Raw genomic sequence first — 71,369 nt, 5'->3', positions numbered from 1 at the left:
GGTTTCCTGCCAAACCACGGTTCATATGGTGTCGTCTCAACAGATTTAGATGGTGCCCTATTTATCGTGAATGCAGCCGTCTCTAAAGCATAACCCCAAAATGATAGCGGTAAATCAGTAAGAGACATCATAGATCGCACCATATCTAATAAAGTGCGGTTACGATGTTCGGACACACCATTACGCTGTGGTGTTCCAGGTGGCGCGAGTTGCGAAGCTATTCCACATTGTTTCAAATGAAGACCAAACTCGTAACTCAAATATTCACCTCCACGATCAGATCAAAGAAATTGTATTTTCTTGTTACGATGATTTTCCACTTCACTCTGAAATTCTTTGAAATTTTCAAATGTTTCAGACTTATGTTTCATCAAGTAGATATACCCATATCTGCTCAAATCATCTGTGAATGTCAGAAAATAACGATACCCGCCACGAGCCTCAACACTCATCGGACCGCATACATCAGTATGTATTATTTCCGACAAGTCTGTTGCTCGCTCCATTGTTCCAGAGAACGGAGTTTTAGTCATCTTGCCCATGAGGCATGGTTCGCAAGCATCAAGTGATTCCAAAAGTCCATCAGCATGGAGTTTTTTCATGCGCTTTACACCAATATGACCTAAACGGCAGTGCCACAAATAAGTTGCACTATCATTATTAACCTTGCATCTTTTGGCTTCAATATTATGAATATGTGTATCACTACAATCGAGATTCAATAAACCATTCACCTTGGGTGTATGACCACAGAAGGTTTTATTCATGTAAACAGAATAACAATTATTCTTTGATTTAAATGAATAACCGTATTGCAATAAACATGATCCAATCATATTATGCTCAACGCAAACACCAAATAACATTTATTTTAGGTTTAACACTAATCCCGAAGGTAAAGGGAGTGTGCGAGGGTGATCTTATCATCCTTGGAATCACTTCCAACACACATCGTCACCTTGCCCTCAACTAGTCTCTGTTCATTTTTATAACTCCTGTTTCAAGTTACTAATCATAGCAACTGAACCAGTATCAAATACCCAGGGGCTACTATGAATACTAGTAAAGTACACATCAATAACATGTATATCATATATACTTTTGTTCACTTTGCCATCCTTCTTATCCGCCAAGTATTTGGGGCAGTTCCGCTTCCAGTGACCATTTCCTTTGCAGTAGAAGCACTCGGTTTCAGGCTTGGGTCTAGCTTTGGGCTTCTTCATGGGAGTGGCAACTTGCTTGTCATTCTGCTTGAAGTTCCCTTTCTTTCCCTTGCCCTTTTATTTGAAACTAGTGGTCTTGTCAACCATCAACACTTGATGCTTTTCTTGATTTCTACCTTCGCCGATTTCAACATCGCGAAGAGCTCGGGGAATCGTTTTCGTCATCCCTTGCATATTATAGTGCATCACGAAGTTCCAGTCACTTGGTGATAGTGACAAGAGAACTCTGTCAATCACTATCTTATCTGGAAGATTAACTCCCACTTGATTCAAGCAATTGTAGTACTTAGACATTCTGAGCACATGCTCACTGGTTGAGCTATTCTCCTCCATCTTGTAGGCAAAAATACTTGTCAGAGGTCTCATACCTCTCGACTCGGGCATGAGTCTGAAATACCAATTTCAGCTCTTGGAACATCTTATATGCTCCGTGGCATTCAAAACATTTTTTGAAGTCACGGTTCTAAGCCGTAAAGCATGGTGCACTAAACTATCAAGTAGTCATCATACCGAGCTTGTCAAACGTTCATAACGTCTCTATCTGCTCCTGCAATAGGTTTGTCACCTAACGGTGCATCAAAGACATAATTCTTCTGTGCGGCAACGAGGATAATCCTCAGATCACGGATCCAGTCCGTATCATTGCTACTATCATCTTTCAACTTAGTTTTCCCTAGGAACATATCAAAAATAAAACAGGGGAGCTATACGCGAGATATTGATCTATAACATAGATATGCAAATACTATCAGGACTAAGTTCATGATAAATTAAAGTTCAATTAATCATATTACTTAAGAACTCCCACTTAGATAGACACCCCTCTAATCATCTAAGTGATCACGTGATCCATATCAACTAAACCATGTCCGGTCATCACGTGAGATGGAGTAGTTTTCAATGGTGAACATCACTATGTTGATCATATCAACTATATGATTCACGCTCGACCTTTCGGTCTCAGTGTTTCGAGGCCATATCTGCATATGCTAGGCTCGTCAAGTTTAACCCGAGTATTCTGCGTGTGCAAAACTGGCTTGCACCCATTGTATGTGAACGTAGAGCTTATCACACCCGATCATCACGTGGTGTCTCAGCATGACGAACTGTAGCAACGGTGCATGCTCAGGGAGAACACTTATACCTTGAAATTTAATGAGAGATCATCTTATAATGCTACCGCCGAACTAAGCAAAATAAGATGCATAAAGGATAAACATCACATGCAATCAAATAAGTGATATGATATGGCCATCATCATTTTGTGCCTTTGATCTCCATCTCCAAAGCACCGTCATGATCACCATCATCACCGGCCTGACACCTTGATCTCCATCAAAGCATCGTTGTCGTCTCGCCAACTATTGCTATCACGACTATCGCTGCCGCTTAGTGATAAAGTAAAGCAACTACATGGCGATTGCATTTCATACAATAAAGCTACAACCATATGGCTCCTGCCAGTTGCCAATAACTGTCACATAATATGATCATCTCATACAACAATTTATATATCATCACGTCTTGACCATATCACATCACAGCAAGCCCTGCAAAAACAAGTTAGACGTCCTCTACTTTGTTGTTGCAAGTTTTACGTGGCTGCTACGGGCTTAGCAAGAACCGTTCTTACCTACGCATCAAAACCACAACGATTTTTCGTCAAGTGTGCTATTTTAACCTTCAACAAGGACCGGGCGTAGTCACACTCGATTCAACTAAAGCTGGAGAAACAGACACCCACTAGCCACCTGTGTGCGAAGCACGTCGGTAGAACCAGTCTCATGAACGCGGTCATGTAATGTCGGTCTGGGCCGCTTCATCCAACAATACCGCTGAATCAAAGTATGACATGCTGGTAAGTAGTATGACTATTATCGCCCACAACTCTTTGTGTTCTACTCGTGCATATAACATTTACGCATAGACCCGGCTCAGATGCCACTGTTGGGGAACGTAGTATTTCAAAAAAAATCCTACGATCACGCAAGATCTATTTAGGAGAAGCATATCAACGAGTGGGGAGAGTGTGTCCACGTACCCTCGTAGACCGAAAGCGGAAGCGTTTAGTAACGCAGTTGATGTAGTCAAACGTCTTCGTGATCCAATCGATCCAAGTACTGAACGCACGGCACCTCCGCGATCAGCACACGTTCAGCTCGGTGACGTCCCTCGAACTCTTGATCCAGTTGAGGCCGAGGGAGAGTTCCATCAGCACGACGACGTGGTGATGGTGATGATGAAGTTACCGGCGCAGGGCTTCGCCTAAGAACTACGACGATATGACCGAGGTGTGTAACTGTGGAGGGGGGCACCGCACACGGCTAAAAGATCAACTTATGTGTCTATGGGTTGCCCCCTGGCCACGTATATAAAGGAGGGAGAGGGAGAGGCAGACGGCCCTAGGGGGCGCGCCAAGGTGTGGAGTCCTACTAGGACTCCCTAGTCCTAGTAGGATTCCACCTCCCACACGGAGTAGGAAAGGGGGAAGGGAGAAGGAGAAGGAAAGGGGGGCCGGCCCCCTTCTCCTAGTCCTAATCAGCCTCCTGCCCAAGGGGGGCGCACCAGCCCATTGTGGGCTGGTGTGTTTCCCTCTTATGGCCCATAAGGCCCATAACTTCTCCCGGGGGGTTCCGGTAACCTCCCGGTACTCTGGAAAAATGCCCGAACCACTCGGAACCATTCCGATGTCCAAATGCAACCTTCCAATATATGAATCTTTACCTCTCTACCATTTTGAGACTCCTCGTCATGTCCATGATCTCATCCGGGACTCCGAACAAACTTCGGTTCATCAAATCACATAACTCATAATACAAACCGTCATCGAACGTTAAGCGTGCGGACCCTACGGGTTCGAGAACTATGTAGACAGGACCGAGACACATCTCCGGTCAATAACCAATAGCGGAACCTGGATGCTCGTATTGGCTCCTACATATTCTACGAAGATCTTTATCGGCCAAACCGCATAACAACATACGTTGTTCCCTTTGTCATCGGTATGTTACTTGCCCAAGATTCGGTCGTCGGTATCATCATACCTAGTTCAATCTCGTTACCGGAAAGTCTCTTTACTCGTTCTGTAATGCATCATCCCGCAACTAACTCATTAATCACATTGCTTGCAAGGCTTATAGTGATGAGCATTACCGAGAGGGCCCAGAGATACCTCTCCGATACACGGAGTGACAAATCATAATCTCGGTCTATGCCAACTCAACAAACACCATCGGAGACACCTGTAGAGCATCTTTATAATCACCCAATTACGTTGTGACGTTTGATAGCACACAAGGTGTTCCTCCGGTATTCGAGAGTTGCATAATCTCATAGTCTGGGGAACATGTATAAGTCATGAAGAAAGCAATAGCAATAAACTAAACGATCATAGTGCTAAGCTAACGGATGGGTCTTGTCCATCACATCATTCTCTAATGATGTGATCCCGTTCATAAAATGACAACACATGTCTATGGCTAGGAATCTTAACCACCTTTGATTAACGAGCTAGTCAAGTAGAGGCATACTAGGGACACTCTGTTTGTCTATGTATTCACACATGTACTAAGTTCCCGGTTAATACAATTCTAGCGTGAATAATAAACATTTACCATGATATAAGGAAATATAAATAACAACTTTATTATTGCTTCTAGGGCATATTTCCTTCACCATATTATTTTGTAACCATGTTGAAAATTCATTAAATTTGTTTGTGTGTGTGTATATTCTCTATGAGTTAAGGGGTTTTAATTTCCGGTCAACACACACTTATGTTTCCATATCCGTTATGTATGTCCATTTCCAGTAGTACCTATTTCCATATTCTTTTTTGGGTTTTCTGTATTTGTTTCCACTTCTACAAGAAAATATGAAAACAAATGTTTGTACTAAGTGAGAATACTGCTTGTGCATCCAAACTCTTTGAACCAAGTTGTGCCAAATGAGTCCACCATACCTACCTATATGTGGTATTTTCATGCCTTTTGAAGTAAATTTTTATGTGTCAACTCTAATTTTTCAAAATGAATTTCCTTTTTGTGGGCCCGTATCGCTCATGAAGCGGCAGGGGGTGGCCAATATTTTCCATGCTAGTTATGTTATTCTCAAGATGAGTGTTTATTCACTTGCCATTGCACGAGAGTGTGGCAGGTAATAGGGATGCCCAGTCCCGAAATGAAACAAAATTATTTATGTTGTCAACAATAAATTCCTTGGAAAGTGTTGGTATGGAAGGCACCCGTGGATACGGCTAGCCATGGATTGTGAAAGAATGGTCGAAAAAGGACTAAACTTTATTTTATGTTTGGGAACCGCCTATGATTTATTTAGCATGGAAAGTATTGGGAATTCTCGGTCGTTTTCGTTGATAGGAAAAGCATGCCTCTCAAAACAATTTTATCTCTTAATTTGAACTTTGAGCTCTGGCACCTCTATAAATCTCTGCTTCCCTCTGCGAAGGGCCTATCTATCTACTTTTATGCAGTTTTTATTTTTATTGAGTCTCCATCTTCTCTTATAAAGCACCAACTAGGGAACACTATTATCATACTTGTGCATTGGGCATAGCTAATATTTGAATGTGTTTCATGAATGGATCAATGATTGAGCATAATGGGCTAGGGATAGCTTTCTTTAGTGTTGATATTTTGAAAGACATGGTTGCTTGTTGATATGCTTAAGTATTGATGTCCTCGTGTCAATTATAGACTATTGCTTTGAATCATCTAAAGTCCAAATGTTCATGCTACAAAAGAAAACAATATATGATGAACATGTTAAGCAACACTCCACATCAAAAAAATTATTTTTATCATTTACCTACTCGAGGACGAGCATGAATTAAGCTTGGGGATGCTGATACGTCTCCAATGTATCTATAATTTTTTATTGTTTCATGCTGTTATATTATCAATCTTGGATGTTTTATATTCATTTACTAGCAACTTTATTGTAACACCCCGAGAATCATGCTACAGTAATCTCTCCCTAATTGTGGCCATGTCATCATGGATTACTATGCAAATTGCCACTTAATCAATTTTCAATTCAAATTCAAATTTAAAATACAAGTCAAATTATTATCTCTTCAAACAGTAAAACAAAAATGTTGGTAATGTCCCATAAAGTCCCTAAGTAATTATCATGCTGAAACCAACCTCATTTGAATTCCCAAAATGCCCGTGGTAATTAATTAAGAGGATCAACAGCAAAATATTTGACCTTTTCAATTTCTAAAAATATTTAAACATTTCCAAATGCTCTGAAACTTTTTGTGCAACACCCAAATATTATGCTAGATTTATGTGCAAGTTTTCACATTTAACAAAAATCAAATGTTAGCAAAGAAAAATACAAAAACAGAGGAGAAATTACAAAACAAAAAAGTATTTATAAAAAGAAAAAGGAATAGTCGGGGCACTGTGCCCTTGGCCCATCACTTCTACTGCTCCAGGCCCAGCCCACCTGTCGGGTCGTCCCCTACCTCTATTCAACAGAGGTGTGGTGGACGCTCGTGCGACGTGCGTGGCTCGGATCGGACACGCGTCAGTCATCCGTCGTCGCTCCGGCATAGATATTATCCCCACAGACACCATTGTCGAACCCTAATCCCCCTTCTTCCCCCTCGCATCTCCCTCTCGATCCTGAGCCCGGCTGAGCACTACCACCGTCACGTCGTCGTAGTTCCCGCAGCCACCGAGCTCCTTCCGCCTCTCCGACCTATCCACGGGCTCCGCCTCCGTCGTCCACGCCTCACCGACAAGCCTCACGGCCGGACGAGCCCCGCAATGACGCCCACAACCTCTTCTTCGAGCTTCTGCCGCTGAGATCGCCGGCGATCGGGCACCCTCTCCGATGCCTCCCCGAGCCCACTCTGCTCCTCTGCGGGCTCACCTGAGCCCATCTTTCTCCCTCCTCACCTCTCTTGCTCGCGCGCTTCTACTAGCTGCCGTTTTGAAAGTGCAACTAATCCCTGGGTGGTTTTGGTAATTCATAACAACATATAGCTCATTGAACTAATATCCATTCAAGTGTAATATTTCAGAAAGTTAAATGAATGGCATGGCATGTACTAGAGATGTGGACCCCTCAAAATGCTTAGGACACATATTGGCAAAAGCTCAAGACTCTTCATTTCTATTTTAGTGATCCAAGATCACATTGAGTCCATAGGAAAGCTAATACTATTAAAAGGGGATGAGGTGTTGCTTGCTCAAATTCTTAGTGATATTGCTCCAAATACCCTCAACCACTTTCTCCATCCAAATATGTCAAAATCCCAAAGTCCAACTCGGCCCCACCGATTCTTTCTATCCAGCGCCACCGAGTTCGTATGACATAGCCACTGCCAGAAACCCTAATAGTTCGGTCAGACCGATACAGATCTCGGTCTCACCGAGATGGCCTTTCCAATTCTCTGTTGCCTGTTGCAATTATTTCGGTCTCACCAAAATAGCAATCGGTCTCACCGAGTTGGCTTGACATTCTCTCTGTTGCCTTATTGCTTCACTCTGGTCTCACCGAGTTGATGCAATCCGTGCCACCGAGTTGATGTTTGACCTAAGCCCTAGCACATCGGTCCCACCAAGTTGTCCCAGTCGGTCCCACCGAGATTCCTAACATTCACATTTTGAACTAAATCGGTCTCACTGAGTTCATCTATTCGGTCTGACCATGTAATGGTTGGATTTTGTGTGGGGCCTATATATACCCCTCCACCCCCTTCTCCATTTGTGAGAGAGCCATCAAAACGTCCCTACACTTCCAGCATACATTTTCTGAGAGAGAACCACCTACTCATGTGTTGAGATCAAGATATTCCAATCCTACCACAAGATTCTTGATTTCTAGCCTTCCCCAAGTTGCTTTCCACTCAAATCATCTTTCCACCATATGAAAATCTGTGAGAGAGAGTTGAGTGTTGGGGAGACTACCATTTGAAGCACAAGAGCAAGGAGTTCATCATCAACACACCATCTATTACCTTTTGGAGAGTGGTATCTCCTAGATTGGTTAGGTGTCGCTTGGGAGCCTCCGTCAAGATTGTGGAGTTGAACCAAGAAGTTTGTAAGGGCAAGGAGATCGCCTACTTCGTGAAGATCTACCCGAGTGAGGCAAGTCCTTCGTGGGCGATGGCCATGGTGGGATAGACAAGGTTGCCTCTTCGTGGACCCTTCGTGGGTGGAACCCTCCGTGGACTCGCGCAACCGTTACCCTTCATGGGTTGAACCATAAGGCTCCTGCCAGTTGCCGATAACTTTTACAAAACATGATCATCTGATACAACAATTTATATCTCATCACGTCTTGACCGTATCACATCACAACATGCCCTGCAAAAACAAGTTAGACGTCATCTACTTTGTTGTTGCAAGTTTTACGTGGCTGTTACAGGCTTCTAGCAAGAACCGTTCTTACCTACGCATCAAAAACCACAACGATTTTTTGTCAATGTGTTGTTTTAACCTTCAACAAGGACCAGCCGTAGTCAAACTCGACTCAACTAAAGTTGGAGAAACAGACACCCGCCAGCCACCTGTGTGTGAAGCACGTCGGTAGAACCAGTCTCATAAACACGGTCATGTAATGTCGGTCCGGACCGCTTCATCCAACAATACCGCTGAATCAAAGTAAGACGTTGGTGGTAAGCACTATGACTATTATCGCCCACAACTCTTTGTGTTCTACTCGTGCAAATCGTCTACGCACAGACCTGGCTCGGATGCCACTGTTAGGGAACGTAGTAATTCAAAAAAATCCTACGATCATGCAAGATCTATCTAGGAGATGCATAGCAACAAGACGGGAGAGTGTGTCCACGTACCCTCGTAGACCGAAAGCGGAAGCGTTATGTTTACGCGGTTGATGTAGTCGAACGTCTTCATGATCCAACCGATCCAAGTACCGAACGTACGGCACCTCCGTGTTCAGCACACGTTCAGCTCGATGACGTCCCTCGAGCTCTTGATCCAGTAGAGGGTCGAGGGAGAGTTCCATGAGCACGACGGCGTGGCGACGGTGATGATGATGTGATCCGCGCAGGGCTTCGACGCTATGACCGGAGGAGTAAAGTGTGGAGGGGGACACCACACACGGCTAAGAGAACTATTGGTGTGCCTTTGGGGTGCCCCCTGCCCACGTATATAAAGGAGGGGGGAGAAAGGCCGGTGGCCAGGAGAGGCGCGCCATGGGGGGGGTCCTACTTGGACTCCTAGTCCAAGTAGGATTCGCCCCCCCCCCCTCCTTTCCTTTCTTCCACCGGAGGGAATAGGAAGGAGAGGGAGAGGGAAAGGGAAGGGGGGCGCCGCCCCATCCTCCTTGACCTATTCGGACTCCCAAGGAGGGGGGCGCGGAGCCACCTCCGTGGGCTTCCCTCTCTCTCCCTTAGGCCCATGTTGGCCCAACACTTCCCCAGGGGGTTCCGGTAACCCCTCGGTACTCCGGTAAAATACCCGAATCACTCAGAACCATTCCGATGTCCGAATACAACCTTCCAATATATGAATCTTTACCTCTTGACCATGTCGAGACTCCTCGTCATGTCCGTGATCTTATCCGGGACTCCGAACAAACTTCGGTCACCAAAACACATAACTCATAATACAAATCGTCATCGAACGTTAAGCGTGCGAACCCTACGGGTTCGAGAACTATGTAGACATGACCGAGACACATCTCCGGTCAATAACCAATAGCGGAACCTGGATGCTCATATTGGCTCCTACATATTCTACGAAGATCTTTATCGGTCAAACCGCATAACAACATACGTTATTCCCTTTGTCATCGGTATGTTACTTGCCCGAGATTCGATCGTCGGTATCCTCATACCTAGTTCAATCTCATTATCGGCAAGTCTCTTTACTCGTTCCGTAGTGCATCATCCCGTAACTAACTCATTAGTCACATTGCTTGCAAGGCTTATCGTGATGTGCATTACCGAGAGGGCCCAGAGATACCTCTCCGATATACGGAGTGACAAATCCTAATCTCGATCTATGCCAACTCAACAAACACCATCGGAGACACCTGTAGAGCATCTTTATAATCACCCAGTTACGTTGTGTAGTTTGATAGCACACAAAGTGTTCCTCCGGTATTCGGGAGTTGCATAATCTCATAGTCAGAGGAATAAGTAAAATCATGAAGAAAGCAAAAACAATAAAACTAAACGATCATTATGCTAAGCTAATGGATGGGTCTTGTCCATCACATCATTCTCTAATGATGTGATCCCGTTGATCAAATGACAACACATGTCTATGGTTAGGAAACTTAACCATCTTTGATTAACGAGCTAGTCAAATAGAGGCATACCAGGGACACTCTGTTTGTCTATGTATTCACACATGTACTAAGTTTCCGGTTAATACAATTCTAGCATGAATAATAAACATTTATCATGATATAAGGAAATATAAATAACAACTTTATTATTGCCTCTAGGGCATATTTCCTTCAAGGCTATGGCTCACTGCTCACTGCCTCACGACGATGCTCCATCGTGCTTGAGCGAGCGGGAAGAAGGATGGGACACGAGGATTTACCCAGGTTCGGGCCACCTTGCTGTGTAAGACCCTACTCCTGATTTGTGGTCGATTGCCTCGCGAGGACGATGAGTATGAACTAGTACAAGGATGAGCTGCCTCGGGAGGCTCAGATGGTTCGAGGGATCCCAAGCGTTCGACCCCTCTCTATGGCGGAGACCAGCCTATACTTATACTGGCCCTGGTCCTCTTCCCCCAAAGCTCTAGGTGGGAAGGGATACCACAGCGGCCAATTTTGAAGGGGGGCAAGAGTACAGCTTATCATGACTAAAGGTGGTCTTTGTCTGCAAGGCTTATGGGCATGACGCGAAGGTGGGCTCGGTGATGACCTCCGTCCTGACGAGCCCGCGGTCTTGGTCTCATTGCACCGGAATGGAAACCTTTGGGGGATTCCTCGGGAACCCGCACCACATCCTTGCCTCCTTAGCACCAAAGAGGAAAGTGTCCTTGCCTGCGCCAGCTGGCGCCCTCCTGGCTCCGCCCGTCATGGCTCACGTCACCAATGCGCGTCGTGAGGCGGGGTAGCGAGCCTAGAGATGTCCGCCCCGCGAGGGGCCTCGTGAGGCAGCCTCAGGTGGCCGCCCTGCGGGAGGCCTTGACGCTGCTCACCTCGCAAGGCGGGGCCCTCGCGAGGGTCTTGCTCATGAAGTCTTGCCGCTGGGCCGCACCAGGCCCTTTGACGACGATGCCACGCGATGGGCCGCAGGCAGACGGGCCTGGGTACCCCCGGTCCCAGAGCCCCGACAGGGCCGTATCTGATGTGAGCCATAATTTGGTCCAGAAAATGGTAGGCTATTAATGGGCCGGCCCATTAGATCTGGCGAAATTTTGTGGGCCTTTTCCTGGGCCGGCTTTTAAACCTATATGAGCCTCTATTGGGTCGTCCCATGTGTCAACATTTCATTAGCGACTCCTGTCTAGTGGACGGTTGACATATGTCCCAACACGAAGCTGACACGTGGATCCTTCAGCCAATGAGAATTTTACACGTGGAAAATCGCCATTGGTCGTGGCCGTTAACGGGTTATCGGATCCAAAACCGGACCCGATAGCTTAACAACGACCCATTATGGTGGATGCCACGTGTCGGTTACCCTTGAAGAAAATAGTTCCATGACGCAACATTTATCGTCATGGAAGTGGACACTTCCGTGATGATAATTTCAGTATTGTCATGGAACACTTCTACTACAACATCGAAAGAAGAATGTCATACCGAAAGAAGAATGTCGTGGGTGAACACGATCACGTTGCACAAAGAGCGGAGGCCATGAGGCAGCACGACGACGATGACACTGGTGGTTTTTACCCAGGTTCGGGCCGCTGGGAAGCGTAAAACCCTACTCCTGCTTTTGGTGGATTGGATGTATGCAATGCCACTACGCGCAGCGCTCCAGCCCGGCAAGGTGGCCTCGGGGGAGCAACTACGCGCATACAAGTGTGGAGGGGACCGAATCCCCCTCTAGGTTGTTGGACCTCCTTTTATAACTTAAGGGGTAACCATAGTGGCAAAACAATCAATATCTTGTGATTAGATAGCTAACAATGCTATCATACCTAACTCTGGCACTTAGGACAAAATGCCATAAATGTTGTCTTAGGTGGCGCGCGGGGGTGCATCCCCGGCAAGCTTATGTCGCCGCTTAACCACCTTTTGCTCGTCATCTTGACATGCCTTTGGATGGGTGTCAAATGGGTGTAATCTGCCTTTCAGCAGGCTGCCACGTGCTTAGGGGATGCCACTTAATCACCTGGAGGCTCGACACCGAGTTGATAAGTGACTGGCGTCGCGGCGCGGTGGAGCGGTGATGCCTTGGCAGGGGTTCCGGTCTTGGGCAATTTTGGATTTGTCTTCGGGGTGGCTTCGACCTGGCCGGGTTCTCCTGCCCGGCAAGGGAGGTCTTCCCAAGATAGTGTCTTGTTGTCTTGTATGTTGGCTTGGTCTTCTTGATTCGCTGCTTGATCTCACAAAGAACGGTTATTTTTAGCTTGGCCTTGTGTTACGCGTTGGTGCTGAATACATAACTGTCAGCATGCCTGTGTATAGATCTGGTCAATAGATGCACTTGTTTGTTGCACCGACAAAGAATGACCAGGCGCAGCTCTTTCTTTTTCTCCGTCACACGAAGAGGGCGCGACAACCTGGTGGGGCCAAACCAGTTGGGCGCGTCCAAACCTCGTGGGCACTGACACGAGGCCCCGTTGGGTGCACCAGAGTTTAACCGGTTCATGATTTAAAAAACAGAAACAAAACCAATGGCAAAAAAACCAAGTACATGGCATGCCAAATCAGCATCAAATTTGGATAAAAGTAAAATTGAGGGTAATTTATATCATACCAGGGCAAAATGTGGAACAAATCTTTAAACTAAAGGTAAAAATATGACCAAATGTCGATATGGGGGTAATTTTTCTGGCAAGCGTCAATCTTGGGGTAAAAAATGTGAAAGAAATATTTAAATTAGGGGTAAAAAGGTGACCAAATGTCGATTTGGGGGTAATTTCTATCACAAGCGTTTCCTGATTTTCTACTATTCTCTCTTCAGCGTCTATCAGTGTTGTATTTGCTAGCTCTATCGGTTAAGAAAGAGACAAGAGGGAGAACAGACAGAACTTCAGAAGCACCACATTCTTCAGGTATACATTCCTTGGTGGTTCGAGGCCACTATCCCTAGCTAAACCTCATTTCCCCAAAATATGTCTACAGTTGAATCTTCTTACAATAAGCACCAAATCTGTTTACTAAAGCCACTTCAACAAATGGACGGGAAGCACCTAACTGAAGCTCAACAAGAAAAAGGTTTATTTCCTAACCAGGCTAGAGAACAAACATTAACTTACGATTACAGTATCTGTGGAGACAACAAAAGGACAGAGGGCTTGAGCTCAGCCTTCCGAATACTTGCCATATCCTGAGAAACATTCTATCTTCACGTGGATAGTAGGACTGGGAATTCTACTCCTGGAGCAGCAATACTGAATCACGAATTTGGAGGGAGCAACTGAGCCTTCGCTTCTTGGCTCCTGAGCTGCAGATGCTGAAGATGCCAAAGAAACTCGGACCAAAGGATTACGTCGAGTCCTGTGAACCTCCTTCTGGTAGCCACAATTTCTTCCGGATTATGAGTATCATTTCATTCTCCTCAGATTCCGGACTGGACTCACCATCCACAACGGTTACTGCCTCCCAGTGAAGTGCATTGAGATACTTCTTGATGAATACAATGATAGGGGCCTTGTCTCTCACGATGATAAAACCAGTTGGCCTGAGTATACGATCCATTTCAAGGAGCAGATCTTCAGCACTGCAACCTCTTTTCTCAAGGTCGGTGAAGACTGTCCACGCATGTAGAAGATCATATGTTCGAGGATAAGTAGAGAATGCCTCACACCTGCAAACAAATTATTGTATTTGAATACAACTGTCTAACAAACCGGCCAGCAACGGTACAAACTGCATATAATTCTGCAGGGAGAAAGCTGCAGTAATTGAAAATAAACATTTGCAAAGAAATCATGGACACTTGACTCTGATCCAGAAAAATGGTTTTTTTATTCAACAATATATTCTCCATTTCCATAGTATCTTGAAAAGTGATTCTATTTCTTGAAAACCTAGAGAAGGGCTTCCGGCTTCCAGCTCTACAGCTTTATTGTCATTTCACTGTAAGCGCACAAGAATACAACAAATGGAACTGCTGAACTGCGACATACAAAGTGTACTGGTGCAGCTTAAAAAAATTTAAGACGCTAAAGGAAAAAGGCAAAGGGTTAAACTACCATCGCAGCAAGCTAACCAATTTGTTTTGATAGCAACAACATATTCTGAGATGAAAGCTTGGCAATAGACCTACTGATCTCACAATGTTTACTTTCCTCGAACTTACTGAGGTGACACAATGCAATACCAGGGGCAAATTCTAGCAAGGAATATTTCCTGCCAAAGCAATGAGGGTTTTATCCTTAATGTTCTAATGGCACATGAGAAGCTCGACCAATGATTAAGAAGGTTGGTAGCAGTACTGTTTCCATCATAAAACCTTATTAATGCCTTGCAGATACAAGGATCAAAATCTCCTTCTATGTACTAAAATCTAACAAAACCATAGTCCTAATGTGAATTGAAGCATACCAGTCGTGTGTAGAGCCTATGAGCCCTCTGTCATAGATTATCTTAAGAGTGTTTGGTCCATCATGGGACACAGCATTCATCACCCATACATCCTTTTCCTTGAGAGCAGCAGCAAATGATCCAAAGTTTGCTTTCATGTCCATGATGTTTCTAATACTCTCTGGTTTTACCTTTGGGCGCAATAAATTCCAATAATTATCTACTCTTTGCTGCCACATTTCCTGCACGGAGACATTTCATCTAAGATCCTTGAAGGATTAGTTGGACATAATTGAAGTTATGAAGACATAATATGATCAACTTACCGTATCTTTTTCAAATGCGTCAGCTGTAACATACAAATCTGCAAGACGAGGAGGTGGGGTTGTTAATCGAGCAGGCCAAGGAGCCAATCCACTTCCCCCATCCCTGTGCATTTCTGCAAATATTAAATCAATTGTCACTTCACTTGAGATGCAAATTAGCTGCAAAATGTCGTGAGGAAAAATGAAGAAAAGAAATGGTATATATCTCCATGTTTCTACTGCTGACAGCGTACAGGGATGACAATTATTAGGGAGTGGAAATCAGAAGGATTCGATCGTTTCAACACTAATGACCATAATAAACCATCCTACCTGTTAGCATAACCAAACCTCCAGGAAACCACAAATTAACACAAATGCTACTTTGGTTATTACTTTAATTCCCAAATTCCAACATTCCTGGGAAGCATGGTGAGAGGGACAAAGAGGAAACAACCCACACTGAAGATCCTTTGTTTACCAGTACTAACAAGTGAGTGTGTGTGCTTATGTGTGCACGCACACTTTTTTTAGGTAAAACAAAACGGAAAGATGCATCCTTGCAGCACACAGTGACTATAAATCATAGCTAATGTTTCCTGTCACTCAAATTCTTTTCCAACAACAGTGATCTAACATGCAGCAAACAACACCCATGGAACAATTCACAAGCCGACCAGTTTGAAGTACCACAAGCACTAGAGAAGGAAGATGACAATATATCAAGTATTCAGCCAGTAGATAAGCAATGAAAGGTAAAAAATTACAACTTGAATAGGATAAATACTCACGTTCTGGATACGGAGTAATGCAAGCCTCCATTGTCACTCCCCATACTGAATCTGGATCATCACCACTTTTGCATAGAGGTGGATTTGTACCACGCGGCCGGCTCCTGTAGCAATCATTGTTCAGAGGCTTGACCCAAATAACTGTCTGGTTTTTTTTCTCTGCAATTTTCCAGCACATCCTTTCTGCAAGGGAACTCATTTCTTTCCAGATTCTACGATCCTCCTCATCCTGTGCGTATGCCTCAGGAGATGAATAAGCAAAATAACCTCCAGGCCTGAGTAATCTGTCCAGTTCAAGCATAAGAATTCCATCTCTCTGAAGCCAATCAATCCTGCAACGAGAACAGTGGGCTAATTCAAACGATCTACTGGGGTATGGAAGCCTTTTTGTTCCCAAAACACCAAGATAAGCAGGGATCCCCCTTTCAAGAGCAAATTGGATCTGGTTCTGATGTACATCGTTTGGTGCCAAAGACATCGCTATGACATTCGATGAAAGAAGATATCCTCCAAAACTAGCAACTCCGCAGCCCACATCAAGTACAGTACGAAGCATTCCCTCATTGTTTATAATGTTATCTTTGAAGTTTAGCATCTGTCAGATAGTAGAAGAAATGAATCACAAAGTGAAGCTTACAGTCAAAAAAAGTGAAGCTTCACAGGGCATGGTGCTCAAATATGTGTAGCGTATCTTTAGCAGAGCATTACTGTGAAGAAGCTAAAACATACTTACATTTGCAATGCTTGATATATATTTGTCAGCACCATGATGAAAATGTGTTCCGCCACCTGGAAACTTAATTTTTTCGCCTGCATCAATCATCCAGTTCTGGTCTGACTTCTCTTTTGCAAGGTGAGTGTGAGGAATATTTGCTTTCCACACTATATCGCGACTTTTTGGCCATTTTATGGGAACCTGCAAAACTAATGTGGCTTAGCACGAATCAAATTAAACAGAACTATCTCACACAAGTACAAATTTGATAGGTCAGGAGAAGGTAACAAGAATGTCCAGCTACAGAGCAGGCAAAATTCTAAGCATTTTCCTGTGGCCAGATCAAACCTAAATCTACATGCGGAAGACAGCTTGACCACATAATGTATAATCACCAAAATTAAGTGGTTCAGCTTGAAGATATATGTTGAGATGGTGAGTGTAGGAACCCAACTCCAGCAACTTTGTAGCTTAGAGACGTTATCAAAGTAAGGCAAGGAGAAGACAAGGAAAAACAAAGAAAGGATAATCTAGTGACCTTATAGCCATGTGGCGGTGGAATCAGGCAATTAAATCGCCTCTCAGGAGGAGGGCAATGCCGCTCATAATGCTCCATCAAGTTTAGATCCAGCTTCAACCTCATCTGATATATCAAATTCCTATCCAAGCAGGGGATCAGCTCAGAATGCCGATCATCGCATACCTTCGGAGCAAAGCAAAAGAAAAACCTTTAGAATTATCATCGTATATGTATAGACTGTTAACAAACAACTGGTTGCTGGTCCTGAACTCACCGGGAAGCTCTTGAGCTTAACGTCATTTGCATCGCCAGTCCCAAAAATCGACTCGTCTGAGCCATCGTCGCCATCTCCATCGCTGCCCCACCCAAGCGAGCGAGAAAACTTGGTGCCATACTCTAGTGCCGCGCTCCCAGCCTGCCCATTGGAGCCCGAGAAATAGAGGAAGAGGAGGCAGAGGCACACGACCATGACGCAGAAGAGCACGACGGGCCTCTTGCTATGCCCCCCGTCATTTCTCCCCCTCATTTCGGAGGATCCCAGATCCTAGTACTAGTACCCTACTACCCCCCTAGTATAGACTGTCCTCAAGATTCATGAAGGGCCACAAAAAATCCTAGTTCTGTTGGGCGCACGGATCTGCAGAAAGCAAAAACAAGCCATGAGACCAATAATAAGATGGTATAACAAAGCAGCAGCAAGCCGCAGTACAGTTCAAGCAACCGAACCAAAATTGAGATATGCACTGGAAGGGGGGGACGAGACGAAGCTGGAAGCCTGCCAAGAAGAGAAACAACAACAACAACAACAACAACAACAACGACAACAACAACAACAACAACAACAATAAAGCCTTCAGTCCCAAACAAGTTGGGGTAGGCTAGAGGTGAAACCCAAGAAGAGAAACCCTCGGGACAAATTAAATGGTCACACCGAAACCCGTATAAGTACGCAAACGGGCGGCAGTGGTAAAGAGTGGAGTGGGGGGGCGGATCACAAAGAGGGAAGATGAGCACTAGTGGTACTTTAAACAAAGCTCCCCTTTTCCGAGCTATTTACTGGCAGGTTGCTTCCGATCTGCGGCGTGGTCTCGATTCCAGTTCCACGAAGCGGGCTTGGAATTCGGCTCGCCAGCACGGAAGCTCTCTGCGCAGTTGGATTAGGCAGCCGAGCATACGGCGGAAGGAAGAGCTTCGGTTTGACCCAGCAGAGACAACTGAGACAGTGACGGGCACTGCGGCCTGGTTGCGGAGGAGGGGCTGCTGGCTGAGTGCGTCCGGCGCGAGGCCAGCAGCGGATTAAAAATCCCCAGGGTTTGGCAACGAGGACTACGAAGCGCAGCTAAAGACGAACCAACCAAATCCTAACAGACGGGACAACAGAAACGAACCAGCACAAAAACCCCAACACGCACGCACAGCGCGCGAATCCCACCAGACACGAGAAACCCACGCCGCGCGCGCGCGCGCGCGTTCGTGGCCGCCGCTCCCTCCCTTTCCGCGGGAGGACGCATGGGGCATCGCAACCAGATCGCACCGCCGGGTGGCAACGACATGGACGGCTGGACAGAGGGGGGTAGCGGGGTAGGGGGGAGAGGCAACGCACCGTCGCGGATCCCGTGCGCGGGCGGCGGGCGGGGGAGTGCCGCCGCGGGCCGGGCGCTCGTCGCCTCCGTTGGCTGGCTGGGGCGGGTCGGGGTGAGGAGGGCCAGCGGAAGGCCTCGATTTGCGGGGCGAAGCGTGGGAGGGGAGAGAGAGGGGGCAGCGAACGCGGAGAGAGAGGGGGCAGGTCTGCACTCTTGGTGGCGCGTGTTAATGAAACCAGCAACAGCAAGATCCGTGAGATGATTAGCGAGCAGGGTTGCAGATTAAACTAACACGCCGCGGTACACGGGACGCTGTTAAGCGGAGGGAATGTCCCTCCCGTGCCGAGATGCGCGAGAGCGAGACGGATAATAATACTCCTTCCGTTCCTAAATATTTGTCTTTCTAGAGATTTCGACAAGTAACCACATACGAAGCAAAATGAGTGAATCTACAGTTCTACACTTTAAAATATGTCTATATACATCCGTATGTGGTAGTCCATTTAAAATATCTAAAAAATATTTAGGAACGGAAGGAGTAATTGTTATTCAGTGTTAAAAAAATTGTTATTCTAGTACTAGTAGTATAGATTAGTAGTAGTAGTGGGTCTTTTTTAGATGATTAACGTTGGGGACTTGAGGGGAGATCTCTGTCGGCGCCGACCCAATGGGATGGAGGCGAAGGGATATACCATTATTATTTTCTCTCTTCCTTCGCTGTCCTGCTGCTGGTGCTGCAGTGCTGATGCGCGTATGGCCAATCAATCAGCTTTGTCACGTGAGTCTTTCCTTTTGTTTTCCTTTCGTTTCCGTTTGTTTTTTCCTATGGACTTTGCTCCTCGAGATGCTGCACTTTCATTCTTTGCCAAGAAGTTGTAGGGCAAGACCTTTAGTGCAACGAGCCGGAGGAAACCCAAACTGGCCACGGTCGAGCCATAGGGGATACTCACGTTCTAAAACTAAACGCGGCAGCCGACTACGACAATGTACCGCCTCCGGGCCAAATGCCTGATTGGTTTTCCATATCACGTGCATCCCACATTCCCACTCTACGCACAGAATTTTCGACCAGAGATCTACCCATCCATCCATCTACGCCACGCGCCGACACGGGCATGCAGCCACCGACACGCAACAGCTTGCTCGACGGAAGTCCATGGGATCCACACAGCAAATGGTCACCAAAATCCACAAATGCCAGCGCCACCACCCACCGGCGCAGCCACACACGGGACCTCATGTCCAAGGGAGTTATGGCGCGCCCATAAAGACCCACCCAAATTTGGTGCGTGAAGGTTGAAGATCTTTGAGGTAATAGCACCGCAGGTCCTTGAACTTGTCTTGCATGTGATACTTTGGTCCTAAAACTTGCAAAAGCAAACTATCTAGTCCTCGAACTTGTCCTAAAGGTGCAAATTTGGTCCTGGACGTATCAGATGCAGCCATGTGGAGCCAGCTCGGCCGAGCCGGTCAGCGCCGTGCATTTTGCATTTTGCCCCCTGCCTTCTGTTGATTTCAACCCGCAGTATACCTCGTGGCTGTCAAAGGATATCACCTGAAGCGTCAGGTCAGGCTCCTCGTCGGCTTGCCGCTGCTGCCCAAGCCCCAGGTTGTGGCCGGAGTGGAGGAGAGGGAGCACGCCGGTGGTGGCCTAAAGCTGTCGGGGCACCCGAAGCTGACCTCCTCGTCGCCACCCATGAGGAACGGCATCGGGCCCAGCAACTCCCGCGCGCGCGCCGGCGCAGCAAGGGAGGCGGCTTCCTTGCTGCCGCTCCGCCTGCGCCGCCGCAGGGTGCACCAGCGCGTGCGCCTTGATGCCGATGGGATACAGCACGAGCGAGCCATAGAGCTGGAGGGAGGCCACATCGGCGTAGCCGTAGGGGTAGGCCTCGAGCTGGTGCACCGCACGCCGGCCAGCGTGCGCTCCCGCCGGTGCGCGTTCTGGTGCCCGCCCAGCGCCTGCGAGCTGAAGAACTTCCCCTGGCAGTAGTTGCACGTGAACACCCGCCGCCGGTCCTGTCGGTGGTGCTCGATTTTGCGGTTGTGGTGTCGGCGGCGGTGACGGTGAGCGACAGGTCGAGGGCGAGCTTGGGGCGGGAGGAGGTGTTGGATGCCTCGTTGTTAGACGCCGCCTGGCCGCTGATGTCGGACAGTTGATCCTCACGCACCTCTTGGACGCTGCTGCTCTTCGTCTCTGAAGTCTGAACAATCTCTCTCTCTCTCTCTCTCTCTCTCTCTTCAAATCATATTGAACAAACTCAGCATGAACAATCACAGCAGGCATGCAATGCAATGGAATGGCTTTACCGAGCTGCACATCAATCAACAGCTCATGGCAACAAACAAATCATCAGTGTAAGTGGAAAAGAAAAACAGAGTACACATCAGCGATCTTCAGAGAAGCAGCACGGCCAAGGATTTCAGCCGGCAGGACATGGCGTCGGCCATGGCGGCCGCGTTCTCCCGGGCGATGCAGCTCCAGCTCTGCCCGCTGCCCGAGACCCGGCAAGCCGTCGCGAAGTCAAGGATCTTGCCGAAGATTCTGAACATCTCTACAAGTTGATCCTGTCCTGGCCGGTGGCGAACACTGTTGGAATCCATGGGTGCGTCCGGGTGCGCGGACGCCTCGGTCCACTGGAGCAGCGGTGTCAAGCCGAGGTTCATCTCGAACACCTTCCGCACCACCTTGTCCCTTCTGTTCGCCGGGTCACACCACGAGACGCAGAGCATGAGCATGGACGCGCAGCAGACCAGCGCCGGCGTGTAGTCTCGGAGCCGTGGCGGCAGCCGGGACGTCTGGACGACGGACCATGAGTCGGCGTCGAGATGGTAGGCGACGAGCGTGTCGGACTCGCAGTAGACGTAGGACCTGCCGTGCTATTACCTCAAGATCTTTTAGCCACAACACTGCTGGTCATTTCGCTCGTGAGTTCCTGGCCAGAAGAAAAAGAAAAAAAAACTCAGGAATCCTAGGGCTCAGACGCTCAAAGTGAGCCCCAGCTGGTTACAGCGACACGCCGACACCATCTGCTTGTTCAGTTGCTCTGGAAGAAGACATTTTACACGAAACATCTTGGTTCACACAGGAGTCCGGTAAAAATCGAACATTGCAAAAGCAGGCCCCAGTGTTCAGCGTTTCTCGACCAACACAAATCATGCACCACACGGTGCCGAATCGCTTCTTCTAAGCCGTATCTCCATACATGTGGGAGAAAAGAACTGTTCCATTTGAGCAGTCGCAACAAAATGACCACCTTCTCCGTTTAAAAAAATGCCCGCCTTTTCTGTATGATTACATCGAGTCCCAACTAAATCTACACGACGATCTCATGTCCGGGCGTCCAATTCTCCACCGCCAAATGCAGCCAGACACAGATCCTGGAACGCGTCGACATGTTCCTGTCATTTCTGTTTCAACTATCCCTTCAACACATAACGGCGAATGTGTTTTCAACCTCTAACGCCAGAATTCCTGCTCATGGCTCCGCCACACATGAACTCTCCCACAACGGCGAAAAATCTTCTGGGGATCGACCAGACATCAATGCTTTCATGTCACTTTGCATCTACTTTATCTGCATGAAGCCCGAGACCTCACCTAAGAAAACACGGAGATTTTTCCGGAATTTCTGCCTGTTTGGCCGGTCAAGGGTGCTTGAGAGATTATTTGAACTTGTCAGGTTATGGAAAGCAAGTGCCAGCCTTGATTTTACAGTCGGATTCTGCTCTTTCTCAAGCAACTCATGGACCAGTCTCTGCAGAGGGAGACGTGATGAGAACACATAGCAAAATAACAAAAATTAAGCCTTAGTATTGTACTTGATCTGATAACTGTTAACCTATTAGAGAAGTGGTGAGAAAGGACCTGATATAACTCCTGTTCACAAAAAAGTAAAGGAAGCAAAGCATCTGCAGCAGAACCTGCTAGTTCCATTCTGCAACAGTCACATAGATCAGATATGTACAACAACAAATAAGGTAAGTGGAACAATATGAAGAAAAAAAATGAAGTTACAGGATCCTAAATCTATACTGAATGTAGACGTGGGGAGCTCACCTAAAATCTTCAAACAGAAGTAGTTGCAGGAGAAGCCTCAAGAAGTGACTTGATATGCTTTCCTGAAGTTTCCCATTCGATCCTTCAGATTCCATAACCTGCGAGCCAAGCCCTCCTCTGCCTCCAAGTCTTTCTTTGAAATGGTACGAGGCAAGGGCATTTACTGCTGTGAGGCACCTCTCAACAACATCGCCATCCTGCAACATGGAAAACACAAACCTAGCTATATCAGCTGAAGAATATAGACTGTATTTCAACATACAGAATGCACGGCAATGGCAATTGTTTCACATATTATATAGATCAAACAATATTTGTAGACATCACAAGTGGCACGCAAAAATACATCTGATTATTCATTGTAATTTGCCAGTTATATCGCATTTCAGAAAACAGAAGTTCTGTCCAGTCATCTTATAGCATACACCACATTTTCCATGATTTCAATACACTGAAGGCTTGCTCTGATCACCTTATATCAGTGCAAGAATGATTGCACATTTAGGTGCTCACAGTAGCAAATCAGAAAGATATAGAAAGTTGAGCATAGGTTCATAGAGAATCCAGATGCAAGCGTCATTGGTAGCAGAGGGTATGTAGGCACGCCATATAACCAAGCAAGGTCCAGTTGCTACCAACTCAGTAGGCAGTAGCTCACTGCAGTGAGTACTGCTGCTATTTGAAAATTTAAGCAAAAGTAGGACAAGCAGTAAATGCAGTTCGTGAAGATCCTCTTGCCTGATTACGCAGGCCAAATTCAAGACTACCAGTAATTCTTCCAAAAGCATCCCTGTTTAAGTGAGCAACCTTCTCAGGGTACACTTCCAACAAGTGCGACATAAGTACAAAATACTGCAAAGAAACCAAATTACTTAGTATCATTTGATTGCCATTATATTATACTAGAAGAAAAATGGAAAGAAAAAAAACTTACATCACGACTTAGTTTAGGGTACTTGAGAAGATCCAAAGATATCAAGGGAGTCACAATATCAAGACCAACATAGATGACCTGAAAAAGTAACATTTGAGTTATTTTCAAACTAAGTAAGTGTTATGGTCGGCATATACTACAGCCCAGGCAGTTAGGGGCCTGGCCCAGTTATCTTATCGTTATTAGGGGCTTAACCCAGTTATCGTATTTGGAGATTATATAAACTCATGTAAGGACTCGTTTGAAGTCAAGCAGAAGCAATCATATTTGCTCGGCTTCCTGAAGGGAGCCGGGAGACCTAACCCTAGCCGCCGCCTCCTGCGCCCTCTCTCTCTCGCGCGACGGCGCCCCAGCACCGGCAACCTCGCCTTCCTCCACGCCAAGCCCCCTTCCACCCCTACAACCTACGAACTAGACCCGGTAGGAACCCAGCTCCTACCAATCTGGTATCAGGTGTCTCAGGCTCGATCATGTCCGCGCCACTGCCCACCCCCTCCCTTCCGCTGCCGATCGCCTCTTCGTCGCCGATGACCACCCGCGCCCGCCCCCGCCGTGCTCACCCCGGAGGAGATGACGTCAGCGCTCCGGGACCTGACTCAGGCGGTCCAGGGCATCTGCACCTTCCTCGCGGGCCACTATGGGCTGCAGCCGCCCGCCCCCGTCACCACCATCACGGGGCCGCAGCAGCTCCCGTGGCAGCCGCCACCACCGGCGACCTCCGTCGCATCCATCATGCCGCTGCCGCAGCAACAGCAGCCGCCGCCACCGGCGATCTCGGGGCCGGGCCTTCCGTCGACGGCGCCCGGGGTGCCCATACACCAGGTCCGTTTTCCCCCGTGGCCATCTCCGCTACCGGCCTGGCTCGCCGGGTCCATCGAGCATGTCTACACGATGGCCTCAGGACAGCCGCACGTACTGTCACCGCCGGCGGCCGCCCCCAACCATGCAGTTCGGCAGGTCCTCGGGTGCCGCGGGTCCCTACGATGGTGTGGACGGGCCCCTTTTCCATGGTGGTACTCTGCAGCCCGCACACTCGGCGCCGTCGCCCTCGCGGTTCCGCGCGGATGACACATACCCGCCCGTCGTCCACGCCCAACCACCACCGAGATTCTCCAAGCTGGAGTTCGCGACCTACGACGGCACCGTCGACCCCCTGAATTGGCTCAACCAATGCGACCAATTTTTCAGGGGTCAGCGCACGCTCGCGTCCGACCGCACCTGGATCGCCTCCTATCATCTACGAGGCGCCGCCCAGACGTGGTACTACGCCCTCGAGCAGGACAAGGGCGGCATGCCACCATGGGAGCGTTTCCGCGATATGTGCCTCTTGCGCTTCGGTCCGCCTATACGCGGGAGCCGTCTGGCGGAGCTTGGGCGCCTTCCGGTCCTCACCACAGTGCAAGACTTCGCCGACCGCTTCCAGGCACTGGCCACGCCCCCGACGTTTCGGCTTGTCAGCGGGCTGAGCTCTTCGTCGGCGGCCTACCGGACCACATCCGCCTGGATGTGGAGATGCACGGGCCACAGGACCTCCAGACGGCCATGTACTACGCCCGAGCGTTCGAGCGCCGCGCGGTGGCCATCCAACAGGTGTCACCGCCCTGGGCCGCTGGGCCGCCACCCTGGCCGGAAGTTCCCGCGCAGGGTCGGCCTGCTCAGGCTTCCGCGGCGCCCCTCGCCGCGGTCGCGGCGCGCCCGTTCCGCCGGCTCACCCCGGCCGAGCAACTCGAGCGTCGCCGCCAAGGGTTGTGCTTCAACTGCGACGAGCCCTACGTGCCCGACCACATCTGCCCGCGACTCTTTTACTTGGAGGCTGCGGACTACATTGAGGAGGGCACCGCTGCCGCCGGGCTCGGCGACCTGCCCGCCCCAGCTGACGCGGAGGTGTTTGGCGCCCGTTGATCAGCTCGAGGAATTCTGCAAGCGCTTAACCGCCTTCCAGCTCGAGGACGACCTGTTCGTGCAGGCGGGGAGAGATGTTATGGCCGGCGTATACTACAGCCCAGGCAGTTAGGGGCCTGGCCCAGTTATCTTATCGTTATTAGGGGCTTAGCCCAGTTATCGTATTTGGAGATTATATAAACTCATGTAAGGACTCGTTTGAAGTCAAGCAGAAGCAATCATATTTGCTCGGCTTCCTGAAGGGAGACGGGAGACCTAGCCCTAGCCGCCGCCTCCTGCGCCCTCTCTCACGCGCGCGACGGCGCCCCAGCGCCGGTGACCTCGCCTTCCTCCACGCCAAGCCCCCTTCCACCCCTACAACCTACGAACTAGACCCGGTAGGAACCCAGCTCCTACCAGTAAGTAGTAAATGCAGTTAACTCTTGATGTGGACAACAGACCACACCCCTGGTTAAATGGTTAAAGTAAGACATGACAATTGTCCTTTAACCAGAACGCTTTTAGTATTTTTCCTACAAAGACTTTCCTTCAATAACCTCAATGTTTCTGGTTCAAGACATGGCAGATGTATGGCAACCATGTGTCTAATTGGGAGCTAAGCCACAAATACATAGCCTTGAATTTAACAAGGATTTCTTGATGAGGAACACTAGATGAGAAGAAAGAAAACACATGCCAGATCTGTTTGGCTACTTCTAGATGCTTCCACTCTAGTGTAGTATTTCTTTCCTTTTCTTTTCTATCCTATCTACTGTTTTCTAGAGTCTTCTAGTTGCGAGTAGCTATGAGTAGAATGGTGAAACTTACATAATGTTTTCTAGAGTATTCCAGCTATAAGTAGAAGTATGTGAAGGCTTCCCAAAGCCCTATAAATAGAGGTCCTCGCCTCTACTTTGGAGGCAGACTATGTACCCCTACCTATAATAGAACTTGTTGTTCTTATCTAAGATCTTGGAGTAGATCTTGTGCCCTAGGAGTTCTGGATTGAACTCTTGCTGCCCTATCAACCTACATTCGCCTCTAGAGCGATATCTAGCGCAGCACGTTGAAGCTGTTCCTTCAACACTTGTGCTGTACACATTGTAGCAGCAAGGTGGAGTTGCTCCTCCACAAACTTTGTGCTGCTTCAGGTGGTATCAGAGCCTCGTTGACCCATACTAGTTCTTGCTGTCCTCTTCGAGAGTAAGTTGCAGCAAGCAATGGAGCAATTGGAGAAGAGGATGGATGTTGCAAAACAACAAATCAAAGAGCTGCGTGAAGATCTTAATCGGAGATTTGGTCGGCTGGTTGAGATGATAAGAAAGGGTGTCCCCCCTGCTGCCAATGAAGGAGATTCATCTAAAGAAGATGTTCAACAAAGAAGGAGAGGTAATCTTGGAGCAAGACCGCCACAACAACGTGCTGTTCAACGTGCTTCAAGAAGGCCAATTTATGTTGAAGCTTCTGAAGGTGAAGAATATGACGATGCCCTTGAAGAAGCAGATCTCTACGCATATCGGAGAGCACCCAACCCTACATATGCAAGAGATACATACAAGGTGAAAGCTGAGATCCCAAGTTTTAATGGAAATGTTGACATTGAAGGGTGCCTGGATTGGTTATATGAAGTGGAGACTTTCTTTGAGGTCATGGAGGTTCCGGAAGATCGTAGAGTTCCTTTGGTCGCATACAAACTGAAAGGAGGAGCCGGTGCATGGTGGCATCGCGTTCAAGAGGAGCGCAGGCTGAGAGGAGAACCTCGTGTTAGAACTTGGCGACAAATGAAAGGCCTCTTGAAAGGGAGATTTTTGCCTGCTGATTATGACCAGATCCTATTTATCCAATTTCAAAATTGTGCTCAAGGAAATAGGACTGTTTCAGATTACATGGAGGAGTTTCTAAGGCTACAAGTGAGGTGCAACCTTGCTGAAACTGAAGAGCAACAAGTTGCAAGGTACATCAATGGTCTCAATGATGCTATTCAAGATCGATTGATGATGCAACAAATCTGGTCCGTTGATCAAGCACAGCTCTAGCCTTAAAGGCCGAGAGGTTTGTGAGGATGAGAAAGACAACTAAGGCCCCATATCCTCCATATCCTCATACCGAAGGCTCATCTAGGAGCCAACCTAATAGAGTGGAAGAAAAGACCACTCCACCAAAGACAAAACAGCCCATCCCGAAGCAAACTAGAGGCAAGGGTAAGGCAAATGAAGGCCCAAAGTGCTATAAATGTGGTAAAGAGGGACACATATCCAGCGGCTGCCCACTAAGGAAATTTGTTAACACGACTATCCATGATGGTGAAAGCGACGAGGAAGAATACGAATCTGAAGATGTAGACGGACAAGAGGTTTGTCAAGAAGAAGGTGAAGAGGTGGTATGTGTGATCCAGCGTGTCCTGTGTTCCACACCACAACTCGATGACACACAACGGAAGAAAATATTTGAGAGCAAATGCACGGTGAATGGCAAGGTATGCAAACTAGTGATTGATAGTTGCAGCTGCGAGAATCTTATCTCCCAGAAGTTGGTGGACCATTTAAAGCTTGAAACCCATGATCATCCAAATCCCTACACTATTGGATGGATCAAGAAAGGAGTGAATATGAGGATCACCAAACAATGCAACCTACCACTTTCTTTGGGTAAGCATTATCGCTCAAATGTGTTGTGTGATGTGGTTGACATGGATGCCAGCCATGTTCCTTCGGAGGCCTTGGCAATTTGATGTGGATACTACACACAAGGGCAAGGAAAATTCTTACTCTTTCATTTGGAACAAGAGAAGGATCATTATCTTACCAAACAAACCCGAAGGTAATACCTCTAAGGAGGAGGGGAAAACTATGTTAACTATCTCCCATACCTCTCATGAGTTTATGGAAGACTTGAGGGAGGCAGATTTGTGTGCTGCACTTGTTGTAAAGGGAGAAGAGCACCTGACTGTTGAAATTCCAGCAAAGGTACGTGGTTTATTGGCAGAATTTCAGAACATACTTGGGGAGCCACATGGCTTGCCACCGATGAGAGGAATTCAACATAGAATTGACTTAATTCCGGGAGCAAGTCTTCCTAATCTTCCACACTATCGAATGAGCCCAAAGGAGCATGGTATATTGAAGGAGAAAGTGGAGGAATTGTTGCAAAAGGGGCACATTCGAGAAAGTATTAGCCCATGTGCTGTACCAGCCCTACTCGCGCCAAAGAAAGATGGATCTTGGCGCATGTGTACGGACAGTAGAGCCGCTAACAAGATCACCGTAAGGCATAGATTCCCTATTCCCCGTCTGGATGATATGTCGGATCAGCTTAGTGGAGCAAGAGTGTTCACAAAGCTAGATTTAAGAAGTGGATATCATCAAATCCGTATAAGACCCGGGGATGAATGGAAGACCGCCTTCAAGACAAAGGAAGGGTTGTTTGAATGACTAGTCATGCCATTTGGACTCTCAAATGCACCAAGTACCTTTATGCACTTAATGAATCAAGTCCTTAGACCCTTCTTATCCCACTTTGTTGTGGTCTATTTCGATGACATCTTGATCTATAGCAAGGATGAGGATGAACACTTTGATCACATTCGGAAGGTGCTAGAAGTACTAAGGGAAAATGAGCTCTACGTCAACTTGAAGAAATGTGTTTTCCTGCAAACACAACTTCTTTTCCTAGGATTCGTCATAACATGTGACGGCATTCGTGTTGATGATTCTAAGGTTGAAGCAATCCGAGAATGGCCAACTCCTAAGACCATTTCTGAGGTAAGAAGCTTTCATGGCCTTGCAACTTTCTATAGGCGATTTGTTAAGAATTTCAGCACTATCATGGCACCAATTACCGAGTGTTTGAAGAAAGGAAAGTTCAAATGGGCAGAAGCAGATGAAGCTAGCTTCAATGAGATTAAACAAAAGCTATCATAAGCTCCTGTCTTGGTACTACCTGATTTCAACAAGACTTTTGAGTTGGAGTGTGATGCAAGTGGAGTAGGCATTGGAGCTGTCCTATCTCAAGAAAGGAAGCCCATTGCTTTCTTTAGTGAGAAGTTAAGTGAAGCTAGACAGAAATGGAGTACCTATCAGCAAGAATTATACGCCGTTTTCAGAGCGTTGAAAACTTGGGAAGTCTATTTGCTGCCTAAAGAGTTCATTGTTTATAGCGACCATCAATCCTTGAAGCATTTTAGAAATCAAAAGCATGTTGACCGCATGCTAGCAAGATGGGCAGCATATCTTGAGAGGTTTAACTATCTCATCGTGCATAAATCTGAAATAACTAACAGAGTGGCCGATGCTTTGAGTCGTCGTGCATGCCTCTTGACTTCTTTTGAAGCTGAACTTCCGGGCATGGGTCAAATAAAGGAGTTGTATGAGGGTGACGAAGACTTTGGCCATGTTTGGGTAAAGCACGCAAGGGGCCAACCATTAGGTGATGACTATTTGATGCAAGATGGATATCTCTTCAAAAATGATCGTTTGTGCATTCCAAGAAGTTCTCTACGTGACAAGCTGGTTAGAGAGCTCCATTCAAGTGATCTTAGTGGCCATGTTGGACGGGACAAGACTATCGCTAACCTGGAAGCTCGCTACTTTTGGCCACAACTAAAGAGAGATGCTGGAAAGTTCGTTCAACGGTGCCCCGTATGTCAGACCTGCAAAGGCCAAGTCCAGAACACAGGGTTATACATGCCTTTGCCTGTTCCTGTTGCTCCATGGGAGGACATTTCTATGGACTTCGTCTTGGGCTTGCCAAGAACAAGACGAGGAAGTGATGCTGTATTTGTGGTCGTGGATAGATTCTCTAAGATGGCTCATTTCATCCCATGCCACAAGACAACGGATGCTCATCATGTGGCAAACCTATTCTTTCGAGAAGTGGTCAGACTTCATGGAGTTCCAAGGTCCATTGTCTCAGACCGTGATAGCAAGTTTCTTGCTGCATTTTGGCTCACTTTGTGGAAGCAATTCAACACTGAATTGAAATTTTCTAGCACTGCTCATCCACAAACAGATGGACAAACGGAAGTGGTGAACAAGTTTTTGGGTAATCTGATCCGTTGCATTTGTGGAGAAAGAAAGGGGCAAATGGGATTTGGCTTTATCTCTTGCAGAGTTCTCCTACAATAACTCCAAGCATAGATCCACAGGAAGGAGCCCTTTTTCCATTGTCTACACTAAAGTTCCAACACATGTGGTGGACCTGGTGAAGCTGCCATCAAGGGGAAACTCAAAATCAGCATTGTCCTTTGCTGATAATTACACCGAGTTATTTGAAGAGATTCGCGGCGCTTTGGAAGCACAAAATCAGAAATATAAACAACTTGCTGATTGCAAAAAGAGGCCAAAATCATTCCAAGTCGGTGATAAGGTGATGGTCTACCTCCGAAAAGAGAGGCTGCCTTTAGGTGTTAAAGGGAAACTTAGGCAGCGAAGGTATGGGCCCTTCTCTATCATGAGGAAGATAAATGATAATGCTTATGTGATAGATCTTCCAAGTGACATGGGTATCTCCAACACTTTCAATGTTGCGGACTTGACTGTCTACCATTCAGAAGAAGCGCTCTATGAAGATAACTCGAGGGCGAGTTCCAAACAACCAGGGGAGAATGATGAGGAACACTAGATGAGAAGAAAGAAAACACATGCCAGATCTGTTTGGCTACTTCTAGATGCTTCCACTCTAGTGTAGTATTTCTTTCCTTTTCTTTTCTATCCTATCTACTGTTTTCTAGAGTCTTCTAGTTGCGAGTAGCTATGAGTAGAATGGTGAAACTTACATAATGTTTTCTAGAGTATTCCAGCTATAAGTAGAAGTATGTGAAGGCTTCCCAAAGCCCTATAAATAGAGGTCCTCGCCTCTACTTTGGAGGCAGACTATGTACCCCTACCTATAATAGAACTTGTTGTTCTTATCTAAGATCTTGGAGTAGATCTTGTGCCCTAGGAGTTCTGGATTGAACTCTTGCTGCCCTATCAACCTACATTCGCCTCTAGAGCGATATCTAGCGCAGCACGTTGAAGTTGTTCCTTCAACACTTGTGCTGTACACATTGTAGCAGCAAGGTGGAGTTGCTCCTCCACAAACTTTGTGCTGCTTCATTTCTTCAAGGCCATATTTCTGGTTCAAGTCCAGGATGTCCCAGCTGTGTCATTTCTTGCTGGTCAAATGCAAGCCCGTAGACAGGTGCAGCACTTAAAACTTTGCAATGCTCCAATTGCATAACTGTAAGTAAACGTTAATTGGCATATTGGTTACCTATCTGACCAAATTGTTCTGTGGTTTTGTGATCATGAGACAAGTAAATAGAGTTGGCTACCGATGGCAGAGGTGGACAATTTTGTTTATGGAATTTCCTAAAGGTGACCACTAACCACAAGTGCTAACAGTAAACAATCTATACTCAACAATATGTACAGTTAATTTTCTTAGAAGCAGAAAATACTGGAAAAACATCAAACGACGTACCTCTGCAATATCTGGGGAGCCTTCAATGTTGCTATCGGATAAGAAACCCACCTGCATTTGCCAACAGTGTCACTTAGTCATCCGGGGGATCTTCGAACAGACAATACACAACAGGGTGTAAGGGTGAAGGTTACCAAGTCCTTTGAGCAGATATTAGTTAAAAGCCGAAGCAAAGCACGCAGATCCTTGTACTTTTCGGATTGTGATTCACTTCGCAGAGTTGAAGAAAGCGAGAGCATTACCTAGGCAAAAGAGACAATAAGCAAGTCTTATAGAACATTCTCTCTAACATTGATGGCAACTACACTGTCGGGAAGTTACTCCCTAACATTGATATATCACAAAAGTATAGAAAAAAACAGAAGCTCATTTGCTTTGGTCCATATTACATTTGCCACAACAAGGTTTTTTTCAGTTTGCAGTAAGTAACATAAATTTGACGAGCGTATGCAAATATTTACTGTCCTCACACATGTTAGAGATAATCTTGAGTTAGTATTGTTTGTCAAGTAGCATGTTGGTTACGTGATTAGTTACGTGATCAACACGGCTGGCTTGCACGTCACATGGCAGTATTAGTTTGAGTTTGGTTCATGTCCGTGTAGGACAGGGTCTAGTACGTTTGTGTGTAGGAAATTAGTGTCCAGATGAATAGTACTAGTCCGTTTAGTAATAAGTGTCCGCCAAGATGTTGCACTTGCCGTGTGGGTCTTGGAGTTGTGTTTAGGTCGGTTGGTTCTGTATATATATACAGGTCCGACTGCGTGAGTTTTGTAACACGGTGTAAGAAAAACAGAAAATAAAAAGAGGGAAAAGAAAGGCACGACACGTGCCTTTGGCCAAAGTTTTCTGTGCGCGTGTGTTGATCGTGATTTGATGTGATCGATCCTGTGGCAAAATTCCAACAATTGGTATCTAGAGCAAGGTTCGAGTGAAGCTGCGCTTGCCCCGGGGTGGCGATCTACTAGCGCCCCGGGGCGGGCAATATAGTCGCGGTATGGAGCGACGGATGAGGAGGATCAGGTGATCGTCGTTCGGCGGAGCGACAAGGAGGGAGACGGCAGGCTGTCGTCGGCAAGGCGGTGGAAGAAGATCGTTGATGGGGGAGGTGGTGCTGAGGTGCGGCGCTGGAGCTCATCAAGATCATCGTCCGGGGGAGTCGGATGAGTCAAGGAATCCTGCGAGTTTGCACGGTTAGTCGTCGTTGCGTTGGTCAGTCGTCGTCGTCGTCATGCCCAAGTGCTTGTCTCTGCGAGAAGGCGTTGAAGATGAAGCGCATCCAGGTCGTCTATGTGTCTCGACGAGAGGACCAAGTTCAAGTATGTGGGGGCGGTAAACCAGTGAAGGTGAGTCTCTTCAATGAGGCCATGTCTCTACATGAGGCTGGAGTGGGCGGTGTAGTCCACGGGGTGGTGTGATCCACAAGGAGTCGGCATGTATCTTGCTAGGGTGGATGGTGTAGTCTACCAGGTGGTGTTTTCCACAGGTTACTAGCGAGGTGGGTAGTCCAAGGCATATTTGAGGTGGTCCGTAAATTCGCCAAGTCAAAATTGGAGGGGAGATTGTTGCAAGCAACCAAGCCAACAATTTGACTTGTCGTGGTGCGAGCGGATGAGTCGACAAGGGATGAATCGTCGACGAGTCAAGACTGGAGAAGCACGGAAGACAAGAGTCAAGATTAGGGAGAGAATGTTAGAGATAATCTTGAGTTAGTATTGTTTGTCAAGTAGCATGTTGGTTACATGATCAACCCGGCTGGCTTGCACGTCACATGGCAGTATTAGTTTGAGTTTGGTTCATATCCGTGTAGGACAGGGTCTAGTACGTTTGTGTGTAGGAAATTAGTGTCCAGATGAATAGTACTAGTCCGTTTAGTAATAAGTGTCCGCCAAGATGTTGCACTTGCCGTGTGGGTCTTGGAGTTGTGTTTAGGTCGGTTGGTTCTGTATATATATACAGGTCCGGCTGCGTGAGTTTTGTAACACGGTGTAAGAAAAACAGAAAATAAAAAGAGGGAAAAGAAAGGCACGACACGTGCCTTTGGCCAAAGTTTTCTGTGCGCGTGTGTTGATCGTGATTTGATGTGATCGATCCTGTGGCAAAATTCCAACAACACATTATCTCCAATAGCACAATGATTGTTGACAATTTGTTCCCTTTAACTACATCTGGAAACAGAACAAACACGGATCTCCTGCCCCCGCGTCACCTTCCTAGGGCGTCACAGGTGGCGACCCGCCGCCGCCTCCTGGTCCCAATTCGCGCCCCTCCCCGAGGCTCTGTTTCCTTCCCTATCTTCCCCCATGTGGATCCCGTCCTCGTCAAGTTTGGCTGCCCGGTGTTGCATGAAGCCTCCTCCAGCACTGCACAGTGCATCCTTTGGCGCCTCTTCCCCAGATCTGGTAGGCAGAGGCCCACATCCGGCCCTCCCGGGTGAGGAGCTCGCCACCTCGGCACCCTCCGGTCTCCCTCCCTGTCGGGGCGACCTTGTGGCACCTCCGGCGCTTGGCTCCCTTCACCACGGTATGGTGCTGTCCCTGGAGGTCGGGGCCATGGGCTAGAGGGCTGCGATCTCTCGTTCTCTCGCGCTCTATGGCCGTGGGCAGGCTCCGGCTGCCGCAGTGCCCCGGCCTGGCTGCGTGTCGGGTCTGGGGGCATGTAGGAGAGGATTTGGGTGTGGTGACTGCAGCCAGGCGGGCTGCGATCACCGTCCGTCCACTTGTGTGCCGCTGTTTGGCCGTTTCAGCCCAGATTTGGGGGCTGCAGAGGTGTTGCAGGTCCAGTAGGTGGCGTGATCTACGGTTGGATGGAGACCCTTGTTGCTGCTCGGGTGGGTGTCGTCTGGATGTCAGGTTGGTGGGGTGATGTGGATCCTTGGATGCCAGAGCAGCGGCCCCGGAAGGCGAGGCTGCGTGGATGGCTTTACGGCGAGCAAGCGAGGGGAGTGGTGGCGGGTGATCCTGGTGTTGTCATGGCTTTGGCAGTGGCGGCCTCCGGTCTTGGTCTAGAGGCCTCGAAGCAGTTCTCCCCTCGGGTTGGGTGGCGACCTTGGTACCCCTTGTGTCACGGATGAGGCTCAGAGCGAAAGCTCCGCGCTCCGTCGCCGGTGATGCCTACGAGTATCGTATCCCTCTTGGGGGCATCGTTGTGGGTCCCCTCTCCATGTCAGGGCTCCGGGCGAAAACCCGTGTATGTCTTCTTAGGCTTAGCGACTGCGGTGCGTTGTGTCGTCTCCCTCTTGCAAGTGTCTTCCTAGAAGCTCAGGTACCTAACCGTCGCGGCTCGTCGGCGTATTCAAGCATGCTTTGATCCTGGTGTGAAGCTTCTTCGATTGTGGCGTGGGGTGGCCTCGTTGGCCTCCTACCTTTTACACATGACCTCGTTGTCACCATTCTCGGTCCTCACTGTCCATTGGCAGGATCGGCGCTCTGCGGCCTGGAGCAAGAGGGCAGGCGGACCTCTCCGGACATAGCTTGGCGGTGCAGTGAGGCGCGGCTTCAACCCAGGTTGGTAGTCTCGGTTGCCTAGTGTTGGGTCCGGCTACTCCTGTTCTCTTGCTCGGCTTTGAGCTGGTGGCATTCTCGCTACTTTCCTGAATGTCGTTTTTTATTTTGACCTGATTTGCAACAGGATTTCCTCATCAGCTTGTATGACTCGGCCGTTTGTGATTTATATATAAAGCGGGGACCAAGCCTGTTTCGAGAGAAAACTACATATGAAAAGCCCAAAGCAAATCCCCTCTTCCAAACCTTCCCTAATGGCATGTTTGGATAGATAGGGATTAGAGCCAATCCTTTTGTATAGGCTAGCTCTAATGGAGCTCTATCTAGAAGCAAAAGACCCGACCCAACACAACAATGGGCACATGCCGCATGTGCCATGCAAACATGGCAAAAATGTATGGAGCAGGCGTGTGAACACAAACCACCTTGTTAAACATGCACGCGTGTGTATTTGAGAAAAAGGAATGTTCTAAACATGCACGCGTGTGTATTTGAGAAAAAGGAATGTTAGCAGCATCATTGTGGAGAAAATTTTCTGGCACAGAATAACACAGTAATAAGAATTCCTGTTCTTACCTTTCCAATATTATGAGAGGAGTATATCTGGAGCAGGCGTAAGCAAAAGCTCATCAAAACTGATGTCTCCTTACCATCCAGGAATACAGCTTGACCATCAATGAAGTCAACCACGAACTTGAGTATCATGTATATGACTTCAGACTAAAAAATAAGAAACATTATTCTAGGATCTTCAAGGTTCAAATTCACATGTCTAAGCATGATATGATTTTATCTAAAAATAATTGATAGGATGCATCAACAGATGAGCTACAATACCTGATTTTTGTACACCTCCAGAAGAGTCAAGAGTGAGTTCATCACAGTATGACCCATCTCAAACAGAACCTTTTGAGTGCGAGGCTGAGTAGCTCTAGCAGCTCCTCTTAGCCGTTCCAATAGGCAACAGACCTACAGTTATTTCCCATTATACTAGCCTCAAAGAGCTTAAAGCAAATAACATGCATACTCACCATGTAGATAACATCTGGTTGATGTGCAACAGATTTAAGATCACTCCTACTAGCATTTTCTACTAGGCATCCTGCGACTGGTCCCATGAGGTCTCTCAAATACCTTTGTCAAACCAACACAGGCTATGTTAAATCTCACATATTTATTCATTATAAGATAACATACAGCAGCTCAAAAGGGCTTACTGCACAGATGCTTCGGGATCTTTGATGCAGGAAGCTGCACATGCAAGTGTTTCTGCTAGAGATCTCTGTGAAGGTGTGGTAAGTAGTAACAAAAGCATAAGGTCTTCACAAATGAAAGCATAAGTTAAAACTGCATGGTGAGTGCATATAACACTTACCTGTAAGCGTCCACTCAATGAAAATAAAGAACGCCCACTTGCAAAAGCCCTTGTAAGGTCACGCCATGAGTCCTAAGAAGGTATAGTGTCATGAAACATGAAGTAAGAGAAAATGTTTGTTAAAATGTTAATAGTATCACAGGGTTCATATTGCCAAGTTTTGCCAGTCTTCTAGAGCCATGACAGATTCAGCAAAACCAACAACAACAAAGGTAGCTTGAGGTGCATCCACTTATACGAGCGTAAAATCCACTCTCACTATTACTATTCAATGGTATGCTGAGGAGGAAAAGAATCTACAACCTGCACCAAGGGACGTTTGGCTAAAACAAGCAGGCTATACCTATGGTGATAGAAATGCTACGAACATTTTTACCATGTGCAACATAATACTACAGAGCATGCAAATATTAGTATGATAACATAGGTTGTAGCTGTGGACTTGGATTTTGGACTTACCAACTGAACAACATAAGCACATGTGTGTTTCCGTCGAACAACTGAAGCAAGTAGTTTTTGGCATGTAAGTGTCTGATAACATGAAACAAAGCAACAAATTAGGGATATCCTTCACAGCAGAAAGATGATTTTTACATGTCAGCCCTCAATAACAAATACTCCTTTTACTCACAAATTCTGTCACTGTTGGAGGTATGTTCAAAATTAAACCTCTTGCCATTTGGAAATGTTTCTAAATATTTGGTATTTAGCATTGAAAGCATGAAAAATGAACAGACGACTATACTTATGTAGTATTAAAGTTGTGTTAGAACTAACATCTCGGAGACAATGAAAAGTCAAAAACATCATACACTTCTAAATTTTGCACAGGCTTGTCACCGGTAGTTATTATTTATTAACACGGCAAAACATATAGGCATGCAAGTGTACACGCACGGGTAGACACAAAATTATGCAGTCTTGCGGGTTGATCAGTAAAGGTGAAGGTTACCTGCAGCTCAATTTCGCCCTGATATGTAGTAAGTGCCACCATTGACATGAGAACAACAAAATCAAGAACAAGCTCCCCTTGGTTATTGTCCCACGCAAAACTGTTTAGCAATTTTCTAGAATGCTGAGATCCATGTCTACCCACACTGTCAATTTCTCTACTCACATCAAGCGGTACTAAATAGGTTGCAACCCATCTGGCCAGGAACCAAATCACCGCCTACCAACAACCACAAACAAGTTAGGGGAAGTTCATTGTCTTAAAAAACGACAAGTCCAAAAATGTATAGAACAGCTATCTAAAGAATACAAAGTCGACGGGCAAGATGAGATATATTAGTACTTGTAGTACAATAAGTAAACTAGATAATATCCCTTAAAGACAACATAAACACTTACGACCTTTGGGAATGGAAATAGCAGGTCCAACGAACTGTGCATAGCAAGATAATAGTATAACCCTCGTCCAAAGCAAAAATGGAAATAGAATAAGATGAAGGTGACAGGTAACAGTACAAAAAAAGTACCTCCATGAGCCGGGGACTGAAGTACCTCCCTCTAATTCCTGGGTCTAGACATTGCCTTGAAAAATTTATTATAGACCTACATAGACAAAGAGAGTCAACAGATCATGTTGTATCGCAATCCCAGTAGCTTAAATCTTGGACAGATAGGCCTAAATTTACATTACCAATGAAGTGGATAAAAATTCCGGTTATAAAACACAGATATTTAATGTGAGGTCTTAATAAATATGCTTCTGAATACCATAGAAGCCTTGTCTTACCTTGGCCATGCGGATGTTTTAACTTATTTCTAAAATTTAATTAAATGATAGATATAGTTGCATAATAGGCAAAGCATTTGGCGTTATAACTCGTGAAAACAGGAAATATAAGTTTTAGGACCGCGACTCAGTGTCAAATATTTCTATACTATATGACAGAGCTAGCATTTTTCATAAATCAAAACTGGTTCTGAAATTCTTACATTGCTGACATATACATTAACAGGTATAAGATCAGCAGTTTAACGTTTTCTACCAAACAGGTAGCTCTGTCAAGCGACCAATAGGCAAAGATTATTACCATGACAACGTAACTACAGGATGTTGAGCTACTTCAACTACATTGGTGAATCCCGCCTGCAAAGCTTCAGGAATCTGTAAAAAAATAACTAATAGTGAAAACTTTGAGAGTTATGATATTTATCTTAGCTGATAGGAATAAACACAATAATAATATGTAAGAGCACAGTGCATTCAGTGCAGCATTTTATGTTTTATACAATATACGTAATGATAAATCGAGCACCATATGTTATAAGAACTGAAGCCTCTAACACAAGTTTAATTTGACGATTGCAGGAACTATGAGAAGATGGAACTGCAAATAGTTTATAAAAAATTGAAAACACAAGTAAAAAAAGGAAGCTTTGAATTATTTACAAGCAGTGTTTCTCCTTCGCCTGAGTCAGTTAGGACATGACTGGTAATCAGCAACAGCCAATACAGCTCCTCCAATGTTCGAGTGGGATCATTTTCGACATCTCTCTGCTAAGAACAGTGTTACACATATCATGGAAGGAAGGTTATTATGGCAGGAACGCATAGGTAGTTTTGAACCAAGATAAGGCAAGATGAAGCTAACAAGGAGACCTGACTTAGCCGTGCAAATCGCTCAGAAAATAGTTGCTCAAGAAAGGGTATGGTGGTGTCAGCAGCTGCTCGTGCAATCAGAGCATACAAGGCCAACTGCTCATCACGCTCTGGACCAAACAGTACTTCATTAGTATAAGGATTCCCAAAGAGGAGGGTGCTCGGAATAGGAAGTATTTATTAAGAAATTCAACATACTTGAAACAGAAACATGAAAGTATTCAGCATCGTCACTATCCTCAAATGCAGAATCAGCAGCAGCTACGTAAACGAAAAGAAGTGCAGTCAGTATGCAGCAGGAGATGAGAACAGCAGATGAAATACTCTCTATGCATAAGTTTCAATGTCTTCGAGGGTAACTTCAAATGAAAAGGTCTGTACCCTTCAAATGTGACTCCACAATTATCTTAAACAAATTTGAAGCTGCAAGTGCTCCATCAGCTGACATAGGACTTTTATCAGCACAAGCTTCCTGTGTATAAACATGATTGAAATGAATCCTATGCAGTAATTAATGGTTATAATTAATAAAATGGCAGAACGACTTATATTAACCAACCGAAGTACCTAATCTCGTTATGTATATTGGACAGCATACAATAAAAATCATGTGATAATTAATTTCGTTTTCCATGTACCAAATAAGGTAAGCCCTTTTAATCAGCAAGCAAATCTGAACCCAAGCACTTCCATGCCCCATGCTGCCAAGGAAATTATCGATAACAATCAAGCAGCTTTTATTTCCCTATCGGAAGGGAATATGCGGCTATGACATTGCCAACAGGGAGTTTGTATCTTATACATAATCAGGTATGTGCTCTACAAAGTCAAGTAAATTATAAAGCACATAGAATCGCCAACTTTTCAAGGGAAGAGATGCTACTGTTTCCATATAAGTACATATACCAAAGTCTTTTCAAACAAACATGCACATACCTTTACCAAACAAACATGCATATACCAAAGCATTAAGCTATTCTAAAGAGTAATACAATTATCACTCTAACCTCTTTCCCGTGAAAAAAATAACTCCTCAGTGCTGCTAAGTGATGAACAGGTGATAACCAATCACAGTGGTCAAATTCTCTGCTCTAACGTGCACATTGAACAAAAAGGATTTATGTCATAATTTAACATGCATAACTTGCGTTTGATCAGGGAAAGACTTGGCGGCAAATGATGCCCGATAAACATTAAAAAAATCTTGTGTGGACCTAGAAGACGGAGCCATAAACTTCATTGGAATAATATACGTGACTAACAAGTAGAAAAAGAAACATCATCACTAGCCGACAACCATATCACAAAGAAATATTGGACAGAGATTAGGAATGAGCACTAGATTAAGGAAGTTGCATAAAAAGGTATACAAATAATGTGAAGCACAGATCAATGACAATACCCCCAGAATAACATTCCATGTTTCTAACAATATATCTAGAGCATCTGAACCCCATGTTTCTTCTTCATTCTGGTTATCCAGAACAGACTTGACAGCTTCGGATGTCAAAGCAGAAAGCAGGTTAATTGTGCCATATTGCCTGCAAGCAAGTTCATATTACAAGAAATTAGTAAGTCAAATCTATCTGGTAAACAAATGGTATGAACAGAACCCTGAAGCTTGAAGCTACTAACAGAAGTGACTTTTCAATCTATTGTGTGTTTACTGATACAAAAGATAATCGTTGAACTTACGCTGTACTGCCTTATAAAAAAGAACAAGAAAAAAATGTGCAATAACTAACCTTATCGATTTCAGGAGGTTGTCAAAAAGTGAGCTACTAGTCAAAGATGCCACCGAAAGCAGGACATGGCAACCATCTATGAACTCACTGCACAAATATTAAATCATAATTCCCATCAATATTTCTTAATGTTTGCTCAGATTCAAGGAAGATCATGATCATAGTTCTTGCACAACCTTTCACTTCCTCCATTTCGAATTGATTCCGCAATGACATTCGGAGGTTCAATCCACAAGATAACAGCGGATAGTATGTGCATAAAGTGTTCAATTTGTGCATCTCCATTATCTGAAAACAGAGGACAAGGAAGTTATTGAGATGATCATTAACATATTTTGCTCATTTGCTGGTTGAGATAACATTAAGCAGCTTTTCATGAACATCAAATTTGTACAACATGGGAACATAAACAAACAATGAGTATTTGAAATGCAACATACCATTAGGAAAAACAGCGCCTGCCAGGGAGCATAATTGCACTATGAGCTGTCTGCAAGAGACAGCAATAGGAGAATCACCCCATAGTGTATCATACGAGTACTTCTGACGCAGGGTAGTATAGAAGTTCAAAACCCAGGTAGTATGCGCACTTGATATAAGAATATCAGTCCATAAAGACCCTGGCTACAATAGAAAATGTAACCATTTATCAGGTGAACTGAGCAAAGAAGTAAATAGCTCAAAGACCGTACCTTCACCAATGAACGTTCGAATTTCCTCAGATTTATGGCATCGCTCCTCAAACCAGATTTTATTTTGGCATCTAAATTCTCATGTTCCAAAGTTGGCTTGAAGCTCCAGCTTAAAATTTGAAGCATGAGGCGCAATGCCGCCGAACATGCTTTCTCCTCGGGTATAGTTACATTTGAATTCAAGATTTTGTCTGCGGTATTGAATACAGCAGCTTGTGCCCAGCAATAGAAGTCCTTGCAACAGGAAATGGCACGTTAGAACAATGATAAAAGCAGTTTAGATGACATGGCATAGCCGACATTATTCTCATGTGAAAAAAAAATATGGTTCCACCTTCAGAAACTTCACTTCAAGTGACAATTGGCATTGGTCATGGAACTCCTTAGGCAGGCCCATAGAAGAAGCAGTTGAAGGGGAAAACTCTGAAACCTAGCTCAAACATGAAATTTGATTCTGACTCAGTTGGAAAGGACAAGAAATTCGGAGAAGCAAGCACATCAGCCTACATGAACAGCATACCAATGTTTCTAAGAAGTTGATCCCAGCAAACTGTCGATTAGGCCCGTGCATGCCCTGGATGGACTGTTCAACCTGAAAATGGTATCAAACAGTAGGTCAGCAAACAAAACGAATGGGAAATTCAAATGATTAAAATTGTAAGACGAACAATTAATACAGAACACAATTATGAAAAATAAAAACATAGATTCGGCAACCAATAAATACTAGTGGGACTGAAAGCTCTATGTTTGCTTATGAGGGTGAAGTTAAACACTATCTGAATCATCCATCTAACCGTCTATACCAATTTCGATTTCGATTTCTTCCTGTACATATAGTTCAATCCAGCGTTGCAAATTTATGAGAAAATGAAATTTGGATGTCCCTAGTGTAGAGAGATCCACGATTGCCAAAAGCCAAACAGCTTAGGCTATACATCATTGTCTATTTAGCTGGCCCAAAAATATGCACAGTAGGATACTCTGACTGTTTTCTTTCAAAAATATAATTTTGCTGGCCCACGTATGAGTTATACCAAATTACCTATTTCAATTTCTTGCTGTACATGTATTTCAGTCCAGCATTGCCAATTTATAAAAATATGAAATTGGATGTCTCCCGTTTAGAAAAACCCATGACCATAGAAAGCCAAAAAACTTAGGCTCTACATCATTGATGAGGCTGTAGCTGTACTGTTCAGCGAAAATTATACCTCGAAGAAGATGGCACCTTTTTCTTGGTCCGGAAACTCAAGCCTGCAAAGCATGTATTCCATATGAAAACATCTAAATTTTGAGTGTCAAATCTTCAAACAGTCAATTGCCTTGAAGCACACTATAGAGCAGAAAATTCATTTGAAATAAAATAATTATCTATATACGCATGCTCTTGAATAGCCACCTTTTTTGCATCTAATCATCATGGATGATATCGTACAACCCAACCACCCAAATACCATAACTCTTGATGCAGACATAAGCTAAATAGCTAACTTTTTTTTACTAGCAGGAATATACAAGTATTCAGTCCCTTATTGCACCAATTCCTCTTTTACGAAGGCTGCATCACTCTAAAAAGAATCATAACCAACCCGACAACCCAATGAACGAAAAAATATGCACAAATGGATATTTATGCAACAAATAAACAGATAAATAGAAGCTACGACTACGAAGATGTTAGTACAAAGAGGCATAGTGCCATAAGCAAAAGATACAGGCGACTACACTGGCATGTGGCATAGTAGTAAGCAGAAAAGTAAAAAACTAACCAGCCTCTTTTTAGTAACCTAGCTGCCACAGCAGAAACTTTTGATTGCACGTAGCCATCAGGGGAACCTGTATGCTCCATAACGTAGTTCAAACAATATCTACAACATTAGGAGAACTATATTAAACACAAGCTTCTTTTGTTGCAATCATCGCACATTAAATACAAGCTTAAAAAACTCCCCAAAAACTCACAGTATTAGGCTTCTTTTGTTGTCATCTGTTAAAATTCCCCACTCCCTTATTGCAGCATCACCAATTGCTCCAGCAGCTTGGAATCTCGCATTTGGCATTAGGGATGTCTCTGGGAGAATCATAGAGGAAAATTGTTAATTTCAGCTGACTAAGGTTTTAAATGGCATAATAGAAATATATGTCGCTATGTACCCCTGTAATTCTATAAACTTCTTTAGATTTGGACGAAACATGGATAGATTAGTTGCTTTGATCATTGAAGCAACAATATGCATATGACAACCTTGACTGGAGAATGTCAATTTTACACACAAATACAATTAGACCCCAGCTTGTTCATTTTAGTTTCACATTATTGTTGATTTGGTATGACACTTCAAGCCAACTAGCACCCACTTGACTTGAGTCTTTTCTTAGCAAGTGATATACTCCCTCTGTAAAGAAATATAAGAGTGTTTAGATCACTAAGTAGTAAGTTAGCATAGTTTCCAAAGACCAAAGATCTTTCAGAAATTACACGACAAGTGCATTTCTAGGGAACTACAGAGTACACACAAAAAAAAAAAGGACAAACCCAGTGCTAGAAGCTCCCACGCCAAGTGGGGTCTAGGGAAGGAACGAGGCAAGCCTTATCCCTGCACGGTGCAATGCAGAGCGGCCGCGTCGAACCCAGACCTCTTGGCACAAGGGGGGAGTACTTCACCACTGCGCCAGGCCTGTCCTTCTAAACTACAGAGTACACAAAGCCAGCAAAAAATTACATAAAGCTTAAACATAGCATTTTATTAAAAAGAATGGTAATAGACATATTCTCAAAATGACCTTGGGCAACTCGAGAAACATAGAAACCTAGAGATTCACAACTTCAGAAACTTGGATTGCCATTACATAACAAAACAATCTCTCTTCCCACTAGATAAATTCACTTTAATGGTCAATAGATTTACTCAAATAGTAAAGTGCAAGTACAGCTGGCATAAGCTAATCACAGGAAAAACAACTGACAGATGAATTTATGAGTTGGTCTACAAACTGCATTTGAAGATGAGATGGGGGCATTTGCAACATTTGTTTCAGTTGATTCTCGTTTTAAATCATATAAGAAAGAAAAACTGTACAGGACAAAGGTTACATAGACAGATAATCCTGCTGATATGAGAAGTCCTAGGTCCTACTAAGCAACCCACATCCAAATTGAGGATATCTTTAGCCTTATAGAGAATTGATTCCAGTTCTTTGATGTGTGCAGCTAAACAACAGCGTACCAAGAATAAATCTGCATGCTTGATAAGGCATCAGAGATGAATGGAGTGAACTTAGAACTTTTTCCGCTTCAGCCGGATTCATGTGCACCTGTGAAAATCATGCATACGTCAAAAGATTATCTCCTGAGTAAAGTTCATGGCAAATGGATGAAACATCTATAGCAAGGAAAATGGTTCTATGCTCATTCAGTGTCCCCTGGGATAGAAATCACATACTCAAAATCTATAATAGCAAGAAAAAAAAACTCACCAAAGTGGCAATTCTATAAAAAGGGATCCCCTCGCCAGATCACCACGGAAACACCGATTATCTATAATGTGTGTTTTCTGTTGGTACTTGCTGGACCTTGTGCTCGGTGGTTGCTTTATTTATAAAGCGGGGCGAAAGCCTTTTTCGGTATACCAATTGTAAGAACTCTCGCTAAAGACCAGTATAACCTTCAGTGCCAACTGAACTGTGCCTTTGCTTTTACTTGATTAGGCATCAGAATATCTCACCTGACTAAATAATTCAGAGGCACCGAACCCCCTAAATTAAGCAACTAACTCTAAAGCACCTAATCCTCGTCGACAACGCAGTAAAAAAAAGGATCCCCTCGCCAAATCCGCACGGGAACACTGATCAGCAACGCGCAGCAAGCACTGATCGATGGTTCAGGGAGGAGAAAGAAAAAATGCCACAGCATCTGCGCGAACCAAGCACTTCCTCCATCAAATGACGTCAAGGCACAACAAAGTCGAACAGAAGCCCGCTGCCCACATGCGGGCCAAATCTACACCGAGACACCGACGAAATACAGAGCGCTAGCCGCGGGAAGGGACAGAGACGCTGAATTTAGCAGGGCGATAACGTCGTGAGCGTCCGCAGCAGCGAGCTGGAGAGGGCCCTGACCTGGATGAGGGAGCAGGCCTGCTCGATGGCGAGCATGGTGGCCTGGAGCTGCTGCGGATCGGGGACGCCGCCGGGGAGGCCCTGCATGGCGGCGGCTACTGCTGCTTCCGATCGCAGCGTCTGTATGCTTGCTCTTGGGTCCCGGCGGTGGCCTAGGGCTTCAGGCCGCCAGCCGTGGAGGAATTTGGGGTGGGAGCGAGGCGGAGGCCGAAGTGGAGAGCCGAGAGAGAGAGAGCGGCTGATGATGGTTTTCCTTGGGTTTGGGGCCGAACAGAGGCGACGAGTATAATTAATTAATTTAATTAACAGGAATCGAAATGTTTACAGCTTTTTAGGGCTTCTTTGGACAAAGTGATTCTATATGATTTTTTAGATATATTTGTATATAGATCCTAAAATCCTACAAAGTGCAGCTGCGCTATTTCGTTGAGTCAGTCGCACCCTCCTCTCTCATCAATTCGCGTGTGGATAGATCCCAGGTGCCACCAAAACCTAGCCACGTGAGTCATGTCGGTCCATTAGCACGGGTGACCGTCACGACATGGGTCGGCCCACCCGACTTGTGGTGGTCTTGAATTACATGCAAGAACGATGGTGATCGCGCGCATGCTCTCAGGTGCACACGCATGGGAGAAAGCGGAAAAGGGACAAAGAGAGGGGAAGCGTGTGTTAGAGTATTATATATACAGCCATGTAAACTTTGGTATTTACTCTATTGTATAAGGGGTTCCCTGCATATATTTCACACCTGTACATGTATATATACTGGCCTATGGCCTCCTGAAAATACAAGTTGCATATTTCCTAACATGGTATCGGAGCTAAGGTCTTGAGTTCAAGTTCTGGTTTGCGCAATTTATCTAAAAATTGCTTTGCCACCATTTGTGTCCACGTATAGGCCTCTTGAGTCATATGTGAGTTTCACGTGTCGTCGCTCTCTTCCGGTTGCACGTGTTGACTTGTCTTCCCTGTCACACGTGAGAGGAGGTGTTACAGTATATTTGGATTGCACTAGCCCTTTCCATCAGTTCGGACTTTCGGTTGCGTTGACTAGTGCATATGAAGCTTAACATGGTATCAGAGCTAGGTTAATTTGTTGCACGTCGCAACTCGTGTTGTTGATCCAATTCGTGGCCGCCGCTGCTTCTATCTCTTGCCGCCGGCTCTCCACCTCCGATCCTCTCTCCTGCAGGTCCACGTTGGCCTGCTCTTTCCTTCGTCCCGCGTGCCAGACCGCTGTGTGCCGTCTCCTCCGATCCAGTCAACGTCGCCCCGTCGCTGCAGGACCATCCTCCCGCTCGCCAGGTTGTGCGTGCTGATTTGGAGTTTCATCGTGTCTACGAGTTCTTATCTCGGCTCCGTAAGGAGTTTGAGCCCCGGCGTGCTCAGTTGTTTGCTCGTGGTCGTATCTCCCTCATGGAGGCGCTTTCTGAGATTCGTGCTGAGGAGACTCGCCTACGTGGTGCTGGCCTACTTGAGGTTCCCTCTGTGCTCGCTGCTCGAGTTCCTGTTATGTCGCCTGCCGCACCGACCCCATCCCGCTCAAGTGCTCCTCCGCTCTTGCCTACTCCTACGGGTGGCCAGGGTCGGTCTCGTCCTCACTGCGGCTACTGCAATATGGATGGTCATGTTGAGTATCAGTGCTTCCAGAAGAAGAAACACCTGCGTAAGGCGCAATCATCAGCTACAGGGACTTCTTCTTCTACTTCGACATCTTCAACCACCGCCTTGACTGAGCAGGATATTCTGTGACTTAAGCGTCTGCTTGCCGCTTCAGGTTCTCCTTCGACGGGTACTGCAGCTTCTGTGACTGATGCTTCCCGCACTAAGCAACCACCCTCTACACAGTCAGGTACATCCTCGTGGGTTCTGGACTCCGGAGCTTCTTTTCATATGTCTTCTCATTCTTCAAATTTGTCCTCTCTTAAGTCGCTTGATTTTCCTGTTCATGTACTCACTGCTGATGGTACTCCTCTTTCTGTTGCTAGTTGAGGCAATCTTATCACACCTTCTTACTCTGTTCCTGATGTTGCTCATGTTCCTCGACTTACCATGAATCTTTTTTCTGCTGGTCAACTTACTGATTCTGGTTGTCGCGTCATCCTTGCCGTTGACTCTTGTTCTGTTCAGGATCGTCGAACGCACACTTTGGTTGGCCTGGCCCTCGCCGCCGTGACTCTCAGGGGCTTTAGGAGCTAGACTGGCTTCATGTTCCTTCCGATGCCACCACTATCGCCAGTCCATCCGCTTCTGTCGTTTCAGCTACCGGCTCCTTCCAGCAGTGGCATCATCGACTTGGTCATCTTTGTGGGTCTCGCTTGTCGTCATTAGTCCGTCGAGGTCTTCTGGGGTCTGTCTCAGGAGATGTCTCTTTAGAGTGTCAGGGTTGTAGACTAGGAAAACAGATTCAGTTACCTTATCCTACTAGTGAGTCGGTGTCTCAGCGTCCTTTTGATTTAGTCCATTCTGATGTATGGGGTCCGGCTCCCTTCGCTTCGAAAGGGGTCCATCGATACTATATTATTTTCATAGATGATTTCTCTCGTTACACTTGGCTTTATTTTATGACTTCTCGTGGTGAGGTTCTTTCCATCTATAAGTGTTTTGCTGCCATGGTTCACACAGAACCCAGTTCTCTTCGCCTATTCGCGTGTTCCGTGCTGACTCCGCTGGCGAGTATATTTCCAAGATGTTGCGTGGTGTTCTTGCTGAGCAGGGCACTCTTCCTCAGTTCTCTTGTCCTGGTGCTCATGTTCAGAATGGCGTGGCTCAGCGAAAGCATCGCCACCTTCTTAAGACGGCTCGTGCGTTAATGATCGCCGCTTCTCTTCCACCTCATTTTTGGGCCAAAGCTATCTTCACCTCCACCTATCTCATCAACCTTCAGCCGTCCGCTGCTCTCCAGGGCAGTGTTCCTTTCGAGCGTCTCTTTAATCGTTCTCCTGATTATTCGACGCTTCACTTGTTTGGCTGTGTTTGCTATGTTTTTCTTGCCCCTCGCGAACGCACCAAACTGACCGCTCAGTCTGTTGAGTGTGATTTCTTAGGCTATAGTGATGAGCATAAGGGCTATCGTTGTTGGGATCCTATCGGTCGTCGGATGCGTATTTCTTGGGATGTGACTTTTGATGAGTCTCGTCCCTTCTACCGCGTCCATCTTCCTCGACCTTTTCAGTGGAGGATATCTCTTTCCTCACTTTTCTTGACACACCTATCACTCCAATTGAGCCCTTGTCTCTCTGTCCTGCTCACTCTACTTCTCCACATCTTGCCGATTTGCCGCCACCATCTCCCACGATTTCCTCACCTCGCATGTCACCGGAGTCTGCACCTTCATCCCCGGTGATTTCTTCGTCTCCACCTCCTGATTCTACCTTGGCTATTCCTCCTCGTATTCTTCCATCTTTTCCTCAGTATTTCACTCGTCGTTCACGTAATGTGGATGCGTCCGCTGATGTGTCGTCCTCCTCGTCTCAGCCTACCTATGGCTTGCGTCCTCGTCCGCTTCTGCCTGTTGATCGCCTTGGTTTTCAATCGCTGGTGCTGCTGTTCTTGAGCCGACTTCTTATCGTCAGGTTGTTGTTCATCCTGAATGGCAGTTTGCGATGGCAGAGAAGATTGCTGCTCTTGAACGCACTGGTACATGGGATCTTGTTTCTCTTCCTCCAGGCGTCCGTCCCATCACTTGTAAGTGGGTCTACAAGGTTAAGACTCGCTCCGATGGTTCTCTTGAGCGTTACAAAGCTCGTCTTGTGGCTCGTGGTTTTCAGCAGGAGCATGGTCGTGATTACGATGAGACTTTTGCTCCTGTGGCCCATATGACCACTATTCGTACACTTCTTGCCGTGGCCTCTGCACGCCACTGGTCTATATCTCAGCTTGATGTTAAGAATGCCTTTCTTAACGGTGAGCTGCGTGAGGAGGTATAATGCAACCACCACCTAGGTATTCTGTTCCTGATGGCATGGTATGTCGTCTTCGTCGCTCTCTCTATGGCCTTAAGCAAGCCCACCGTGCCTGGTTTGAGCATTTTGCCTCTATGGTAACTGCCGTTGGTTTTTCAGCGAGTGCTCATGATCCAGCATTGTTTGTCCACCTTTCTCCTCGTGGTCGGACTCTTCTTCTTCTCTATGTTGATGGCATGATCATCACTGGCGACGACCCCGAGTATATTGCCTTTGTAAAGGCCCGTCTTAGTGAGCAGTTTCTTATGTCCGATCTTGGACCTCTTCGCTACTTTCTTGGGATTGAAGTCTCTTCTACCTCTGATGGCTTTTTTATATCCCAGGAAAAGTATATACAGGATCTTCTTACTCGCGCTGCTCTTACCGATGAGCGCATTGTTGAGACTCCCATGGAGCTCAATGTTCACCTCCGTGATACTGATGGTGACCCCTTGCCTGACCCGACGTGTTATCGTCATCTTGTTGGGAGTCTTGTCTATCTAGTTGTCACTCGTCCGGATATCTCTTATTCGGTTCATATTCTGAGTCAGTTTGTCTCCGCTCCCACTTCGGTTCACTATAGTCATCTCCTTCGTGTTCTCCGATATCTTCGGGGCACGATCTCTCACCGTCTATTCTTTCCTCGCTCCAGTTCTTTATAGCTTCATGTCTATTCGGATGCTACGTGGGCTAGTGATCCCTCTGGTCGCCGTTCACTTTCTGCTTACTATGTTTTTCTTGGTGGTTCTCTCATTGCTTGGAAGACGAAGAAATAGACTGCAGTTTCCCGTTCGAGTGCAGAGGCTGAGTTACGAGCTATGGCTCTTTTGACGGCAGAGGTGACTTGGTTACGGTGGTTACTTCAGGATTTTGGTGTTTCTATTACTACACCTACTCAGCTCTTATCTGACAGTACATGTGCTATTAGCATTGCGCGCGATCCTGTGAAGCATGAGCTCACCAAGCATATTGGTGTTGATGCTTTCTATGTGCGCGCTGGTGTGCAGGATCAAGTTATTGCTCTTTAGTACGTGCCTTCCGAGTTACAGTTGGCGGATTTTCTGATGAAGGCCCAGACTAGAGCGCAGCATGGCTTGTATCTCTCCAAACTCAGTGTTGTTAATCCGCCATGAGTTTGAGGGGGGTGTTAGAGTATTATATATACAGCCATGTAACCTTTCGTATTTACCCTATTGTATAAGGGGTTTCCTGCATATATTCCACACCTGTACATGTATATATACTGGCCTATGGCCTCCTGGAAATACAAGTTGCATATTTCCTAATAGCGTGGAGGCGGGAAGAAGGAAGAAGGGTTATGGTTAGGGTTTGTGCATGGGGTGCAACTTTAAGAGTGTCGAGGGAAGGATCGGGGGCGCGAACGGTATGGTCCTTAGACAGTGTGGTGTCGGCCACGGGAAGGGGTGGTGCGTCTCACATCAATGCCCAAGAAAGACGACAACGAAGGATTGGTGGGTTGGGCCCCGCGGGTTGCGGGAGGGGGGAAAGAAGGTGGGTGATACTCAGGGTGTGCATTCCGGTTTTTTCGTTTGATTCGGTTTTGGTTTATACGGTTTTTATATTTGAGTTTATATGGTTTTATACATAGATACGGTTCGATTTCGGTTCTAACCATTTTTTTGGTTCGGTTTCGGTAATAACCAAAGTTGACGCAAACTTTTGAGCTAACACATAACTTTTCACATGTAAATACATGATATATATCATAATGAGGAAAACCCAACAAGAAAAGGATAAAGAAGGGATGTTGGATAAGCAGTCAAGCTAATCACGTAAACTCAAACACTAAATGGGCTAGAAAGTACTGTACTATAGCAGCCCATTACGCTTTTGGACCCAAAAAAACTCAATTCGGTTAATTCGGTTTAACCCTATGGTTTTTGGTTTCTAAAAGAAAAACCAAATGCAAATGGTTTTCGTATTTCAAAATTGAAACCGAAACCTCAAAAAACTGAAATTTCGGTTCGGTTTGGTGTTTTTGGTTCAATTTTTTGTCTTCGATTCGGTCTTGCACACCCTGAGGAGATACGTCCCAAACTTATGTATAAATTTTGATTGTTTAATGTTATTATATTAGCATTTATATATATATACTTTTCATAGATATTATTTTTATGAACCAACCTATTAATTTAGTGCCCGATGAAAATTTATGTTTACTGTTTGGTTTTTGATTCGCATGAAGTCAATATCTAAAGAGGTCAAAATATTTTGCTGATTTAACACAATTTTTTGGCAACAAGAAACACTTGAAGCTTCAGGAGGAGTCGAGACGAGCCACGAGGGGCCCACAAGGCCAGGTGGCGCGTCCAGGGGTGGTCATGCCCCTCGCCCACAAGGCCAAATACCGCCTTAACCGGATTCCACCGCCATAAAACCCTATAGATATCGAAACCATGCGTCGTACCTCCAGAAGAATTTTATCGCCACCGCATGTCTCCATTCTAAAGAAACCCCATCTGGAGCCCTGTTCTGGAGCCCTGCCAAGGGGGGAAGCCATTGTCGGAGGCCTCTTCATCAACCTTCCTGGCTCCATGACCATGTGTGAGTAGTTCCTTTAGGCCTTGTTCGGTTCCATGACAAATGAGAGGGATTGACAGGTATTGGCAGGGATTAAATCCCATCTAGTTCAAATTCCCCCCAAATCCCCTCCATTCCACTCCAATCCACTTGGGGAGTGGCTTAACCGAGCAAGGCCTTAGGAAGTCATAGTAGTAGCTAGATGATTCTCTCTCTCTTTTGGATCTTCAGTACCATGTCTTTTCTTGATCAAGATCTCTTTGATGTAATCGGCGGTGTGTTTGTTGGGACATGATGATTTATCATTCTACGATCAAATTGTTCACTGAAATCAACTAAATCTATTTGGGTTTTCTTGCTACATAATTAAATAGTTGTGTATTTATCTTCGACCTATCTATCTATCTTCTTTGGCCAAGTTTGATTGATTTATATTCAGTGGGAGAGGTGCTTTGTAGTGGGTTCAATCAAGCAATGCTCTAACCCAGTGCCAAAAAGGGCCAATACATGTATTGTACTATTGCTAGTAAGGATCAAATGACGGGGTTTTGTCATATTGGTTGACTTCTTCATGTCTACATTATGTACTCTTGCTTATTGTGATACTCTGTTTCTTGCAAACTTAATACTTTGAGATGCATGCTGGATAGCGGTTTTGGGGTGGAGTATTAGTAGTAGATGCGGTTGGACTAACGGTCTAGTTATCATGGACGTAATGCTTATGTGAGATTATGCCATGAATGATCATAGTGTCACATCCCAATTTTTTCCTAAATCTAGAATGTTTGAAATTTAGAGGGAATTAAAATTTGCTTGCTAAATAACTAAGTTTGTTGATGGTTTGATTGTGGTTGATTGCTTAGGAGGGGTAAGTGCCTTATGCAACTGGTTGAAACCTAGTTAGCATTTGGTTGAAACCTAAATCACTAAAAAACTTAAAGTTAACAAAAACCCTAAAAGGGCTAAATAGGAAATAATTTCCCAAAAGGAAATTATTAAATAAATACTGAAGACAAGTAAAGATAGGTCAAGGAAAATGAAGTTACAAAACCAGGATGGAACTATTTTGGACAATAAAATATAGTCAAAAGAAATATTTAAACAAAGCCTAGAAAATAAAAGTACATGAAATAATTGCTCAAAAGGCTCAAATAAACTGTTCACATGTTTAGGAAATTTCCAAATAGATTTTAGAGCATTTGTTCTTCTGGAATAAAATTCAAATTCATAATGGATTTGAATTTAGAACAAACAGAAAAAGAAAGGAGAAAACAAAAAGGAAATAAAAAAGAAAAGGGGCCAACCACGGCCCGGCTAGCCAATCCAGGACGCACCGCGGCCCAGCTCACCCACGTCTCTCTCCCTCTCTCTCACTAACTGACGGGCCCTACACATCACGCCATGTCACGGTCGTCTTCAATTGCCCTCAACCCACACGCCCATGTTCTCACGCGCCCGACGCGCACGTCGCCCACCTCCCCATGTTCGCGCCACCGTGCACCCCCGAGCTCGTGGTTGTGTGATACGTCGGACTATATTTTTTTATTGTTTTATGGTATTATCATACCACTTTTACATGTTTTGGGCAACAATTTATATTATTTCTATTTGGGCTAACCTATTAACTCAGTGCCAAAGGTCAGTTCCTGTTTTCTATCGTTTCGGGTTTTTTAGGTGAAAAATTCACGGAGCCGGAATGACCTGAAAATTTACATGGATTTTTGGTGGAATACATCCGAATTTTTGGCGCAAACACAAGACGAGGCCATGGGCCTCACAATCTAGGGGGGGCGCACCTATCCCCCTGGGCGCACCATGTGTCCTTGTGGACAAACCATGAAGCTTCTGGAGCTCTCCTTGGCTCACAAGGAAGCTAATTATGAGGGGCAATCGTGTTAAAATTTTAGCCCGATCAGAGCGGATCTCCGGCTATTTAAGAAACGGTGCTCGACCGTAGACACAGTCCCGAAAAGAGAGAAGAAACCAGAGAGAGAGAGAGAGAGAGGGAGAGAGAGAGAGAGAAAGAGAGAAGAAACCCGAGAATGATCATAGTGTCACATCCCGAATTTTTCCTAAATCTGGAATGTTTGAAATTTAGAGGGAAATAAAATTTGCTTGCTAAATAACTAAAGTTTGTTGATGGTTTGATTGTGGTTGATTGCTTAGGAGGGGTAAATGCCTTATGCAACTGGTTGAAACCTAAATCACAAAAACACTAAAAGTTAATAAAAACCCTAAAAGGGCTAAATAGAAAATAATTTCCCAAAAGGAAATTATTAAATAAATACTAAAGACAAGTAAAGATAGGTCAAGGGAAAATGAAGTTACAGAAAACCAGGACAGAACTATTTTGGAAAATAAAATATAGTCAAAAGAAATATTTAAATAAAGCCTAGAAAATAAAAGTACATGAAATAATTGCTTAAAAGGCTCAAATAAACTGTTCACATGTTTAGGAATTTTCCAAATAGATTTTATAGCATTTGTTCTTTTGGAATAAATTCAAATTCATAATGGATTTGAATTTAGAAACAAATAGGAAAGTAAAAGGAGAAAACAAAAGGAAATAAAAAAAGAAAAAGGGCCAACCAGCCAGGCCAACCACGGTCGGCTAGCCAGTCCAACGTGCATCGTGGCCCAGCTCACCCACGTCTCTCTCCCTCTCTCTCACTAACTGACGGGCCGTATGCATCAGGCCATGTCACGTTCGTCTTCAATCGCCCGCAACCCACACGCCCATGTTCTCGCGCGTCCCGGCGCGCACGTCGCCCACCTCCCCATGTTCGTGCCACCGTGCACCCCCGAGCTCGTGGTCGTGTGATACGTCTCCGACGTATCTATATTTTGTTGTTGTTTTATGGTATGATCATACCCCTTTACATATTTTGGGCAACAATTTATACTATTTCTACTTGGACTAACCTATTAACTCAGTGCCAAAGCCAGTTCCTGTTTTCTATCGTTTTGGGGTTTTTAGGTGAAAAATTCGGAGCCGGAATGACCTGAAATTTACATGGATTTTTGGTGGAGTATACACTGGTACAGCGAGGTGCTATACAGACAGTTTTTAACCCGTTTCCGTGACAGCATTTGGAACCATTGCCAAGTGAGTGACTGCGATAGTGGGGTCCTTTCCACACGACCCAGAAACCGTCGGGGACAGGGAGCCTTGATGCATATACAATACTCGCTACTCGTTTGTGCTCGCATTGCCATCGTAGTCGGTATTTTGTGGTGCTACGTTTACGATGCGTGGACCATCACAAATGGTTCACTATTGTAGAACATGTATGATAAGCAGACAATCACACACATTCGCTTTTCCCAAACCGTATGCGATAACTAATTAAGAAGATTAGTTAATCGTTGTACGTAGGCCTAGTTGTACGAGTGTCGGACAGGATTACGAAACATCGTAACATCGTCGTACACGACAACTATCGCACACGCTATTCTGTGGTGCAACGTTTACGATGCATACCACATCAGAAACAGTTCATGGTTGCGAATCATGTACGATAAGGCAACTATCACAAACGTTTAGTTTACCCGCAATGTTTGTGATATTGTCTGACATCGCACATGCTTTGCAAACGGCAACTGTGTGCATGCTTGCACACGTTTCCTCTCTGTGAACCGTGTCAGGTTATGGTGTATATCGCAAACGTTTGTGTTTTACCAACCGTGTGTGCCGTAACGACCTGCAGAGCGTAATTTCACCGTAATTTAATTGCTGCTATTTCAAATTGTACCGGATTTGAATTTGAATATATGCTATAGCTTTATTAATATCCATCAAGTTCAAACAACCAATGCATTATTCGATTCATAGGTACATATGTTCAAGAATTACATAAGAACCAAATAAAGAATGATGAACCACGGTTGTATACTTGTACTATTAAAGACGGTAAAGAAAGAGGCTAAATACATTCTAGTTGCTGAACAAGGTGAAGCGGAATGCCCATATTGTGCCCTCCTCCATGCAGAAGGCACGCGCGACTCTAGTCCAACCCCTTGTGATGGCCGACCGCCCATCCTTCACGGTCTTCATGAAAACATCTAGATAATCATCGTGTTCTGGTAGAAATACTTTAACCTTTGCATGCCCACCAATCATGTAGTTTGAGAGGTAATATTGAGTAAACTGCTTTGGGAACCACTGCAAAGGAAAAAGATTTAGACATTGTCATCTAACACAACTCATTATGGGCAGTAAAAAGAAGGCTGCAGAGTTCTTACTTACCATCCTGCAGTTCGCTGTTGTATTGGATAAAGTGTAAACAAATAGTTTAATTGCCATCTTTTGACCCATTTTACTAACAACTTTATCAGCTTCCTCACTTGATGCTGGTTCATCGATATCTCATTGCCCCATACGCAGAAAGGGTCGAAGCGCGGATCTTTACCAATGACATATGTACCTAAAAGCACCAAGTTAATATTAGAAGCTAAACAGCAATTGCACAATGATGTAGTACAACACTCTTTTATAATATCTTATAACATCCAATATACTCACATATTAGATGAATTAACATCTTATATTATGGGCCGGAATGAGTTTAGTGCATTCTTACAAATTATCGGCTGATTAACTGTTGTTGTATCCATGGGTTAGAGTTAGTTTGAGCTAGTTCGGGCTCAAATAGCCCTAAAGTATATTCAAATATGAGGGCTAGTTTGAGCTAGTTGCATCTAACCCACCCAAAAAAACTATCCAACCCAAGAGGTGCTAATTGGAGCTAGTTCTCCTAGTGCATTTATTGTCAATCTAACCCTGTTATCCAAACACCTCTTTAGATGGAGTTAGTTCAGGGTTAGTCATGAGCTAGAAACTAACTCTAACCTCTAGCTAAGTTGAGTATCCAAAGAGGGTTGTGTTGTTGTTGCTGCTGCTACTCTTCTACGTATATCTAGACATCATCAAAACATTAAGGTAACACTCTCCCTTGTTGTTATGTAGCCTAGGCTTGCATATTTAGACATTAAGTACGGTGCATGTTGCTATGTAGCCTCAGATATATTACATATGGCCCTAGTTAACCTAGCGATAAATGGGTTACAGATATATTCAGTTAAAAGCCAATTCACCGATTAGTCCCTTATCAGCCTCCGGCCTATATAGTACCAGCTACCGATATCCTGAACAGTGAGTATATATACGCGATGGGATGAAACTAACCTCGATGGAAAACAACATTCGTTCCTAAAATTGTCTTGTGTAGGTACATCGAGAGGCATGTTAAGCACAACAGGCTAAACATCAACCAAATATATCCATGGCAGACAAAATAATCTGCAAAAGATAGCTTCAGTGTGCAGCTTTAAGCACGCTAGTAAAGCAAAACAAGTGGAAAGGTGTGTTAACTGCACAAGCCTAACATTTAACAACAAGCAAACATAGTCATTCAAATTGGTATTGTGCCGGTCTAAGTACACTGGTTATTGTTAAATAAAAATGGAAAGGCGTGTTAACTACAAGATGTAGCAACCAAATGTAGTCATTCATAGTGGTATTGTTGAAACTGGTATTGATGAAATTGAACTGCACAGCTCATACTTGCACATATAGAACATCACATTGTGAATAAATGGAATAAACAAGGCATACTACGAACAACCAAAGATAGCATTTGAAACTGGACATATGCTAACTACAGACAACCGAACAATCAAAAAACTTTAAAAGAGGCATATGCTAGCTATAACAGGCTTAACAACAAGCAAATATATGCATTCCTATCGGTATGTTTAAAACTGTATTGATGAAATGTACTGCACAGTAAATAATTGCACATATATAACATCACATTGTGAACAACTGAAATAAACAAGGCATACTGCAAACAACCAAATATAGCAATTAAAACTGGACATATTCTCACTACACTATAAAAGGGACTCGGCAAAACAAATCATGGGTTCCCTCCCCTGTGAAGAGGCACGACAAAACAAATCATGGGTTTCCTCACTTGTCACAGATGGGCTTGTTCCCGGGGGAAGAGCACGGACCCTGGATGCGCTCCATGTTGTCGCAGATGGGCTCCTTCCCCTTGGAAGAGCACGACTGTAGGGTGCCCTCCCTGATGTCGCAGACGGGCTCTTTCCCCTTAGAAGAGCAGTGTTGGGGAACGTGGTAATTTCAAAAAAATTCTACGCACATGCAAGATCATGGTGATGCATAGCAACGAGAGGGGAGAGTGTTGTCCACGTCCCCTCGTAGACCGAAAGCGCAAGCGTTAACACAACGCGGTTGATGTAGTCGTACGTCTTCATGATCCGACCGATCAAGTACCGAATGCACGACACCTCCGAGTTCAGCACACGTTCAGCTCGATGACGTCCCTCAAACTCCGATCCAGCCGAGTGTTGAGGGAGAGTTTCGTCAGCACGACGGCGTGGTGACGATGATGATGTTCTACCGACGCAGGGCTTCGCCTAAGCTCCGCTACGATATTATCGAGGTGTAATATGGTGGAGGGGGGCACCGCACACGGCTAAAAGATCGTTGATCAATTGTGTGTCTAGAGGTGCCTCCCTGCCCCCGTATATAAAGGAGCAAGGGGGAGGCCGCCGACCAAGGAGGAGAGGCGCGCCTAGGAGGAGTCCTACTCCTACCGGGAGTAGGACTCCCCCCCTTTTCCATGTTGGACTAGGAGAGAGGGGGAAGAGGTGGAGGGGAGGAAGAAAGGGGGGGCGCCGCCCCCCTCTCCTTGTCCTATTCGGACTGGGGGGAAGGGGCGCGCGGTCCTGCCCTGGCCTCCTCTCCTCTCTTCCACCTAGGCCCACTAAGGCCCATTAAGTTACCGGGGGGGGGGGGGGTTCCGGTAACCTCCCGGTACTCCGGAAAAATCCCGATTTCACCCGGAACACTTCCGATGTCCAAACATAGGCTTCCAATATATCAATCTTTATGTCTCGACCATTTCGAGACTCCTCGTCATGTCCGTGATCACATCTGGGACTCCGAACAACCTTCGGTACATCAAAACATATAAACTCATAATATAACTGTCATCGTAACGTTAAGCGTGCGGACCCTACGGGTTCGAGAACTATGTAGACATGACCGAGACACCTCTCCGGTCAATAACCAATAGCGGAACCTGGATGCTCATATTGGTTCCCACATATTCTACGAAGATCTTTATCGGTCAAACCGCATAACAACATATGTTGTTCCCTTTGTCATCGGTATGTTACTTGCCCGAGATTCGATCGTCGGTATCTCGATACCTAGTTCAATCTCGTTACCGGCAAGTCTCTTTACTCGTTCCGTAATACATCATCCCGCAACTAACTCATTAGTTACAATGCTTGCAAGGCTTATAGTGATGTGCATTACCGAGTGGGCCCAGAGATACCTCTCCGACAATCGGAGTGACAAATCCTAATCTCGAAATACGCCAACCCAACAAGTACCTTTGGAGACACCTGTAGAGCACCTTTATAATCACCCAGTTACGTTGTGACGTTTGGTAGCACACAAAGTGTTCCTCCGGTAAACGGGAGTTGCATAATCTCATAGTCATAGGAACATGTATAAGTCATGAAGAAAGCAATAGCAACATACTAAACGATCGAGTGCTAAGCTAACGGAATGGGTCAAGTCAATCACATCATTCTCCTAATGATGTGATCCCGTTAATCAAATGACAACTCATGTCTATGGCTAGGAAACGTAACCATCTTTGATCAACGAGCTAGTCAAGTAGAGGCATACTAGTGACACTCTGTTTGTCTATGTATTCACACATGTATTATGTTTCCGGTTAATACAATTCTAGCATGAACAATAAACATTTATCATGATATAAGGAAATAAATAATACTTTATTATTGCCTCTAGGGCATATTTCCTTCAGCCTCCCACTTGCACTAGAGTCAATAATCTAGATTACACAGTAATGATTCTTACACCCATGGAGTCTTGGTGCTGATCATGTTTTGCTCGTGGAAGAGGCTTAGTCAACGGATCTGCAACATTCAGATCCGTATGTATCTTGCAAATTTCTATGTCTCCCACCTGGACTAAATCCCGGATCGAATTGAAGCGTCTTTTGATGTGCTTGGTTCTCTTGTGAAATCTGGATTCCTTCGCTAAGGCAATTGCACCAGTATTGTCACAAAAGATTTTCATTGGTCCCGATGCACTAGGTATGACACCTAGATCGGATATGAACTCCTTCATCCAGACTCCTTCATTTGCTGCTTCCGAAGCAGCTATGTACTCCGCTTCACACGTAGATCCCGCCACGACACTTTGCTTAGAACTGCACCAACTGACAGCTCCACCGTTCAATGTAAACACGTATCCGGTTTGCGATTTAGAATCGTCCGGATCAGTGTCAAAGCTTGCATCAACGTAACCATTTACGATGAGCTCTTTGTCACCTCCATAAACGAGAAACATATCCTTAGTCCTTTTCAGGTATTTCAGGATGTTCATGACCGCTGTCCAGTGATCCACTCCTAGATTACTTTGGTACCTCCCTGCTAAACTTATAGCAAGGCACACATCAGGTCTGGTACACAGCATTGCATACATGATAGAGCCTATGGCTGAAGCATAGGGAACATCTTTCATCTTCTCTCTATCTTCTGCAGTGGTCGGGCATTGAGTCTTACTCAATCTCACACCTTGTAGTACAGGCAAGAACCCTTTCTTTGCTTGATCCATTTTGAACTTCTTCAAAACTTTGTCAAGGTATGTGCTTTGTGAAAGTCCAATTAAGCGTCTTGATCTATCTCTATAGATCTTGATGCCTAATATATATGCAGCTTCACCGAGGTCTTTCATTGAAAAACTCTTATTCAAGTATCCCTTTATGCTATCCAGAAATTCTATATCATTTCCAATCAGCAATATGTCATCCACATATAATATCAGAAATGCTACTGAGCTCCCACTCACTTTCTTGTAAATACAGGCTTCTCCAAAAGTCTGTATAAAACCAAATGCTTTGATCACACTATCAAAGCGTTTATTCCAACTCCGAGAGGCTTGCACCAGTCCATAAATGGATCGCTGGAGCTTGCACACTTTGTTAGCTCCCTTTGGATCGAAAAAACCTTCCGGTTGCATCATATACAACTCTTCTTCTAGAAATCCATTCAGGAATGCAGTTTTGACATCCATTTGCCAAATTTCATAATCATAAAATGCGGCAATTGCTAACATGATTCGGACAGACTTAAGCATCACTACGGGTGAGAAGGTCTCATCGTAGTCAATCCCTTGAACTTGTCGAAAACCTTTCGCAACAAGTCGAGCTTTATAGACAGTAACATTACCGTCAGCGTCAGTCTTCTTCTTGAAGATCCATTTATTTTCAATGGCTTGCCGATCATCGGGCAAGTCAACCAAAGTCCATACTTTGTTCTCATACATGGATCCCATCTCGGATTTCATGGCCTCAAGCCATTTTGCGGAATCTGGGCTCACCATCGCTTCTTCATAGTTCGTAGGTTCGTCATGGTCTAGTAACATAACCTCCAGAACAGGATTACCGTACCACTCTGGTGCGGATCTTAATCTGGTTGACCTCCGAGGTTCAGTAATAACTTGATCTGAAGTTTCATGATCATTATCATTAACTTCCCCACTAATTGGCGTAGGTGTTGCAGAAACTGGTTTCTGTGATGATCTACTTTCCAATAAGGGAGCAGGTACAGTTACCTCATCAAGTTCTACTTTCCTCCCACTCACTTCTTTCGAGAGAAACTCCTTCTCTAGAAAGGATCCATTCTTAGCAACAAATGTCTTGCCTTCGGATCTGTGATAGAAGGTGTACCCAACAGTCTCCTTTGGGTATCCTATGAAGACACATTTCTCCGATTTAGGTTCGAGCTTATCAGGTTGAAGTTTCTTCACATAAGCATCGCAACCCCAAACTTTAAGATACGACAACTTTGGTTTCTTGCCAAACCATAGTTCATAAGGTGTCGTTTCAACGGATTTTGATGGTGCCCTATTTAGAGTGAATGCAGCCGTCTCTAAAGCATAACCCCCAAACGACAGCGGTAAATCAGTAAGAGACATCATAGATCGCACCATATCTAGTAAAGTATGATTACGACGTTCGGACACACCATTACGCTGTGGTGTTCCGGGTGGCGTGAGTTGCGAAACTATTCCGCATTGTTTCAAATGAAGACCAAACTCATAACTCAAATATTCTCCTCCACGATCAGATCGTAGAAATTTTATTTTCTTGTTACGATGATTTTCAACTTCACTCTGAAATTATTTGAACTTTTCAAATGTTTCAGACTTATGTTTCATTAAGTAGATATACCCATATCTGCTTAAATCATCTGTGAAGGTGAGAAAATAACGATATCCGCCACGAGCCTCAATATTCATCGGACCACATACATCTGTATGTATGATTTCCAATAAATCTGTTGCTCTCTCCATAGTTCCGAAGAACGGTGTTTAGTCATCTTGCCCATGAGGCACGGTTCGCAAGTACCAAGTGATTCATAATCAAGTGATTCCAAAAGTCCATCAGTATGGAGTTTCTTCATGCGCTTTACACCGATATGACCTAAACGGCAGTGCCACAAATAAGTTGCACTGTCATTATCAACTCTGCATCTTTTGGCTTCGACATTATGAATATGTGTGTCACTACTATCGAGATTCATTAAAAATAGACCACTCCTCAAGGGTGCATGACAATAAAAGATATTATTCATATAAATAGAACAACCATTATTCTCTGATTTAAATGAATAACCGTCTCGCATTAAACAAGATCCAGATATAATGTTCATGCTCAACGCTGGCACCAAATAACAATTATTTAGGTCTAAAACTAATCCCGAAGGTAGATGTAGAGGTAGCGTGCCGACCGCGATCACATCGACTTTGGAACCATTTCCCATGCGCATCGTCACCTCGTCCTTAGCCAATCTTCGCTTAATCCGTAGCCCCTGTTTCGAGTTGCAAATATTAGCAACAGAACCAGTATCAAATACCAGGTGCTACTGCGAGCATTAGTAAGGTACACATCAATAACATGTATATCACATATACCTTTGTTAACCTTGCCATCCTTCTTATCCGCCAAATACTTGGGGCAGTTCCGCTTCCAGTGACCAGTCTGCTTGCAGTAGAAGCACTCAGTTTCAGGCTTAGGTCCAGACTTGGGTTTCTTCTCCTGAACAGCAACTTGCTTGCTGTTCTTCTTGAAGTTCCCCTTCTTCTTCCCTTTGCCCTTTTTCTTGAACTAGTGGTCTTACTGACCATCAACACTTGATGCTCCTTTTTGATTTCTACCTCCGCTGCCTTTAGCATTGCGAAGAGCTCGGGAATTGTCTTATTCATCCCTTGCATGTTATAGTTCATCACGAAGCTCTTGTAGCTTGGTGGCAGTGATTGAAGAATTCTGTCAATGACGCTATCGTCCGGAAGATTAACTCCCAGTTGAATCAAGTGATTATTATACCCAGACATTTTGAGTATATGCTCACTGACAGAACTATTCTCTTCCATCTTGCAGCTGTAGAACTTATTGGAGACTTCATATCTCTCAATCCGGGCATTTGCTTGAAATATTAACTTCAACTCCTGGAACATCTCATATGCTCCATGACATTCAAAACGTCGTTGAAGACCCGGTTCTAAGCCGTAAAGCATGGCACACTGAACTATCGAGTAGTCATCAGCTTTGCTCTGCCAGACGTTCATAACTTCTGGTGTTGCTCTTGCAGGAGGCCTGGCACCTAGCGGTGCTTCCAGGACGTAATTCTTCTGTGCAGCAATGAGGATAATCCTCAAGTTACGGACCCAGTCCGTGTAATTGCTACCATCATCTTTCAACTTTGCTTTCTCAAGGAACGCATTAAAATTCAACGGAACAACAACACGGGCCATTTATCTACAATTAACATAGACAAGCAAGATACTATCAGGTACTAAGTTCATGATAATTTTAAGTTCTATTAATCATATTACTTAAGAACTCCCACTTAGATAGACATCCCTCTAATCATCTAAGTGATTACGTGATCCAAATCAACTAAACCATGTCCGATCATCACGTGAGATGGAGTAGTTTCAATGGTGAACATCACTATGTTGATCATATCCACTATATGATTCACGCTCGACCTTTCGCTCTTCGTGTTCCGAGGCCATATCTGCATATGCTAGGCTCGTCAAGTTTAACCTGAGTATTCCGCGTGTGCAACTGTTTTGCACCCGTTGTATTTGAACGTAGAGCCTATCACACCCGATCATCACGTGGTGTCTCAGCACGAAGAACTTTCGCAACGGTGCATACTTAGGGAGAACACTTTTATCTTGAAATTTTAGTGAGAGATCATCTTATAATGCTACCGTCAATCAAAGCAAGATAAGATGCATAAAAGATAAACATCACATGCAATCAATATCAGTGATATGATATGGCCATCATCATCTTGTGCTTGTGATCTCCATCTCCGAAGCACCGTCATGATCACCATCGTCACCGGCTCGACACCTTGATCTCCATCGTAGCATCATTGTCGTCTCGCCAACTATTGCTTTTACGACTATCGCTACCGCTTAGTGATAAAGTAAAACAATTACATGGCGATTGCATTGCATACAATAAAGCGACAACCATATGGCTCCTGCCAGTTGCCGATAACTCGGTTACAAAACATGATCATCTCATACAATAAAATATAGCATCATGTCTTGACCATATCACATCACAACATGCCCTGCAAAAACAAGTTAGACGTCCACTACTTTGTTGTTGCAAGTTTTACGTGGCTGCTACGGGCTTAGCAAGAACCGTTCTTACCTACGCATCAAAACCACAATGATAGTTTGTCAAGTTAGTGCTGTTTTAACCTTCGCAAGGACCGGGCGTAGCCACACTCGGTTCAACTAAAGTGAGAGAGACAGACACCCGCCAGTCACCTTTAAGCAACGAGTGCTCGCAACGGTGAAACCAGTCTCGCGTAAGCGTACGCGTAATGTCGGTCCGGGCCGCTTCATCTCACAATACCGCTGAACCAAAGTATGACATGCTGGTAAGCAGTATGACTTATATCGCCCACAACTCACTTGTGTTCTACTCGTGCATAACATCAATGCATAAAACCAGGCTCGGACGCCACTGTTGGGGAACGTAGTAATTTCAAAAAAATTCTACGCACACGCAAGATCATGGTGATGCATAGCAACGAGAGGGGAGAGTGTTGTCCACGTACCCTCGTAGACCGAAAGCGGAAGCGTTAACACAACGCGGTTGATGTAGTCGTATGTCTTCACGATCCGACCGATCAAGTACCGAACGCACGACACCTCCGAGTTCAGCACACGTTCAGCTCAATGACGTCCCTCGAACTCCGATCCAGCCGAGTGTTGAGGGAGAGTTTCGTCAGCACGACGGCGTGGTCACGATGATGATGTTCTACCGACGCAGGGCTTCGCCTAAGCTCCGCTACGATATTATCGAGGTGTAATATGGTGGAGGGGGGCACCGCACACGGCTAAAAGATCGTTGATCAATTGTGTGTCTAGAGGTGCCCCCTGCCCCCGTGTATAAAGGAGCAAGGGGGAGGCCGCCGGCCAAGGAGGAGAGGCGCGCCTAGGAGGAGTCCTACTCCTACCGGGAGTAGGACTCCCCCCCCCTTTCCATGTTGGACTAGGAGAGAGGGGGAAGAGGTGGAGGGGAGGAAGAAAGGGGGGGCGCCGCCCCCTCTCCTTGTCCTATTCAGACTGGGGGGGGAAGGGGCGCGCGGCCCTGCCCTGGCCTCCTCTCCTCTCTTCCACCTAGGCCCACTAAGGCCCATTAAGTTACCGGGGGGGTTCCGGTAACCTCCCGGTACTCCGGAAAAATCCCGATTTCACCCGGAACACTTCCGATGTCCAAACATAGGCTTCCAATATATCAATCTTTATGTCTCGACCATTTCGAGACTCCTCGTCATATCCGTGATCACATCCGGGACTCCGAACAACCTTCGGTACATCAAAACATATAAACTCATAATATAACTGTCATCGTAACATTAAGCGTGCGGACCCTACGGGTTCGAGAACTATGTAGACATGACCGAGACACCTCTCCGGTCAATAACCAATAGCGGAACCTGGATGCTCATATTGGTTCCCACATATTCTACGAAGATCTTTATCGGTCAGACCGCATAACAACATATGTTGTTCCCTTTGTCATCGGTATGTTACGTGCCCGAGATTCGATCGTCGGTATCTTGATACCTAGTTCAATCTCGTTACCGGCAAGTCTCTTTACTCGTTCCGTAATACATCATCCCGCAACTAACTCATTAGTTACAATGCTTGCAAGGCTTTTAGTGATGTGCATTACCGAGTGGGCCCAGAGATACCTCTCCGACAATCGGAGTGACAAATCCTAATCTCGAAATACGCCAACCCAACAAGTACCTTTGGAGACACCTGTAGAGCACCTTTATAATCACCCAGTTACGTTGTGACGTTTGGTAGCACACAAAGTGTTCCTCCGGTAAACGGGAGTTGCATAATCTCATAGTCATAGGAACATGTATAAGTCATGAAGAAAGCAATAGCAACATACTAAACGATCGAGTGCTAAGCTAACGGAATGGGTCAAGTCAATCACATCATTCTCCTAATGATGTGATCCCGTTAATCAAATGACAACTCATGTCTATGGCTAGGAAACGTAACCATCTTTGATCAACGAGCTAGTCAAGTAGAGGCATACTAGTGACACTCTGTTTGTCTATGTACTCACACATGTATTATGTTTCCGGTTAATACAATTCTAGCATGAACAATAAACATTTATCATGATATAAGGAAATAAATAATACTTTATTATTGCCTCTAGGGCATATTTCCTTCAAGCAGATGGGCTCTTTCCCCTTGGAAGAGCCGGAGAGGGTGCCCTCCTCGTGGTCGCCGTCGATGAGGTCTGACTTGGAAGTTGTGGATCCCAAGCCAGCGTTGCAGAACGTGTCCTTCAGAAATGACAAAAGGGGCTCAATGGCAATGTAGGATGGCAAATTCTTGACAGTGAGCCAGAGTAGATCAACGGCGGGGCCATGGATGAGATCGACGGCGGTTGAACCCGAGGGGTTGGGGTGGGCCACTTAACCTGTGACATAGCCCGCCTCAAGTCGTCGTTGACGATGACCTCGATGTCGTAGCTGGCGTCCGCGACATACCCGCATACTCTTGCCTGCTGATTGAGTGCCTGCGGCCAGTAATGGTCATCAGCTTTCTCGGCGACGTCGGGCGAAGAGACCGTGATACACCTCTTTTGGGCCAGTCGCTCCTCGAGCTCCACGGGAAGCGTAGCCGGGCTTAGGCTGCGACGCTCTGGAGTGTAGGATGGGGATATGTGGGAAAGGGGGCGTTTGGTAGGCGTCATCTAAGAAACTCAGGGCACCCTGGGTGTGGAGATCGGTGGGTAAGCTGCAAGGGCAAACCGGCAGATGTTGACAATGGAGGCCTTGTGGCGGCGGCGACCATGCTAGGGTTTTGAGTGAGGGAGGGTGTGTGTGTGTGTGTGTGCACGCGCGTGCGCGCCCGAGGAGGTTTTGGTGTGTGTGTGTGTGTGGAGGGGGCGGGGTGTATTTGAGGAAATGACACGACTACTAAAAATTTTACTACGCGGGAGTGAAATGCCGGGGCTATTGAAAATTTGGATGATGGTGCATCGCACATGGTCCGGAGATAACAACCATGTGTTATGAAACAGAAAAACCCTCAAGGCGGGCAGATATTTTCGAGGGATGCGGGCGGGAGCGGGAGCAAGAAACATCACACACGGTCGAGACATAATAACCGTGTGTTATCAACAGAAAAAAGCTGCATGCGGGTAGATGTTTTTGAGAGGGGAAGCCTCGTGGAGCCCAATGTACTGTGCGGATGTGCGTGACAGGGGCACCGGCATGGCACACGGTTAGTGTGAGTGAACTGTGTCTGTTGCGTCATCCGACTTGTCTAATGTTCATAAATTTGGCGAAAAATGACGCGGGAGAGGGTCAGAACACGAACACACTTACATGTGGACCAAATATATGTATGAAAAGGGTGGTTTGATGTTCAAATACCAAATGCAACTTCGATGTGGCACCTATCTTGCAAAGCGCACGGTATTTCTTGCCCCCCTCGTGTCGGCAGGAAGGGAATCCTAAGCTATGAATTCATGCCCCTCATGTAGGTTCACCTAGCAAAGTGCAAAGTAGCAGTCCCCCCCCCCACACACACACCTACCTTCAATTGGCGGGCCAGAGAGTCATCTCACGGACCAAGAATAACCCACCTTGATCGTACAACCTCTCTCTTGTTGTTGGTCAAAGTGATGGCCGCCCATGCGACCCTGGAGATGGGCTAGCTCGCCAATAATCACGCAAGTAGCTAGTCCCCGAAGACAACCACTGCCTGCGTGTGGCCCAAACATATGTATGGAGAGGTGTGCTTGAATACACAATGGAACAACTTTGATGTGGCACCGTGCTTTTGAACCAAAAATTGCCGACGATGCATATGTATGTCACACCACAGTTCAAGCCGATGACGGGGATTCATGCATGCATGTGTGCATAGTATGCGCTCAAACTTAATTAGGTCTGAATCTCACCATGACCTATACTACGGTAACACGAACCAAAGGAAGAATCCGTCATGGTAACCTATCTTGTTGTCAGTCAAGGTGATCATGGATGTCCACGCGGGCCTAGGAATATATAGGCTTGTCGCCGATAACCACGCGAGGGAGAGTACCGTTCGAAGACAACCACTACATGCATATGTATGGAGGTGATGCGTGCATGCATGTTTGAATACCATTTCACAACATTGATGTGTCTCGTGCGTCAAAAATCGCACAGTCCCTACACAGAGCGAGATCGGTTCATGATGTGTCGTGGTACTAGCCACTTCGACTCGATGGGAGGCGTGCGTACACATGCATGTGTGTGCTCAAACTGTATCATGTCATCCTAGGGCATGACCTATATATATACCGTATTACAAACAAAAAAATAATCCCCTCCTAAGTCAAATTAACCTCTCTCGTTGTCAGGCAAAGTAGTGATGGACCAAGCGGGCCCACAGATGGAAAGCATCGATATCGCTGATAACCGCTTAAGTGGGTGTGAGAGGACAACCACCATCGCTTTTTATGTGAGCCAAACATACGTTGAATACCCAAAATGCACAACTTTGATGTGGCACATGCCTCGAAAACCGTAAAGTCCCCACACAGAGCGAGGTTCATGAAGTGTACTACATATGATGGTCGCCTTCCCCATCTTCGACGCATACTATATGCTCCTACCATAATACAACCCAAAAAGAATCCTCCTTGATGGTGAAATTAATTAATTAACCTCTCCCGATGTAGGTCAAAGTGATGCATGCATCAACGATGGCCTCGTGGGCCCACAGATGGAAGCGTCACACGTGAGTGTCCTAGGATAACCACCACCTGCATGCATGTGGCCCCAAACGTGTTGTGTGATGTTTGAATAGCCAATTTCACAACTTTGATGTGGCACGTGCCTCGAAAACCGAAAAGTCCCGACACTGAGTGAGGTGTACTTGTTCACGGACGCGTATGTATAGTATATATGCTTGTCCCCTCCCACCTCTTCGACGCGTACTATATGTATACTCCCACCGTAACACAAACAACAATGATTTTACCTTGCTGGTCAAATTAACCTCACTGCCATCTATTCGTCAGAGTGATGGACGACGACCTCGCGGGCCCACAAAAACCGTCACACGCGAGTATCGAGTGTCGTGTAGGACAACCATCGACTGCATGTGGCTAAAACATGTATGTATGAAAGGGTTGTGTAATGTTTTAAATAACGAATTCACGACTCTGATGTGGCACCTGCCTCACAAAACGGCCAACCCACACGGTGGCTCACGACTCGTAGTGTACTGCGAGCCACCCGCTACCCCCCAGATGCACACACACACACAAACACCGCGAATCCACCGCATCTACGATGCATGTTAAATTATCCCGCGGTGAACATATGTTACCAAAGGAGGGATGGTTTAATTAAAAAAACAGAGATCATTAAGATGTTTTAGTACATTGATTGATTTTCTAGGGGTATAATGTGCAAGAATCAAATTTGAGCTACATGCACATGTGACAGTGCACCTAAATGGACTGCAAAAACACATGCGTCTCACTGGGTGCATGTTTACTCCACGTGCAAGAAATTTCAAACATTGATCTTGATTTTTAAATTCTAGTACATCCAAAACTTATTTGAAATTCATGAAAATTATTGTGTTGTCATATGGACACCAATACAAAGTGGCATTGTATTTTTTTGTCAAATTTGAGACCAGTTTTGATGTAATCTTTATCTTCTTACAAACGGGAGATTGTTAATAATTGGGAACCTATATCCCAAACGGATTATTTATTTAAACCGTGAGCTTTAGACCAACAATGGATACGTGTCATGCTTCGGTTAAGCAATAAAGCGGCAACATTAATCATCCAAATAGAAAAACAATATACGTGCCGCCACGCGACCCGTGTGCCGTGCGAGCAGGCGTGAGTTGACGAGACGCATGCGAGCAGTCCGCCGCGCAGGCAGACTGGGAGGCGTACGTGCAGGTGTGTGAATTGACGGGAGGCGTGCTCGCTGCGCAGTGTCTTCGGGAGGCGTGCGAGTAGCTGTGTGAAACGACGGTAGGCATGCCAGCAGTCCG

At 45.4% G+C, this 71,369-nt stretch overlaps 3 protein-coding genes and 2 pseudogenes across 5 annotated transcripts; all 5 read right to left on the bottom strand.

The window, feature by feature from the left end:
• Window positions 1-13,388: 13,388 nt before the first annotated feature.
• Window positions 13,389-19,140, bottom strand: LOC109764325 (probable methyltransferase PMT8). Of its 2 annotated transcripts, none has more exons than XM_020323164.4 (8): window positions 18,820-19,140; window positions 17,491-17,853; window positions 17,235-17,399; window positions 16,715-16,897; window positions 15,982-16,576; window positions 15,212-15,324; window positions 14,907-15,127; window positions 13,389-14,166 (listed from the first exon to the last, which is right to left on the bottom strand). In XM_020323164.4, exons 2-8 carry the CDS (start codon window positions 17,740-17,742, stop codon window positions 13,845-13,847), a joined length of 1,851 nt encoding a protein of 616 aa, XP_020178753.1. In that variant the 5' UTR covers window positions 17,743-17,853; window positions 18,820-19,140; the 3' UTR covers window positions 13,389-13,844. The 2 variants fall into 2 exon arrangements, with proteins under 2 accessions (XP_020178753.1, XP_045090028.1); XM_045234093.2 differs by having other exon boundaries at window positions 17,943-19,000.
• Window positions 19,141-20,231: 1,091 nt separating this feature from the next.
• Window positions 20,232-21,118, bottom strand: LOC109764328 (zinc finger protein 7-like; annotated as a pseudogene).
• LOC109764331 (F-box/kelch-repeat protein At5g42350-like) lies at window positions 21,048-21,646 on the bottom strand. The gene has a single exon (XM_020323169.4). The coding sequence runs from the start codon at window positions 21,533-21,535 to the stop codon at window positions 21,194-21,196; it is 342 nt and encodes a 113-aa protein (XP_020178758.2). The 5' UTR covers window positions 21,536-21,646; the 3' UTR covers window positions 21,048-21,193.
• Window positions 21,647-21,856: 210 nt separating this feature from the next.
• LOC109764326 (uncharacterized) lies at window positions 21,857-46,459 on the bottom strand. 2 transcript variants are annotated; one of them, XM_020323166.4, is made up of 32 exons: window positions 46,179-46,459; window positions 45,287-45,374; window positions 44,022-44,130; window positions 43,829-43,927; window positions 43,271-43,313; window positions 42,577-42,648; window positions 42,391-42,486; window positions 42,057-42,290; window positions 41,805-41,988; window positions 41,541-41,652; window positions 41,365-41,451; window positions 41,022-41,160; window positions 40,001-40,091; window positions 39,818-39,880; window positions 39,620-39,729; window positions 39,410-39,517; window positions 39,051-39,124; window positions 38,490-38,565; window positions 37,964-38,182; window positions 37,471-37,542; window positions 37,012-37,083; window positions 36,854-36,918; window positions 36,668-36,770; window positions 36,474-36,605; window positions 36,213-36,356; window positions 32,268-32,375; window positions 32,134-32,184; window positions 23,791-23,868; window positions 23,595-23,708; window positions 22,857-23,053; window positions 22,665-22,734; window positions 21,857-22,554 (listed from the first exon to the last, which is right to left on the bottom strand). In XM_020323166.4, the coding sequence occupies exons 1-32, from the start codon at window positions 46,263-46,265 to the stop codon at window positions 22,366-22,368; spliced, it is 3,486 nt and encodes a 1,161-aa protein (XP_020178755.1). In that variant the 5' UTR covers window positions 46,266-46,459; the 3' UTR covers window positions 21,857-22,365. The 2 variants fall into 2 exon arrangements, with proteins under 2 accessions (XP_020178755.1, XP_020178756.1); XM_020323167.4 differs by having other exon boundaries at window positions 39,410-39,514; window positions 46,179-46,440.
• LOC141023409 (uncharacterized) lies at window positions 34,038-35,525 on the bottom strand (annotated as a pseudogene).
• Window positions 46,460-71,369: the final 24,910 nt, after the last annotated feature.

Source organism: Aegilops tauschii, chromosome 1 (genome assembly GCF_002575655.3).
Source record: "Aegilops tauschii subsp. strangulata cultivar AL8/78 chromosome 1, Aet v6.0, whole genome shotgun sequence".
NCBI classification, from domain to species: Eukaryota; Viridiplantae; Streptophyta; class Magnoliopsida; order Poales; family Poaceae; genus Aegilops; species Aegilops tauschii.
The sequence above is the reverse complement of the archived record's forward strand: the minus strand, read 5'-3'. Positions and strand labels throughout refer to the sequence as shown.

What these genes read in the sequence shown, in the direction of transcription:
- LOC109764326 (XM_020323166.4), bottom strand. Translation starts at nt 46,265, where the DNA reads ATGCAGGGCCTCCCCGGCGGCGTCCCCGATCCGCAGCAGCTCCAGGCC. An exon ending in AGGCCTGCTCCCTCATCCAG is followed by an intron (nt 45,375 to 46,178) that starts GTCAGGGCCCTC and finishes TGATTTTCACAG; the next exon opens with GTGCACATGAATCCGGCTGA. An exon ending in AGGTTACTAAAAAGAGGCTG is followed by an intron (nt 43,314 to 43,828) that starts GTTAGTTTTTTA and finishes CATGCTTTGCAG; the next exon opens with GCTTGAGTTTCCGGACCAAG.
- LOC109764331 (XM_020323169.4), bottom strand. Translation starts at nt 21,535, where the DNA reads ATGCTCATGCTCTGCGTCTCGTGGTGTGACCCGGCGAACAGAAGGGAC.
- LOC109764325 (XM_020323164.4), bottom strand. Translation starts at nt 17,742, where the DNA reads ATGAGGGGGAGAAATGACGGGGGGCATAGCAAGAGGCCCGTCGTGCTC. An exon ending in ATATATCAAGCATTGCAAAT is followed by an intron (nt 16,577 to 16,714) that starts GTAAGTATGTTT and finishes ACTATCTGACAG; the next exon opens with ATGCTAAACTTCAAAGATAA. An exon ending in ACGCATTTGAAAAAGATACG is followed by an intron (nt 15,128 to 15,211) that starts GTAAGTTGATCA and finishes GTCTCCGTGCAG; the next exon opens with GAAATGTGGCAGCAAAGAGT.